Below are 72,089 nucleotides of genomic sequence, written 5' to 3'. Positions count from 1 at the left end.
CCCTGTACTGTAAAACATGTTAGAAGAAGTCACAACTCTGCTGACTCACAAAAGTAAGCTATCGGTAGACTGAGTACATGCTGTTATGCTGTTTGCATCGTTAACATGAAAGGGAGACAAAGACAGCCTACAACATAAAGCCATAACAGACATGACTGCTCATCTGAAAAAGAAGTTAAACGGCAAACCTGCATTTAGTCTGCAAGTGTGGCCTGGTGAGAAGCATTACAACAAACTTCTGGAAACAGACAAAGGCAAAAATAATACACAAAAAGTTGAAAGAACTAAAGCACCCAAATGTCAAAAACCAAAATGCAGAAACACAACTTTAAAAAGAAAAAGGAATACTCCAGGGCACACCACAAGAGTGAGCACTTTGATTGTTATGTTAATATCACAATTATCTGAAACCTCTCAAGAATAGTAACGTCTAGCAAAATGAAATGGTAGAAAAAGCAAAGTATTGTTAAAAATATGCACAATGCAGAGCATAAGCTACTGTATATCTAACAGAAGATAATTGGCAGAAGAAAGAAAAAGCGATTGATAAGCTAAGAGCTAGTGAACACACATTATATGAAGGTGCACAGGTTACTTCACAAACAGGAGTGCAGGACAGTGTCACAGATACACGGCACCGCTAAGGTAAGCAATACCACTCCGGTACGAGTGGGGACATTAATGTTACAACTTCTCTCTCGCCTAGAACCTCGAGAATTCACCCAGTGAGGATGCCTTGTCCTGCCATAAAAATTCCAGTGCAAACCCCATCCCTTCCGAACCCAGCACAATAAAGCAAGACAATCAACCAGAAGGAGGTGTCTTTTTAGGACCTGACCATAAAGAAAGACTGTGCTCCTGTATATATCAAGTAAAAGCTCATGTAAAGCACAGCTTTGGGCTACTGTAGCAACTTTTGTGTTGTGCCATTGACTACCTGTGTGATAAGTCGAGTCTGCAGACTTAACTTTAAAAGTAGTGTTTAGTATAGCTATTTAAAGCTTATCATGTTCAGATAAATAGTTATAGCTGAAAAAGTTACTTAAGTATTGTTTCAGTGCTTTAGTGTGGGAGAACACGGTGGTGAGGCAAAGTAGCACCAATGTTCAATGTCTTCTCGCAAGTCACTCCACTGATCTGAAGGCCTGCAAGTCAGAGGGCTTCTCCAGGCTTGAAGCAGCACTACTCTAAGATGTGTCCCCGATGCCACTATATTAACCACAAGCACAATTTCAAATTGAAGCAGCCCCATGGTAAAGTGCATGCCCGAAGCCACTGTGGGAAAAAATTGCACATTGCACAAATTGCACAAATTGTGGGGCACCATAGTCTATGATTTTCTTTTTTGTGTAATTAAATTGAGTTTCACCCAATTAGTGTCCCAAAATTCTCAATGGTGGTTCTTGTTGTCTGTTGCTTAATCACAACATGTATTTTTAAGTCTGGAAGAAACCTCTGATATCAACAAAACATTGATGAAAATCAAGTTTCATTACTGTGAAGACAGCATGATAATAATATAGCCGTGAGCTTAATATTTATTGAGAAAAAACCAGTAACATGTAGTGACAAGCAGTAGAACTTTAAAGTGTTGTGACAGATGTCCGACTGGGACACCAGAAGAAGGGAAGGACTGGGAAAAGGGCAGTATCTTCCCTGGACCACAAGGGGGTGACCTCCCTGGATTACATGGGGGCCACAGAGCTTGGGAGCTCAGTCCTATGGAGGTATGTGGCCACCACCAGGGGGTGCCTGGACAGCTCCGGAACTGGAAGTGTTGCCAGAAGAGTAGTCGAACTCACTTGCAGCACTTCCGCCATGCCGGGTGCTGCATAAAAGAGGCCGCCTCACTCCACTCAACAGCCGGAGTCGGGTGGAAGTGGACAGAGTTTGGAAGACAGGAGTGGAGGCGACAGAGAGAGAGAAGGAAAGAAGTCTGAAGGACTAATTGATGGTGATTGATGCACTGTATTTGCGTGTGGTGCAATAAATGTGTGTGTTAAGGACATTCTGTGTCTGCCTGTTTGTGTCCGGGTCCGAATATTTCCACAGTGTATATGGAGGAATTACAACAGATGTTCAAAGATAAAAAAAACAACCAGAGTATAAAATCATTAATCTTTATACTCTATAATTTCAGACACCAATATTTCTCCATTTTGATAAGGTTATGGTTTAAAACCTGATGACCCAGTAGAAAATTTCCCAAGGGAATGGGAAAATAAGAAAGGCAAAAGCACAACTTGACATTATTGCTATTGTGACCAGCAAGGGTGTCTGTTTTTGAAAATGGCAGATTGCTGGAGGAAATTGTTTCCAGAAGGCACAAATCTGCACACACTAACCAGAAACCATAACCTTGGGGTTGACTGATTGGGCAAAGTTTTGTAATAGGGCTAGCCAGAGTCTGTAATCAACAGTACTAAATCAATAACGTGAGTTTCTAACAAAACCTTTTTTTGAAAGAGGGTGTTTTCTTAATTATTAAGTAAAGAGATTCTTACTCCAATCTTTGGCTCTTAATAAACAGTTATTGATTAATGCATGAGTACAATACACTAACATGAGAAAAGGTCCATGGATATGAATTGTAACATTAAACATCAAAATAATGGAAATGATATGCAAAATTACTTCTCAAAGAAAGCAAACATGGAAAAATTGCCCCAAAGCACTATGTTACTGAACATTTAACTTTCTGAAGAGGCTGACAACTGCCAGAACTGACAGCTATGAAGACTTTAAATCTTTTACAATTTTTTAAACAATGACAAGCAAAAATATTTCAGGTTATAAAGAATAAGTGTACTGCCTAAATAAGATTTTATACAAATTTTAGAAAACCATTTTTTGCCCACAAATTATTAGACCTGATGACCCAATTGGAGTTATGGATTCCCTAAGGAATTTGGACCAGAAATTATTTTTGCACTACTATTTCGGATTTGAGTTTGAAAGTCCTTAAGTGTTTGTGGATTTCATTTGCAACTCTGTCTCTTTCCATAACTGAATGGTATTGTGTAAGGTTAATTATTCCAACAGGAGTAAGTGTGGGAAAGTGTGTGCCCACCCATACTGCCCAGATTTGATTCCTGACAAACCTATCTTGCCTGCCATGATCCTATACTGGAAAAACAGGCATTGAAATTGATATAATGCATTTAACAGCGGCCTTTTCTCATCTAATACGTATTTTTTATGTTTTCAAAAAGTAGTTTAAAACAATTCTCAAATCAGAAACACAATCCATCTGTCCCCTTTACTAAACTAATCATGCATTTTTATTTGAAATAAATATTTTAACCTTTTCATATGTTATGCATTAATTTATGCTTATTATGCTTTTCACACACAGACATGAATGCAAGACTTGATTGTTTTAGCAACATTTGTTCAATATGCTGGGTGCTGTCACAAAAGGATACTATAATATTTTAATGGAACAAAGCATTATCATAGTTGTTATATATACTGCTTGGAGTCTATGTTGATGAAAGAATTACAAGTGAAGTGATAAGACGATAAAGGGTGGATGATGGATACCATTAACATCTCACAAAACTGAGTTCAAGTATTAAATCTGTGCAGGAACCCCATTTTGTTCTTTTTTAATTCAGTCTTTTCTTATTAATGGTGATCTGGCATACAATATACCATCCGGCTTTTCTGTCAGTGACTATTGCATATTATTTATTTCTGAGCCTCTTTTAGAACAGAGTCTATCATATTATGGTATTTCTTCGTCATTTTTTACCTTTGAACTTGAGCCACAAAAAATCAAAGCATTCCTCAACAAGCTTTATTTTCTTGCGCTACTGCAAGGCTGAAATATTTTATCTTTAACTTTGTTCAACTGAAGATGACACCAAAGTACACTCAGGTTGTATCTAATACTACTTTCTATTTTCTTCTTGCAGTCACTTGTATGTAATGTTCTCCTGTTCAAAAGCATGGATTTTCCTTCCTAATGAAATAATGTCCTCACCCATATGCTACATATTGGAAAACGTTGGCTATAACATTTCTTATTTTTGAAGTCACCGCAGCATCTGTGGGTTTCATTAATATATCCAGAGATGTTTTTGTTTTTTATAAGCCAGTGATTCCTCATTTTGGAGTCTCCACCCATGTAAATGTTTAAAATCTATAAATGTTTATCTTTTTTTATTGTACTGCATGTCCTTACATGGCTTATAAAGTCACATAACGTAATTTTGGTATGTTTTATACTGGGCAGTAGGTCACTGTTTGCACGTAGTTTTTTTTCATGCTTATCAGGAGCATTTTCATATTTTATTAACTTTCAGCTGTTACTGTGGTGTTATCATGGTTAATATGATAAGTGATAGTTATTCCACTATTTTTAAGTTCGTCCTTTGCTCCTTCCCATCCTGCCAACATACAACTTCAAAAAAGAAGGCAATTGCTAAAGCACTGGCAGAGATATTTTCCAGTTCAAACTATTTTTTCCATTATTTTTAGTTCTGAGCATTTGTTAGTTATCATATATAAAAATGTCTTCAGTGGGAAAAGATTAAAAGTCAGAAACTCATGTCTTTCATGATGTTTCAAAATTTGTACTGATCAACAAATTTAAATATCTTGGCCTAATCTATGAAACAAACGTGGACATTTCTTACTGTTATAAGAGAACTAGGGGCTTACTCCCAGCTCGCACTGCTCGCCAACCCCCCTTGCCTGCGGTACACACCAACCACTTTGTGTCTCTGCTGTTCTTGTTGTGAAGAGGGGGGCTGAACACACCACAAGGAGACGTGGTCACTCTGCCAAAACCCCCTCTTAAACGGTGATACAATGGGAAACAAATACAGTTTTTTTTTAACCTCCTCTTTGCTCGATCAGCTGCTGGCTTGCTGCTGCTGCCGTGCCACGTGATCTGCATCTCGCGCATGGTTAAATCTGTTGGCACTAAGTCTTGTCTTGCGGGACGTGATTTCTTGATATTTTTTATTTAATAATTTAAAAACCGAATAAGTATCTGAAAATCTAACAACATCACATTAAAGTTCGATAAATTCTGAAAAGAATCATAGCAAACATATATATGTAGGTTCTAAAATAAACCCGATTTAAAGTGTGACAAAAAAGTGACATAAAAATGTCACATATAATTGTTGCACAAAATTGTTGCACTTTTAGGTTTAGGATTTTATATATAGAGAGTAGATTGTAAGAGAATTTGAAACACATATCAAATAATTTTATCTACATTTATAAAATGTTAGTACTGTCAAAAGGGTACATATACAAGACCTTCATTGTATTTGCTAAAGGATTCAATATCTGTTCATCTGTTTCACTCTGGAGAACAATTCTTTTATTTGACTTAATCATTTGTGTAGGAACACCATGTTTTACAAAAAATTAGAATTTGAAGGTATGTTAAATTTATTTAAAATTTTAGTTAAAAAAATCTTCATTGGATTTGTTGGAGCCCAGGTATGGTCTAATCAAAGTACTAAAGTTATCTCTATTAATTCAATCCTATTCACTCTGACTCCTAATCAGGGGTGTGTTTCCTGAAAACAATAACACTCAGATATTAAGAGCTACTTTATGATGTAAATATGTGATGTACATGCAACTTTCTTGTGAGTTTCCGAAAGCCCCTCTTAACTTGTCACTTTGTAGGAAAGTACAAAGTACTTATTTGCTAACTTTAACCCTACCCATGAAATCATTTAGGAAAACCCATCACAAGTTGATTTAGGAAAACCCATCACAAGTTGATTTAGGAAAACCCATCACAAGTTGATTGAAAAATAATTAATTGAAATAACTTCATTGCGGTGGGTTGGCACCCTGCCCGGGATTGGTTCCTGCCTTGTGCCCTGTGTTGGCTGGGATTGGCTCCAGCAGACCCCCGTGACCCTGTGTTCGGATTCAGCGGGTTGGAAAATGAATGAATGAATGAATGAATAACTTCATTGTATGGTGTAGTATTTGGTCCTCCAGAGAAATTAAATAAAGTTGTGAAGTCATGAGTAAACATAACATCATAATTTAATGACCAATGGAAACATGTGGCACCCATTCCAACAGCAAGAACTAACAGAAGTGGAATGAGACAGCAAAGACAATAAGAGCCTGAACATCATAACCCATCTGTACATTCATCCTGTGGTGCAGCGCTTGAAGAGGAGGAGGAGGGGAATGGAACCCAGTCATGTGTCTGTCTGTCTGGAAGGCTGCGCATCACATGGGAGATCAGGACGTGAGTCTTGACTCCTGGTCCTGGCAACAGCTAACTGCCATATGTGAAGTGGCTCTGTGTCACTGTCATGCACGCAGCACACAATTAGCAAGGAGGCTGCACGTCACACGACATGCCTGGCATGCTGCCTACACTTGTGTATGCAATAGCACACAGATTGTGCTTTACGTAGTGCAGACAATGCTGGCTCTGCTGAGGCACACAACATAAACCCTTCTTTGTTCTCTGGTCCGGTCTGGACAAATTTTTCTAAACAAAATAAACATAGGAATCTCTACAGAGGGCTGCAGTAATGTGCCCTAACCACTAGAGAGCACCCTAGACCCTTGCCTGGACAGCCTATGCCCAGAAACGGCCCTTTTCCACACCAGCCTGGTATACACTCTCTATTTTAATATCAGCAACATATCCAACCTCCATCCCTTCTTCCTTGTACTCATCTTCATCATCTTCACTGGGTCTGCTCAATCAACAATGTTGAGCAGCACTACATATAACATTATCAGAGTGCAGCAAGACTGAGTTGAAAACCTGATGCCACGTGAAGAATTACAAAGGGAGCATTTTTCTACATACCACTACACCACCACACTGTGAGTTTCCTAATATACTGCCTTGTATTATTTTTTGGCAGCCATCTGAGAGTGACACTATGAACAAAGGTGATACCTACTATCATCCAGTAGCACCTACCACTAAACTCGACATTTCCTGTCTTCTGACATGCTGCAAAATTTAACTAGATGAGGACGTTTAGGCTATTTTAAGGCCTTTTGCACAGTATCTGTAAACAGAACACTTATTAATCAGAGTATAGCATCAAGTCAATGAAATTTCTGGGATATTGACCTGGTCAGTTAAGCAGCAGAGGGGGTTGTTAATCAGTTTCAGCTGCCTTGGTGTTAAATAAATTAACAACAGGTGCACTAGAGGGTCAACAATGAGACGACCCCCAAAATAGGAATGGTTCAACATGTGGGGGCCACTGACATTTTTCCCTTCTCATCTTTTCTGATTGTTTTTTCACTAGTTTTGCATTTGGCTATGGTCAGTGTCAGTACTGGTACCATGAGGCAATACCTGGACCATACAGAGGTTGCATAGGTAGTCCAGCTTCTCCAGGATGGCACATCAATATGTGCCATTGCCAGAAGTTTTGCTGTTTCTCCAAGCACAGTCTCAAGGGCATGGAGGAGATTCCAGGAGACAGGCTGTTAATCTAGGAGAGTTGGACAGGGCCGTAGAAGGTCCTTAACCCATCAGCAGGACCGGTATCTGCTCCTTTGGGCAAGGAGAAACAGGATAAACACTGCCAGAGCCCTACAAAATGACCTCCAGCAGGCCACTTGTGAGACTGTCTCTGACCAAACAATCAGAAACTGACTTCATGAGGGTGGCCTGAGGGCCTGACGTCCTCTAGTGGGCCCTGTGCTCACTGCCCGGCAGCGTGCAGCTCAATTGGTATTTGCCATAGAATACCAGACTTGGCAGGTCCACCACTGGCGCCCTGTGCTTTCCACAGATGAGAGCAGGTTCACCCTGAGCATATGTAACAGAAGTGAAAGGGTCTGGGGAAGCCGTGGAGAACGTTATACTGCCTGTAACATTGTTCAGCATGACCGGTTTGGTGGTGGGTCAGTGATGGTCTCGAAGAGCATATCCATGGAGGGACGCACAGACCTCTACAGGCTAGACAATGGCACCTTGACTGCCATTAGGTATTGGGATGAAATCCTTGAACCCATTGTCAGACCCTATGCTGGTGCAGTGAGTCCTGGGCTCCTCCTGGTGCACGACAATGCCCGGCCTCATGTGGCGAGAGTATGCAGGCAGTTCCTGGAGGATGAAGAAATTGATACCATTGACTGGCCCCCATACTCACTCACCTATCCTAAATTCAATAGAACACCTCTGGAACATTATGTTTCTGTTGATCCTATGCCACCAGGTTGCACCTCAGACTGTTCGGAAGCTCAGTGATACCTTGGTCCAGATCTGGAAGGAGATCCCCCATGACACCATCTGTCGTCTCATTAGTAGCATGCACCGACGTTGTCAGGCATGTATACAAGCACGTGGGGGCCATACAAACTACCGAGTACGATTTTGAGTTGCTGCAATGAAATTTTGGCAAAATGGACTAGCCTGCCACATCATTTTTTCACTTTGATTTTCGGGGTGTCTTTGAATTCAGCCCTCTGTAGGTTGATAATTTTAATTTCCATCAAATGATGTGGCATCCTTTTGTTCCTAACACATTACCCAGTCCATATCAGTATAGATATCCAACATGATTTTTTCATATTGAGATCTGATGTGTTTTCAAAGTGTTCCTTTAATTTTTTTGAGTAGTTCATAATCATTATGCATTACTGAACCTCATGAAAATGATGCCATCTCTTCATGTATAAATCTTTGTTATCTACATTTTCAGATAACTGTAATGACATAAACTTATGCACTATGTCTGGCGACCACTGTCTGTATTGTGGCACAAGATTTAGCCAGTATAAAAAACATGCCATTTAGTGATTAACAAGTGGGTCACAGAGCACACAGCTTATCATAAATAAAGCACTGTAATATGTTAATTTACAATGGATTTTAGGAAACACTCATAAATTTATGACCTGTCTTAAAATAGAGCTTACAATGTTCTTAGTGCTATCATGCTCTCAGTGAACTCTCCTCCAAATCACGTTGATTAGCTATTTTAATCTCCTTTGCGTTTTCAAACTCTAAATATTTGTGTCATAATAAACAAATGCAAATTTGATATTTTATCCATACTTAAATGTACAAAATTACAAAAACAAAACTGAATTTTCAAAAACATACAATTTTGTTTTCATTACTGTTTATGTACAATGGGTAGATATGTGGCAAATTAATACAACAGAAACTGGAATCAAGCAACAGCATTAAATTCAAATTTACATTATCTTCAGAATGGCTAAAAAAGCAGATAAAATTTTTGGCAAGAGGAGTATTAGGATTGCTGCGTAGGGTTTTCTGTCACATGCATAAGTAACATTAGATCTGGCCTTCTATAGACTTAATGAGCTCCATAATCAATACTCTTTCTAAGTGAACACAAGGTTCTACTTGTGTCTTCCAAAATAATTCCTCTTTTCCAAAATGCTCTATAATAATAATAAAAATAACTATATAGTGGGACTGCCAACTTCGACTCATTTTCATACAGTCACACTATCACCTGCTTTTCACAATCCGTTGGTTATGTGGCTCCAATTGTAGTATACTTCTTCCCAGAGTATAAATGTTTCCTTGAGTGGATGAAACTTGCTTATACGTAGAAATTGCCAGCCATTCAGTAAATATATAGGTTATAAAATATCTCAGTAAAATGACAGTTATCAATTCCCTCCACTCCGCATAAAAACAAATAAACCATTGCTGATTTCCTGTTGACCACAGCACCCTCATGAAGCATCCAAAGAACTATGCTGGACTTTCAGCATAGTACCACTGCTACCTTCACCTCTTGTGTTTTTTTCCACTCCCCTCAATATGTACGTTTTCACTTATTTTTTACTTATTTTTTAGCATAAACCCATAGGATGGTTACATCCACTTCCATAAAAGATGTGGATACAAGAAATTTAAAAGACCTTCAAATTGAACTTATTCCTCTCTGCTATTGCCTTGTGGCTTAGAAACAGTCTTTTGGGTCAGTTGTTATGTCTCCTATGGTAACTTGCAATGAAGACCTTTGTTTTATTTTTTTGTGTTGATTTCGAACTCAAACTGTTCTCTCAACACACAGATATTGCAGTCATGAACATGACTTGTCACTCTTGAGCACACATAGCCTAAAGATATGTCTGACACAAGGAAATAAGTAGATGGATGTTTGCTTCTTCCCCTAAACAAAACAAAACTGAACTATTGCAGGATATTCATTTCAACACAAAAAGATTGATGCTTTTTAACAGATTCCTGGTGCCTCCAAAGTCTCCCCTAGAGCCTTCATCACCTGTCTTTGAACACCCAGTAAGCACTGTGGCCATACTGAAATAGAGACTCCTGTCTTGGACTGCAGCCTTTCCTGTGCATACATCACATAAAGAAACATATACTCATACTGTTGAATCCACTGAAAAATATCTTCATATTTGCTTTGCCACTCACGGTTAACTCACCATCAAATAGCAGAGTTGTTTGTGAATGTGAATGAGCCACATATTCCCAGGACAGTAACTGCAGCCACTGAAATAATTTTTGAATTTGACTCACATTCATGAGCCTGACAATCAAAAAAGCAGATTATCAAAATGGCAAAAGGTTCAATAAGTTGAAACAGTAACAAACAGTACCAAAAAGCAGCAGGCATGCAGCTAAAAAGTAGGGAAAAAAAGCAAACACAGGCAATACATTGCTGGTCAAATTCATTATTTACAGTTGAGAAAAAGGAAGTCTGATAGGCACAATTCAGCATTCATCTATTTTCTTAAATGGTTGAATATAATACAAGGTTATGTGGAGCTGGGCAGCATCAGGTGAAATACCAGGAACCAACTCTGAATGGGATGTTAGTTTGTCTTGGGGCACACAACAAATACTGATATACCCACACTGGGTCATTTCAAAGTTACCAATTGACAGATCACTCCTTTGAGGTGCAGAAATAAACTTGACTGCTTGGCAAAAAAAAAACCCCTGAAAAATAAAGGATATTTTAAATCCACCCACATAGTGTCCAGATTAGATATTAAACGTAGGTGCAGGTATAAGACATCAGCACTGCAATGACACAAATATCAGCCACCACATCCATGTCTGGCCCATCAATATCAAACATGAATTTGTTTCTGCTCTACACCTACTCAGTCAAGAGCCATTTCAAACTGATGTGCAGAAAGGGTGCTGTCCATTTACACAACAGTATCTACATGGAACTATTTACTCACAATGAACTCTTCATGGATGCTGTAACAGGGAAAGATTAGTCAGAATGTATGCTCTATGGATGTAATAAAAAGCCCTTTTTCAAAAACTACAAAGTTCACAAAGGATATACATCTCCGATATTGTATCCTATTCAATGGTTTATTACGTACATTTATAATAGTGGTTTATGCTGCTTAGATTCAAAAGATTAATGCAAACAATTAATCAAGCTATCAATTATCACAGAAAACTTGTCTTTAAGACCACATAATTTAAAATGAATTATGCATACATTTAAAATTTCCACCACAGAAAAAGATTATTTTGATGGCTGAACGTTTAGAATGTGCTGCCTTTTAGTGTTACCTGCTAAAATTCTGGTTCAGACAGGCTAGCCATACGCGCAAATATTAAAAGGTATACTGTATATTAGAAGACAGTATCCACTGACATTCCATCCATCCATCCATTTTCCAACCCGCTGAATCCGAACACAGGGTCACGGGGGTCTGCTGGAGCCAATCCCAGCCAACACAGGGCACAAGGCAGGAACCAATCCTGGGCAGGGTGCCAACCCACCGCAGGACCCACTGACATTCCCCCGTGATTAATTTCATATATCAGTGGATACATTCCTTAATTTTATTTCCAAAGTTTCATGTTTACGAGTGGGTCATTTGAGATTCTATGAGTCCGTTTTCCTCTTCTCAGTGGCAATTGCAGTGACGACCTCGATATAGTGTAGTTAACGGATCGAGAAACTTGACCACTAAACAGTTCTATTTACAAAATAAGAACTTTCTCCTCTCTGCAGTTTAGAATAATGCAGCTTTGGTTTGTGTCTAACTGTTGCTTTACTACAATATACACGTATTCACTGTATACTCAACCCGCTTAAGGTCCCGGGAAGACGAAACCGCCAGAATCTAACGCGAGTCAGTCTGTAGGGCGACGGGGTATTGAAAGCTACTTGGAATAATAATATTTAGTCTCATGTAAATTATTACACTCAAATCATTTGTTTCATCCTTTGGAATTTAATATTCTGTGTAGAAGTAAACCAAGAACGGCGCTGGGAGCAGACGAAATGAAATAACGACATGAAGCTCTACGCGGCGACTTGAACAATCCAAGCAGCTTCAAGAAGATGAATGAACCGCTTGGGCTTCAGTTCACATCTGCACAATGCGGTTATGTGAGGCGAACAAAGAAGGGAGAAAGGTTTAACTTTTGTTTTTGACTAAAACCTTCGCGGCTCCTTCTTCTGTCCCGCACTAATACCGTACTTTATGAGCTTGTAATTTAGCTGACACTCACGCAGCGGCTTGCAAGGGAAATCCCGGTCAGGTCACGTGAGTGCATCCCATTCCTGCTTTTAAGAGCTGCGAGGCAAAGGCGAGCCTGCATTGAACGGGTGGCGGGGGACGCAGTGATTTATACTGTTGGCTTTTAATTCCAAAGTGGCATCAGGGAAGCAAAAATGGCAGGGGCAATTATTGAAAATATGAGCACTAAGAAGTTGGTCATTGTTGGAGTTATTTTACTCATTTTCCAAGTGCTCTCCTTTCTAGTCGGAGGATTGATTGGTAAGTTTATGTTTGTGATGTGAAACTTTGCTCATTCCTTCACCCCTTCGGAGCTTTTGTTAGCGATTTGTTACACTATCGCTGACTCGCTCATAGGATCTAATTAACGCCGCTATTGTACTTTGGAAAGCACGGCTGCGTGGAGCTCTTTGTTGAGATTTAGTCCTTGAACGAAGAAAGAAGGACAGTGAAAGAAAGGCAGGCAGAAAACTTTTGGCCTAGTTTCAGTATCAAGTTAAAGAAAGGAGAAAAGTCTTGAGTATGGCGACTGGCTGTGCGAGACTCGATTGTTACTTCCTTAACCTTTATCGAGTTAAAAAAGAAACGGTTCGATGTGTTAACATTTTATGGCTTTTGGCAAAATGCTCGAGTCTTCCTTGGTATCGAGGTTCTTTACCTTGTCACATAAAACGCCCTGACGGATTTGTTACATTTGCTAAGTGTCGGGTAAAACCATGTCCAATTTACTCTTTGTGTGGCCGCATTCCTTAGGATCGCTCACCGTCTTTGATATCGGATACTACCGCTTGAACGCACGGGCACATTGACAGTAAATTTAGTTTATCTTTGACGGTGTTCCTTCAGATTCTGAATTTTCACGTTATCCGCCCAGTTGCCCTTTTTCTTCACGTGTTTATCCGCGGGTAGTGCGCATCTTGAATCACAGTCTAATCAGGGACCAGTTTCTGTGTATCAACCCTCAAAATAAGGAAATAACATAGTTTCTGCCGCACTGTTTTAAAGGAAAAAATATTGCTTAGTTTTGAGCATAAAATATTAAAGCGATACTACCAAATACAGTACATTTTCATCGTCTAAGGTAGTCCAGTAGACATTAGCATCAGCACTCTGAAGAGGGCGTTTTTTGGTACATTAGAAATAGAGTTTTTGTTAAGAAATGTACCTCTTTGGAAATCTGAATTTCCATCATGTTTTCAAAAGGTTTCATCACAGTGACGCTCCATCACAAGGTGTTCACTGAATCAAACAGGATATCACTCATGGAACATATTCAAAGCCAGGACGAGTCAAGAATGCTTTCCTATATAAAGTAAAGAATGCACTAAATATACACTTACAGTACCAAATATTTAAATACAGTGTACTTTTTAAACTAACAACCGTAAGAGTTTACCGTGACGATGTCACGCGTACACACTTGAATTGCTTGCTCAGAGTCTCCCAGAGAGGGGAGGAGATTTTGAACCCGCTGCCTTGTCTTCTCAGCTGGGCAAATCAGTCGGCTTCGGAAGTTGGTACTGTATAAGTAGAAGAGGCAGGATCGGCACAAAGGGAAATGAGAAAGTAAACATCATAGAAGTACTGATTAAAAGATGGCATTTAAATTACTGGAAGGAGAATATCAACTTGTATTTTAAAATGTATTTTCCAGTTCCACGCCCCACTTTGTTACTAAACAGCAAACACATTTCTAATTTGAATATATTTTTTTTCAGAGATTTACTTGATCTATTGGTGCATAATCCATATGGTATATTGTATTTCAAGTAGAGCACTGTACTAGCAAAGTGGCATACTGAAGATTGCTACATCACACAATTTGCATGAAGCTCAGGCTTGCTAAACCAGGGTTAAGTATGTTAAATTATTATTTAAAGCAAATAAAGTAAACTTAAGTAGCTATATAATAGAGCGGGTGAATGCAAAGGTTCATGTTAGACATCCTCTGACACTTAACATCAAAAAAAAAAAAAAGTTTGTAAATTTTGATTATAACAATCTTCATATTGCTAGTATATAACCACATCGAGGCTAAAGTGTCTCTCCTTTAAAAGACGGTAATAGAAATAGCAATGCAAATTTTGCTTAAGTGGAAGGAAATGCATTTTAATAAATACTCTCCTTTTATACATTTTTATAATTATTTTGCTACCATGTTTGTACTGTATTTCTTGGTATTTCTTAAACTGGAGAACAAAATTAACTTTCTTTTTACGTTGTAACTACAGCTTTCATCATTTCAGTTAGCCTGCAATGAAATGTTGTATATTCATAGCTCTGGGATTATACAGTATTTTAAATCAATATTGCCCAAATTTTTTTTAATTACTGTATATTGGGAGGGTTAACCCATTTTTAGTTCCATCTATTTAATGATTTGTTTTTTTTTCCCCTCTTCTAATGTGTTTGAGTAAATTATACATTTACCATTTTAGTTTGTAGCTTTAATGATTCACAAGTTTTATTTTTGAAATACAGTCCTTATTCTTTGCATGGTGCACATTATGTCTTTATGTTTTGGCTTAAAAAAAAAAAAAAAAAAAAAAAAAATCTTTGCTTATCTGTTACGGCAGATGCCTATCCGACTTACATGTATTTGGAGAGATGAATGGGGTTGATTCAGCTTTGGCTGCCATGGGTTCAAAGTAAAAAGCAACCCAGGATGAGAGAACAGCCCATCAATGGTCACACACAAAGCTACTTATACAGGATGCTCAAGAATGGAAGTCAAGAATTTACTGTATTTTTATAAAGTTTTTACAGTTTAGCAAAATAACTCTGCTTATACAGTGACAGTTTACAGTACTTGCTGAAGCACATAGAACACCAAATATTTGTCTCAACCAAACCTTAAATAGGTATAGGAAGTATTTAGAAGTTTCTGTTATTGGGATCTTTCACTGCTTTACTGTATTTAGGGTTTTTTTTTTCTGGAGGTTATTCAACTTCATTTTTTTCTTTGCATCATTGGTTTATTATTTAAGTCCTAGTTAAGAGACTTTCTTACATTTTGTTTAATTTGTTCTTAAGTCTCTAACAAGATTTACAGAATACACAAGGCACAGTTAATATTTATTAAATGTCATTTACGTTATAAAATAGCTGTGTTCTTTTATTTTCACATTTTCTTCATGTTGTTAGATTATAAAATAAATGGTTATATAGGGGGTGTAGGGTTTGTGTGTGTTTGTATTTGTTAGCAAAATTAATTGGAATATTTTACTATAGGTGTAAAAAATGCAATAAGTATGGCTTTAAAGACATTAGTGGTGTGTACTTTTACTGGGGCTCGTTTGTGCAGACTTTTTGCAGGTCTTCAGTTTATATTTATCTTTTTATCACATATGCTTTGAACAACTATACAGGAGCCAGTAGTGCTATTTACCAGACATAACTTTTCATCTGCCCCCTTTGTGTACTTTTCTAAGATGGGAATTATTAATTTTGTTTTCAGATAGCAGTATGTGGTAAAAACTTTTTTACATTTACTGAAAGATTTTACTCTGGTTCTGAAAGAGAAGCTGTCTTTTTCTACAAATGAATAGGAGATTAATGCCTTGCAGACCTGGTACTTAGATTTTTGCAAAGTAGTATAGTTTTGGTATGTGGCAATTTATTCGCATTTCCATTTGTAAATAGGATTACAAAATCTAGGTGGAGTGTGAAAATGGGTTATGTTTTATTTGATTATGTAGTAATTAAGATTGAAATGCCGATACAGTATAATGCAAGAAAACTATCCATGTGACTTGAAGAACACAAATTGTAAACCACAATAAAATGTACGAAAATGTAACATTTATTGTCTTGACCATTTAGGAATGTGGTTTTCCAAGAAAAACGTGTGAAGATACTATTTTGCATTGCTGTTGGAAAAATATTCAATTCAGTAGTATGTGAGTGGTAAAGATGCTGTAAGGAGTGTGCAAAGTGTGCTGTAGCTGCAGGAACACCCCTTTTAAAGTTTTAGTTTTTCTTTAATCTGATCCCACAGTGTTTTGAGTCCAAGAAATCCTGATTCACAATAGATTTACACTGTGTTATACTGTACGTAAATCAACAAATCTATGTATAAATACTGTGATTTATGGTGGAATTACTGACTGCAGAGATAGACTGCAGTCATCCATACAAATATCACCAAAGGCCCATTTCATATATCATTGGTGTAAATGGTGTGCATGTTGCTTTTAATACTGGGGGAAAAAATCAGTAGTCGACAAATCTATACAAACTGTGCCTACTACTAACAGTATTGGTGAACCACATTCCACTTCCATTTGAGATTGGTATGTTGAAGCAAAACAGTACTTTTATATATCCTGCTTTGCATATACACCTTAAGAAAATTAAATTATTTATGGTTAAAATTGTCAGAAGAAATGTTCTTGTAAGGGAAGCCAAATTGCCTGAAGGACGGCTGCAAATGGACCTAAACACACAGTGTAAAGGTGTAACTTTGGAAATTTAAACTTCTGCCTTACGTCATGTATCAGGGTTTTGGTTTGGTTGGTTTCACTGAATGTGCCTGAAACGTGTTGCACTGTTGCCTAATATTTATGTCTTGGTCTAAGGTGCCATGCTTTATATGTGAATGGGAACCAGAAAAGGCGCTACTTGTTCATGGAGATGTCTGGCAATTTCTTATACACCATAATGTTGCCATTCTCTACTTATATAATATAAAAAGTATTTGAATACAGATTAAGGCCATTGAGCTCAAAACAGCTCATTATCTTGTCAAAATGTATACATTTCTTATCAAATCCCTTATTACTTCATTCTCATTTTGTGTGTTAAGTAAGCATTCTTACCGTGAGCATTGTCTTGTTTACTCTGATTTCATACTGTTTCAAAGTCAACCAGGAAGACTAATTAGTGTCTTTTGGCTTGGGGTATTCTGAGATGAACTAGGCTTTCAAGCACTGCTAGTTTCTGCTCTTGTCTCCCAGGTTCAGAAAATGAAAGGATGGCTTTCATTTTTGTAGTATTTTAAAATTACTCCAAGGCCTATGTGTTTTCTAAATGTCAGAATCGTTGGTGTGTAATTTTAAGCACTTGAATGTATTTCAATCCAAATTCCCAAGAGGTGTAACTCTCTAGTCTTTTATACTTTTATTTTGTGCACTCAGTGAATCATCTCTGAATGTTGGCTTCTGTTGAAGTTGTGTTGTAAACATCTACAGTAAAATGTACGGTGATCATGCTTCTCTAGATTTTCAACCTTTATGATTTAAGAGCTTCTTCACTTGAAAAGGCCTTATTTGTTTACATTTCCTAAATTCCTCTATCAGAATAGTGGAGCTTAAAATTAACACTGCTGTTGATAGATTATGTATCTATCAATAAAATCTTCAGATTGGTGAAATTTTATTTTTCATTGTGCATTGAAGTAAGCCAAAAAATGTTAAATACAGGTCCCCAGAAAAACTGGTAGTAGAGTTTGGTAATCCTTTCTCAAAACTGAACTTGTACTCTTTTCATATTTCATGAATATGAGAAACCAAGTTTTTTCCATACTAGAAATTTTTAAAGGTGGCGCAGTGGTAGTGCTACTGCTTTGCAGTAAGGAGACTGTGGAAGATAGTGGGTTCGCTTCCTGGTTCCTCCCTGTGTGGATAGCGCTTTGAGTATTGAGAAAATCGCTATATAAATGAATTATTTATTATTATGCATTATTAACAACACAGTGTAAATGATTGGTGGTGAATGGAACTGGGTAGTCAACATCTGGGGTAACTTTGTATAGGGTGATCTGTCAGTTAACTTGCTTGAGTTACATATTTGTCAATTTTGACCATCTCCAGCCATAAGGAGATCCACTGCCCATTTTTCAGTCCAATTATTATATTTAGGTTTTTGTAATTCTCATTATGATTAAAAATGAAACTCTGACTTGTTCTGAGTGAGTACAGCTCTTTTGGATTAGTCTAGCTTTTTGTGATGGTGAGTGCATACAGCATTAACTTTTTCTTGTTTTGAGCTGGCCAACTGCTTGTGATAAATTAGCCTATCTGTTCCATCCTATTGCTGTTGGATTTACTGAGGCAGAATTTCATTGTGTTTGTTCACTGGCTGGTGTTTCCTCCTTTTGCAGGGAAGATAACTGGGTGGAAAGGTCGAATTGTAGTGTGGGGGCGGGCGAGAAACACTGCATGAGGTCAGTCATTGGAGTGCTTTAATCACTATAGACATAATAAGTTGTAGTAATATGTTAACAATTTTGGACTTTTAAAGCAGTGTGGACCTGCTGAAAATGCTTTAGGATATTGTTGAAGAACTGTTATGAAGGAGGCTTAATGACTTGTTTAGAGGCTTTCTTTGTAGAATGACATTCATTTGATTGTACTAGACCAATTTAAAGGTGATCCATTATTAATTCTTCTGCTGAACCCCTTTTTTGTAATTAATCCCTGTTGTGTTTTTTTGTTTTCTTTTTTTCTGCCCTCTTACTTTGCATCATACAATGTCAAGAGCTACATAGTGTTTTAAAGCACTCTAGCTCATACATAAATCACAGTGCCTGATGTTAGCTGGCAGAGATGAATAATTGTTTTGGTGAAAAGTAAAGTTTCAGGAGATTATCTACATTGAGTGTCAGGTTTTTATTCCTCAAAATTATTATGTTCCCTACATGTGTATACAGGGTAAAGTTGTGAGTGGAGCAACGGTTCAGTTTAAGGTGTTCATTGGTTTACAATTTTGGGCATCCATGAAGAGGATTTTACTCCTCTGCTATTTAAAAAAAAAAAAAAAAAAAAAAAGTGTGTGGTGAATTAAATGCATAGGAAAAGGAAGTAAATCTTTAGAGATACAAATCCATTTTCATCTATTAAATATTATGTGGATTTTCCTTTAAATTCATAAAAGTATTTAAATCTGTTTTGGTAAAGATATTAGATATTACATTCATTAATTGGAAGAATTGGCTTTTCTTTTAGTAAGTGGTTTGATGGAATAAAAACTTGTAACCACCATAACAAACTAGGTCTGGAACTGTGGATTTCTGATCTGAATCTTTGCTTATTGTTCAAAAAGCATCAATTTCCTGAATCCATTCCTAGTCTTTCAGTAATTATAAGTCAAGCTCTTAATGTTCTTAGTCATTTTACAAGATACTGAAAATAATCGGATACAGGTGTTAAGATACTGATGGCTTAAGTTTTTTTTTTTTTTATTTTTTTTTTTTTTTTAACAACATAATCATAGACGTGTTACTGCAGGCAAAGGGCTCTCAAGATATTTTGAGCTCTTTCAGCTTTTTAAAGTACTTTAGGAAGGGGAAGTGCTGTGAAATGGCTCATTCCCTTGGGTGTTGTTTTTAACGCTTTTATTTTAGAGATTCAGGATTTTTGTGTGCATGCTGACAGCTAGTTGCTAAAAGCCAGCAGTTAGTTGGATGTTTTGCTCATTCACACATTTTTCTTCAGATTATTGAAGATCTCTTCCTCCTGGGAGATTGGATCTTTAAGCCACATTTTGACTAAGAGGGCTGTAAATGGTGCATGTGTTGCATGTTAATACTCACCTTTCATAAAGTTAGCTTTTAATTATTTGCGTTTTACAATAACCACCAAGTTTAGAGTTTACAGAGAAAATTGATGCAGATTAAGGCAGATAGTAGGTAAAATGTTAACTGCTGCTAAGGAGATACTGTTCTTGGAGAATTGCTCAGAAAACCTACAGGTTGGCACAGATATCACTTTAATTTTTCATAATGGTAGAATTTTTTTTTTTAATCTCTCACAGCAGTTAATCTCACTCTCAATGTTTTAAAGTGAGTGTAACAATAAAAACTCTTCTAATTGAAATGCATCTTTTTAAAACATTCCAAGTCTATATGGGGAAAATGCAACACCTTGATTTTGCTTTTGTTTTCCTTTCATATAAAAGTGGTTGCTGAAAATCGATGGCTTTTCACCAGGGATGCTGCATTTGTGAAGTTGTAGCTTTTTCTGCTGCTGTGCCAATGTACAGTGCAAATGCTTTACATTTGCATATACAGTGAATTGTGTCCTAATCGTGGCGGAGTGGTGGCTCTGAGGCTAGGGATTTGCACTGGCAATCGGGAGGTTGCCGGTTCGAATCCTGTAAAATGCCAAAAGGGACTCTGCTCTGTTGGGCCCTTGAGCAAGGCCCTTAACCTGCAATTGCTAAGTGCTTTGAGTAGTGAGAAAAGCTTTATATAAATGCAAAGAATTATTATTAATAACATCTGATTAATGTAGCTGGAAGTGAAGAATGCAGTATGATCCCTCCCATATGGTTTACTTTGCCTTGTATGCTTGTACTGTTTTCATAACATTTTAGTAGATGTACTGATAGATTTTTCAGGATAATGGAGTACTAACAAATTACACAATTATTAGTCTGGCTGCTAAAAAACAGTTACTAATGCAAGCTTGTTTTCCTGCTTTGCTCGTTTTCCTGCCAGTCTTGAGGCTGTTGATTTTGATGGACCAAGGAGGATGTTTATTTAATCTTTTTAATTCTTATAAGCTGTTTCAGTAAACCAGTAAGTATGGAAGCTTTGGAATTCCCTAATAAGAAAAATAAAATACTTAATTTTGCCTAGAGGTTGGTAAACCATGAATATCTGATTTGGAAAAAAAATGCTCTGTGACCTTCCATATTGTTCGATTTGTTGCCTCATTGTTTAATCACTTTAGTGATTGTTAAATCAGGATTGTAAATTTATTAGTTATCACATCTTTTCACTTGTGGCAATCAACTTTTGTTGCCTGTCCTATAGGCCTGGGTAAAAATATAATTTTCCAATTAATCGTTACTTTTTGTTAAAATGATTTGATATTGATTCTTAAGGTCTCAAGATCGATCTTGTGAATCTCAATCCTGCTCAATTACTACAATGAAGTTTTTTGCTTATCTTCATTTTTGACATCCGATCCAGTAGATTGCACAAATGTGCCCGTTAAGGCTGTCTACGAGACAAGGACTTTACAATCTCGCATAAAATGATGTCTCCTCTTTAACTGAAATTGGCATCATTGACACTTAAATCCAATGTGTGGACAGCTGAATATCCAGGGCAATAGATTTCTATGTGACAATTGCACATTAAAAACAACCGAACACCTGTGCCAGATGTGTTGCAGTCAAGCACGCTGCATACAAGTCACACCAGGAACAACCTCGCTGCCTATATACAGAGCTGCTGAGATGACTCGCTTTTGTTCCAAAAACCTTTCTAGCATTTCCAGTGCACTGTTCCATTGTGTAACTGCATCACAGGTTTGTGTGTTGGCAAGTCCAATAAAAGTTCCTTTTCTTTAAGGACGTGGCTAGTTGTAATGCTACTATGGAAAAAGTTTGCAATGTGCCTAACCTAGCAAAAAAAAAAAAAAAAGTGGGCAATGGTTGGAATTTTCAGAGCAGGAGCAGCAAGCGATACAAAAGTGAGCATGTGTTCAAACCAGCCAACTTGAAGTAGCTCCATAATAGCAACATTATCAGTCACGATGGCTGTTTCTTATGTTCCATTCATTCCGTGCCACTGTCAACAAGCATCAGCTCTAGATCCTTGTTTTAAAATGCTTGCTGAGGACACATTTTTGAGACTGATGAATGTGACTGCTACCTGAAGAATTGTATTAAGATATGAGTCTTACTGATGTTTTCTTTAATCTCAACTAATTTAAGATTATTTTAAATGTTAGAGGAATAAATTTAGCCAACATTTTAGCTGAAGGGTTTCTACGTGGAGATTCATAACGTAAGAATAGGTTATTGAATAACATTTAAGAGGCAATATTTGATTTATTTTATAATATTTGCAAGATGGCATAGCTGTTTTATAAAGTATATGCCATTGTATTGACACAAGAAGCCCTCCCATAATACGTGTGAATTCTCATGTGACGATACACGTTTTGCTTAAAATATGGTGAATTATGAATGAGTGCAGTGCTGTTTTTTCTTTTCTTCTTTGAAATACTGATGATCGCTGTTCATTACTAATCAAGTATTACTTCTTAAATGTCATTCCCTGCTTATGCATATGTTATGAAATCACTATGTAGACACTTCAAATAAAGCGTTACTGAAATTTGTCACATTAATATAATGTTCTCTATGCATGAGTAAGTCATTTCTAAAAGCCACCACTTCAAATATATTGGTGCACGCTAATTCAGTCAAGATAAAACCGATATTGGATTGTGGCATTGTGAATCTGAATTGAATCTGGACATCAGTCCTGATACCCAGCCCTACTGTCCTACTACACTTGCTGAACAAACAGGCACTAGCCTAATGTTACTTGATTATGTTTATTTCTTTTGCAAGATGCTTTGGATAGAAGCGTCAGCCAAGCAAATAAATGTAAATGCCTTTGGAACTATGCTGCCTTATATGGCATAATTCAGGAAGCCTACCTTGTGCTACGGTGTCAGTGTGGTATTATGTGCAGATCCAATGGAGTGTTTGGAGTGGAGGAGGTTTGCAAAACCTGCAAACACATTTCAAAGTAAAATCTTTCATCAAAAATCCTGCATCTCTGTTCATACAAACTGAAATGGGAAAGCTGATTTTTCTGATGCCTTTTCATTGTTCTAAAAGTAATGCCTTTGTGTATCAGCTTGTATGTGAACTGTGTCTAATATATGTTTACCTGTTTCCCATAGTGATATGTGGTTCAGTCTTATTGATGGATTAATGCAGACAGAAAGAGGGAACATAAAAATATTGTTTCTTGTGCCTTGTTTGCCATGCAGTATCGTGAGTGAAACAAACTTACCTCTTGAGCTGATTTAATATATGTAAATACTTGCTATTGAAGCCATTTGAGAGGAAGAACATTTAAAAAGTGCTTCAATGGATAAGAGGCACGCCTTTGCACATAACTATTTTTTAATTTGCTTAAATGTTACAATCTGAAAATTCATGTACAAATGCATTATACCCGTATGTACCAAACTAGTCAGTTTTTAATGATACCTTGAAGTCATTGTGAGTTCAGAGACATGTTGAGAGTGCTCCTTCCAGATTGCAAGTCAGTGTATTAAGGCTCCATAGTGACCAATGTAATGTAATGTGCTACAAAACTGGTCAGTATCATCACATATACATTTTGTCACTGGACAAAGCCTCAAAGTCAAATTTCAAAGATGTCTTCCCAAATTAAACGTTTTCCCTTAATGAAGTATTTGTAACGGAATGGAACTTCTAACTACACCCCCACTTTTGGTTAATGTTTATGGAATGCTAATTATAGATCACTACACATTTCTTTAGTAGTCCTCCCTTCCCTACCAAAGAGTATTATTTTGAAAGCTGAGCAGAATACCCTTGAGCACAACATTCAGTCATTTTGTTGAAAAAGATTAAAGCATAATAACAGGCTACTATGAAATTTAAAGTATATATTTCTGGGTTAATTGCTAATGTAGTAGATGCAAATATCAGAAGGACGAACTTCAAAAAGGAAAAACTCCAGCCATGATGGTTGTATGAATGTTTTTGTTTTGTATTTGTATGTGGCTGTTTTAAATTATGTAATAGTAATAACAGCAGCTCATTACTCATAACAGTAAACGTGGGGAGTACCTGGGCTTGAGCACAACTTCTTGATTATGAGGCAGCAGTTCTTGCCTCTTCACCAGCCAAGCAGACCTGTTTAGGTTGTGCCGATTTTGATATTTGGGCTTCGGTTTTTACACATTGACAGCAACATATAAATTGAATAATTTCTTTTTCTTCGGTTATGTTCTTGATTATAGGCACACTTGTTTTGTTATATCATTTGTGAATTTGTTTATTTGATATTTGGACTTCAGACTTCATACATTATACACTTCACATCAACATTTTGTCAATTATTACTATGACATGAAAAAAGTTTGTTTTAGTTGTGTTAAACATTTCTTGCCTTGCATTTCTTGTCATCCTACATTTACCCTGATTGTTGTAGACATGAAAACACACATGTATAGGGTAAATAATATCATTATTTGGAATAAATACATTTCCAGACACCCCACACTCCGATAAACAGGCTTGAGCTCTGAGAATTTTGTCTGGCTTGACTTCAGCTGCCACGGTGGGGGATAGGATAGCTGGCTGCTTATGCTGATTGACACATTTGCAAAACACACTGAAGAGGTGCAAAGGAATTTAAGGTGGCCCAGTATTACGACTTTATTTTCATAGGCTTCATGGATTCTGATGTTAAGTCATATTGTTTGTTTTACATCTTTTTTTTTATTTATTTTTTTTTTATCATAATTCGTAGCACATTCTGTAGATTTTTTTTCTTTTTTTTTTTTTTTTTCTGTAATTTCTGTTGCTCACATGAGTGCCGAACCATTAAAGGCTTCATGAATCCTTTCTTTATCTGTGTTATGTTACATCATCTGTGTGAGCCTTTCCTAGTGTTCATTGTGTTAACGGTGAGAGGAGAATTGTACCGGCAGAGTTTGAGCACTTGTGTTTTCTATTTTAATATTTCAGCCTGTTAATAATGAACATTACCAGATAAGAGTTCAGTATGGTTTCATTACCCCTTTGTGGTGGTTCACACACAGCAGCACATCATGAGTCACAACACAGAAACTATAGACGTTAACCAGATTCAAAGCCAGAGCACAGCAGTATAGCGTGTGCCTTAAACACCAGTTGTAATGGGATAAATTAAAGTTGCATATGATTGCATTCGCTTTCTTTCCTACATAATACTGCTTGATCACCACCTTCATTTTTGCATTGAGATCAATTGCCTTTTTTTCTGTAATTGTAAGATAAATGTAACTTAACATGGTCGAAACCGCTGTAGGTAATTAACTGAGATCAAGATGGAGCTGACATGGCAAAAACTCATTTGCCCGTGGGATGCGGTAATGGTTGTAAGTCAAATGGTCGTAAGACACACAGGTCATACATCGACAACTACCTGTAAAATAAAAACCCTTTTAATGTGTGTTAGTTTAAAAACTGAATTAACAGCTCATAAGTTTATGTATATTAGGAGTATAAATGACTTTTTTTTTATATATAAACTTGTGACAATTTTAATAATGAACTTCTACAAGAGTCAATTAGAAGCACATTTTAATTTACTTTAAGCAAGCTGGAAATTATTTTTTGAATTCGACTGCAAGAGTGATGCCCCAAAAAGTGGCTACACGTTCAACATTACATACGTCTGCAGGCAGCAGTTTACAACCCTTCTAAATGCTGTGTTCATACACTTAGAGAATTTTTGTAAATGCATCTTGTGACATCTCACCTCTGAATTTATTGTATTTGTATGAATTTTTGCGAGAAACCCAAAGCTGCTGTTCAGTTTTGAGTTGTTTTTGTATTCATATAAAAACAAAAAAATGCACATTAAGCACCTATCTCATTAATGTTAATACAGTGCATCCACAAAATGTAATTTCAGGCTTACTTGGATTTATTATTTTAAAATATTGGATGAGGTGAAAGGTCAAAACTTGGTTAATTCTGTTATTTCCCCTAATATAGTATCTGCCACAGGGAGCTACCACTTTCGTGGGCATTGATGTGAAATTTCCCACTGGAAGCTTGTTTCCCATGTGAATACAGCACAATTGCAGTAATGTACAGTAATAAAAGCTTCTTGTGATATGCTGTCCAACTGGTAAATTGCAGGCAGAAATCTGTAGGTATTTAATACTCAAGTAGTACACTGGATTTAAGTTACAAACCACTTGAACAGCTGCCGCCTTCAGTCAGGTAGGGATGCTCCTATACTGTGCTTTACCTCAGAAGATTGAACCTTTTCCATGGCGATTACTTGTAACAGACAGCATTTTGGTCATGTGTTACTTAAAGTAATTCTGAAGGTTTATTTTTCTAGTAGATGATATCGGACATTTTTAGGTACATTTGTTTACAACTTCTAGGTTAATTTTAGTAAGTAAACTTACATAATTTGATCTGCTTATTTATTGCACCTAATTACAGTGTACACGTTGACCCCACTCCCAAAAAACACTTTTTTGCTGATCATAATTTCACCTATAACATTTTGATAATAGTACATCAAAAGACACAGTTGTTTGTCATGCGTTTCAAAGAATATCTATTTTTACTTTCAAATGAACAGGTATGTGCAAGCCAGAATTTGAGTGTTCAACAGACATTCCTTCAAACCTAAGACTTATCTCAATGATGCTGTACCATGAACAGCCAGTTGAAGAGGTAGTAGAAATGTTACTTTTTTATTTGACTGCTGGAGTTCTCGATGATGCAAAGAGCCTTGGTGTGACATTTTGAAAAGCCATTAGAATTTTTTGAGTAATGTATTACATCACCCTATGACTATTGGCTGGTAGTGCAGCAGTGGAAGTTAACAAGGCAAATTAGTGCCCATAAATTTTAAATGTGATGTTCTAGAAAAAAGTGTTGGTTTGCTGTCTTTAGAATGTCACACTCACTAAAAGATCCAATATGTACATCCTTAAGAACTTAAATTGACAATTTACTTTGTTACAGTGTTCATGACAGTGGGAGATTTTTATTTACTGTTTCAGTTCATTAAGTGTGCTTCCAGTTAGCCCAACAAATCAAATTTTTTTTTTTTTTTGTAAACCTCCTCTTTGCTCAATCTGCTGCCTCCGTGCTTTATGATCTGCATCTTGTGCGGCACTTTGAACATTTAAAAGCCTATACAGCAGCTGTCCTACTGCTTGTGTTTTTATTTCCGGCCCCGGGCGTGGTTAAATCTTTTGGCACAAAGTCCCGTCTTGCGAGACGCGAGTTCTAGATATTTTTTAGTTTATAATTTTAAAAATGGAATTAGAATCTGAAAATCTAACATCACATTTAAAGTTTGATAAATTCTGAAAAGAATATATATCCTCTTTAATAAAATCCCTGTGTGCGTCCAGGTGTCCATGTGTGTGTGTCTTCTGGTGAAGTGTGCATGCGCGGGGCATGGTGCGATGCGCGATATTACTGTCACAAAGTTACAGGCGTTTTACGGAAATACAAACCAGTATTACTGCGAGAGGAAATTAAAGGTACACAATACAGTGACACATATTACAGCCACATACAAGCCAGTATTACTGTCACAGGAGATTAAAGGCATATTACTGACGCACACGCCTGTATTACCGCCAGAGAAAATTTAAAGGTATATTACGGACGTACAAGACAGTATTACTGTCACAGAAAATTAAAGACACACAATACACGGCGGCAGCCCACGAAGAACAGTCAGCTGAGCAAGTAAACATCAACAAAAGAAAGAAAGAAAGAAAAAGAAAAATACGACCAACAAAAAGAATGAGGTTAAAGTCCCTTGCCATTTAATATAGACTGTTATTACTAATGTATATGCACTACTGTTCTAGCGCCCATTATTGTAACGAGCTAAATGACTAGTGTGTGTGTATGTATATCTATATCACACACACACAATTTTAAAATAAGCCCAAGCGTTAAAGCGTGGCAAAAAACATCATTGTTGCACTTCCGTTTGCACTTTTAGGCTTAGGTTTTTTTACATATACAGGTAGATAAATATATGCATAGTTTTGTACAAGTTTTTATTTTCCCTGTTTCCTGACTGTGAGTGATTGGGACCCTGTCGTCTGTTTCACACCTTGTGCCCAGTACCCTCAGAATTGGGTGCACCCCACGGGCCCCAAACCCTGCAACTCTGAATTGGTTTAAGGGATTTTGAGAAAATGTATCTGCAGTTTTCCAGTCTTAATAGATGCCTAGTATGTGTTAAGAAAACAGTCCCCACACCATTACACTGCCACCATCAGACTGTAATGTTGACAACAGGGTAAATCTATGAACTAATGCTGGTTAAGTCAAATTCTGACCCAACCATATCACCAAGTATGACGGATTAACTTCTCCTGTGATATTTTTTTTTTTAAATCTTCAGTTGTCCAATTTTGGTTATTCATGCTAACTGAAACCTCATCTTGTTGTTCTTAGCTGACAGGAGTGGAGCTTCATGTGGCTTTTAGCTGCTGTAGGCCCATCTGCTTTAGTTTCTGACTTGTCTTAAATTAGAGAAACACTTCTGGATATTACTGTTGTAAAGAACTGTTATTTGAATATTTGTGGCATTTCTATTGGCTTAAATGAGTCTGGCCATTGTCCATTCCTATCAGAAAGGGAATTTTGACCCACAGAACTGTCACTCACTAGATGGTTACATTTTCTGTAGTGTATGATAGACTTAGGAGGGCATCTCTTTCTGTTAGTGTTTTAATTTTTATATAAAGAAAATTTTGTGGTTAACACTGAATTCCTAATGAAACTGGGCAATGCCTACTTGTCCTGCAATGTAGAATTAACCAATCAGTTTTTGGCTTTTTGTAGCTAGTGTATACTTAACGCAATGTGCACTCCTGCGGACGTTTCTGCTATGCAAGTGTTGTACTGTTTGTACAGTACATGCGCGATTCCACCAGGTGGCAGTGTGAGATCACGGTGAGAAAATGTTCGGCTTCGCTGTGCTGTGAATTGCCTGAAACATCCATTAAATTTTGAGGACACCTTGCCACAATATCTCAGAAAATAATGCATGTTTAATGATTACGTACAATCCAGGGACACACCCATTACAGCAAGCATCTGGTGTGAGGCAGAAACAATCCCTGGACGGGGCTTCAGCTCATCGCAAGGTGAGCATACTGTGCAAACCCACCAGGAAAACATGCAAACTCCAGGCAGAGAACACCAGGAAAGTGACTCCTAGTGAGGCTGCAGTGCTACTGCTTTGCCACCGTGCCACCCCACATGTGTAATTATTAACAGTATTCATTATTTAAATGAAGTTAACGATTATCTGTAAAATGTAATATACATACTTTTAATCCACTTCACCATGAAAGTGGTTTCAAGTATAAATCTAAGGATTCTAAATGAGCATAGAGCTGGAATATCATAAATGAAATGTGTTCTGTGTGGCAATTGCTGCTTGCTGCTACTGTCATTTCAGGAGGAAGCCCCAGAAGCACATAGCAATTAACAACTGGGTCAGTTTTAAGATGACGTTTACGACAAAAATAAATTTAGATTAAAGTTGAAATTTCCTCTTTAATAGCAAAATAGAACCTAATTTTTATTTACTGTGGCTCAAATATGCTGCCATTCATTCTGATGCTGTTGTGAAAGTGCAAAAAAAAAAAAAAAAATGAATAAGATGGCACAGAAGACCTGTATGTAAGACCTGTAAAATGTATTGCGTCATTACAATGGGGAATATGCAGTGTTTGAAAAGAAAATCATTTTACTTCACCACATCTAACCATTCATCAAACATCAAAGCACACACATCGATCCTGTAGGATCTGCAAAGCTGCTTGCTGTCACATGTTGATACTGACTCTGACACCGCATTCCAACTTGAACACACTGTGCCCTCCGCCGGTAGTGCAACTTGTGCACACATTGTTAATTTCTGAGGATGTGCTTGGAGGACATGTCAAATGAACTCTGGGAATGCATGGTAGCCATGATGTGTGCGCATATGCGTTCAGAGTGTGAAGTAGAAACCGGCCCTTAGTCACTACAATGACCAAGAATATTTTCAGTTAGAGCCTGTGTCCCAAAAGCATGTGTGTCCTTTCTACTTATTGTAAAAGTGAGTGCACAGTGGCAGATCCATTATAATCGGTCCTCATCTGTGAAATTCAGGGGTGGGAATTTCCAGGCACTTCACGATTCAAAGCAATTTAAAATGCGGGTGCCATGATATGGTTTAAAAGTGATTCTTAAAGCATTTTATGCATTCGAACTATACATGAGTTTTTATTTTGTAACTACTTGTTGCCCTTAAAGCATAAGCATTATCCATCATGAAAAGTAACATTTTAACATTCACTGGTTCCATTATTTTTTTTTTTTTTTGTTTTTACTAACCCAATACAATAACAAATGGAGGTGGTAGGTGGCAAGTTGCATTGTGCACAGGTGTCGAACTCCGGTCCTCGAGGGCCGCAGTGTCTGCATGTTTTCATTCTAACCATCTTCTTCATTAGTGAGCCGTTTTTACTGCTAATTAACTTCTTTTGCTTTAGTTTTAATTAACTTGACTCATGCCCCTTAGTTGTCTCTTTTTCCTTAATTAGTAGCCAAACAATAATGAGACAAACAAGCCACCATATGACCAGCTCACCTGTGCCCATTACACAATATCTGAAAATAAAGAAAGGTGAAGGTCTCGGTAAAGTTGGTCTCTCAGGTCACCAAAACATTTTGACGGTGTTCTTAGAAAAAAACAGAAAAATCAACAAATTTGGAAATACCTGCTGTGGCAGAATGAGAGCAGCAACAACACATTGAATTAAATAACAGGCTTAATTAACAGCAAGAATCGGCTTCTCATTAAGAGACTGTTTGGAGTGTATTTATTTTTTTTATTTTTATTGTAATCATTCTGTACAAATAGATCAATTTTTACAAAAAATAGAATTGAAAACCTATTTCCTTTATTTATAAATAACCTTTATTTATTTTTTTATAGCTCCAAGTCCCACCACTGCAATTCCTTATACGGCTACCAAATGTGTGGATATCCGAAAATATCACCAGAAATGGCTCATGCCCGGGGGACGTAACCCGTGTGAAAAGATTCAGGATTTCAAAGAGGCCACAGAAAGACATATTGAAGCCAATGACATTGTATTTGCAGTTCACATTCCAAAGCCTGACTTGGAGATGAGTTCATGGTTCCAGTTCATGCTCTTTGTCCTCCAGTTTGAGATTGTCTTTAAACTTGCCAACCAAATTGGTAAGTAAATAAAGTTTATTAAAGTTTACTGGAGTTATGAGGAGTGGGAGTATGTCATATTTATTTAATGGTGAAGTAGGAGTACCCGATTCAAAAGACCTAAGGGCGGGAAATGAGCTGAGAGAATGTTTGAACTTTAAACTAAGATGGAAAAGCTTAAAGAATACCAATTTAAAAATGCAGTGTCATGAAGGAAAGCCTAGTAGGATGATCTTTCTGAAGCAAGAAATTAACAAATCTTTTTTTTTTTTTCTATAGAAATGTCACATTCACAGTAACAGCAATTTTAAATAAAAAATGATGCAAGTGGTTTCCTTAGTACAAAACTTTAAATACAATGCATAAAACCATAAGATAATCGAATCTGTAGTGAACAGGTGCCTCTCCATTGGGGATCCTTATACCCTTGAATGATGAACCCACTCTTTCCTTTCTACTGCAAGTTTGAATACAGTGTAAGTGAACATTAGATCTGAGCCAATAGCAGCAACCTATATTTAAATCTATTTTTGAGTAATGCAAGGTTAATGGCTGACAAATTAAAGTATCATCAATGGAGGGAAGGGTCCATAACTTGTAAAGGGGGGAAAAAAAGATCCTAGGAAGCAGACAAAGATGTAGCTAGGCATAAACAAATGTTTAATGGATTATTGGTCTATTCATATTAACAAAGATAGATATAAGAAAAAAAATCATAGTTTAAAGAGTTTGAAAACCAGTAGAAATGCTGCAAACCTGAGACCAGCACAGTCCCTACCCTAACTCATCCAAGCATTTAACCTTTTTTCCCCACACTGCCTATACAGTTTAGGACTGTGAGAAACCAGTGTTTTTCTTAGCAGGATTAGACACTAAACCAACCCTGAAGGCAGTACTAGCCCATCTCTGTGGAAACTCGACACAGATTGTACCAGATGGGATTTGAATCCTGGATTCAGCTGCTGTGAGTAAGAAACAATCAGTGCTATCCAAATTCCTAGAACCTCTGGATGTATTTTTTGTCAAGACAATGCCTAATTGAAGAGATGCACAGTTAGCAAGCCTGCCAAATCAGCAAATTTCATGGCTGAATACATACCTGCAAACTCTAAATTTGTGTCATTTGTTAGGGTTTAAAGGCAACCTAATGTTCACGAGTATAATCCAAAAAAGGTGAAGAACTTGGTGAAAAGCAGTTACCATATATTTGAATAGTACTTTTGCAATGGGGATGTAGTCTCTCACTTATGAGTAATTGAACAGAAGCAACTTTGGTCACATTATTTTTCTAATTATGTACAAGTATGTTGACAAAAGCACTAACAAAATATAACTTGTGCAAGACAACTAGAAAACAGCACTAAAAATGTTATTTTATATTAGTTCTAAAGTAATGGATTAATGTAAAACTGACAGTTTGATTTCACTTGAGACAAAGGAGGGAGAGATCACTAAAGTTCAAGCACCAGGAGTTTGTGACATTTGACATTTTTTAAATTTACCCCTTAGTAACTGTTTTGCCCACATGAAAGATATCCAGGAAATTATATTTGCACTATTTCTGTCCAGTATTTTGACTCCGTTTTCCATTAAGAGTATTACATTAATATTATAGTAAATAAACAACTAGTCACACATTTTTAAAAAGGACAACTAGAGCAAAACGTCATTTATAGTCTTGTCCTCTATTGTAATATGTCCTCAAAATGATCTGTGACAGCTCAACCACAGCTTTTTGGAAATCCTTTCAATGATTGTAGATCCCATGAAAGGAGCAGGATCTAACATAGCTGCCGAAGAACCCTGGAACCCAGTAGAGGAAGAGATGTGGGAGAGAAAAGTAGTGCACTGTAAATAAGGCAAGAACTAGGCTTGACATTTACTTTTTACTGATGAAACATCTGCATTAATGTTGTAACCAAAATTTCAAGTAGCTTATTACTAGAATGATCCATTTTTAGCCTAAATAGTGGTTTCATGCCAAAAGTCTAGGGTCACCTCAAAATGTGTTTAACCCCCACAACTTTCTGGAAAAAAAAAATATACCTAACTTAGCATTCCTTTTAACACGTTGTCATTTGACACATTGCCACATTAAACGAACCGTAAAGATATATGGGGTAGTTAGGTTACTTCTTCAGTGTGGCATTTCTGTGGTTTAAATGTAGGTGAGAGGTTTAAATGAACCTGTTTGCTGGCCAGAGAGGACAGAGGATTTGCCCTTGACAGAAATTTAGCATGAGAAGAGAAGCCTAGAATAGCCTGGAAGGCATTTGACATGTCGGATCAAAATAATTTTAATATTTTTCTTTATACATTGTACTTTTATTTATATATATATATAAAAAAAAAAACTTTTCTTTAAATACAAATACTAATTGCTTATTTGGTCTCTTATTAAGTTAGTATACCTGAAATGACATTTCAAGGATAGGTACTTGGAAGCCGTCCAGGATTTGCTTTCATAGAAGGATTAGTTGATAACTTGGCCCCTGTAATGAAGGGGCATTGTTGTACCGGCTGCCTGGGAAAATGTCAGTAAGGAAGAAGATTTTCACCACCACACTGACAAATGCATGCATGCACACACACCAAGGAGGCTTTACTAGATTAGACTATATGCATGTCTAAAGTGTTATAGTATATACAATGTACAATATATGGTTTACCTTTAATGTATCTTAGGAAGAATTTTTGGTGGGTTACCAGCAAAAGCCTGAATGTTTTAATTTTTAAGTAATTTAAGTAGTGTTATGTGGTATCAAAAATCAAGAAGTTCAGAAGGTTGTTTTACCTCATTATTAACAATATGACCAGCTATCTCTCTTTGCATTGGCCTTTTCTCCCCAGATTATATAATTTAAGGCCCTAAAAGCTTAAGGCCAAATGCACACATATGCATATGCAGTAAGGTGCTTAACATGTTTATATTGATATGTTTTCCAGTGTGCAGAGTTTTATGCATTTTCATGAAATGTTTAGCATATAACCCCATTTAGAAACGGAAGAAAGAGAACCTCAGACTTTACAAGCAAACATATTGCTCCGAGGCTAGTAATGATTGGGAAGTGTTATACGTAGTATGCACATTGGTTGCTATAGAATGGCAAGTTGCAGGATGCCATTTACACGTTTCCAGGAATGCCACATTTATTTATTATAGGCATACTATAATCCACAATGGTGATATAATCAGGGCCCTAGAATATAATTGGTTTTACTGAGCTGCTGATCTCCTTCATTATGTGGGGAAATGTGGAAGTGTAAGGTGTGTTTGGGTTTTTTTTTTTCTTTTTCTTGCAATGTTCTCTTTAACCTCTTGTAAAATTCTTTGAGCTACATGCCTAGCATTAAAACGTGCAATTGAAATTTTGGTGGTGGTGTTTTTTGAGTATATCAGACATTAAATGTTAACAGGTTTAGTGTTCCGTATCTTTTATTTCTTAGTGATTTGATGCCATTGCCTCTGCAAATCTGCTGCTATTTTTTTTTTCTATATACCTGTGAAAATGTATACAGTTTAAAATGTATTGTTGTAATGGACCACAGGTCTAGACCAACTTGGCTGCTATCACCCCTTTGGGTATTCTACAGTATGATAAATGCATGCCTGAATCTGAAATGGTATATACTAATGTGAAGTAAAATTGCCTAATGTTGTGTCATTACCTTTCGAATCACAAAGTTCCCAATTGCTGTCTCATGCAATGGGCATCTGCTTTTGTTTTGCAAAGTAACCCCACAGCAGGATACAAGGAGTCGAAATATTGACCTACAGAGATGGTATTTTAAGGAATGGATTTTGCTGTTTAGCATGCAGGTTTCACTTCATCATGGATGTGCTGTTCCAGAGTATTGCCTTGGGGCATATTGCTATTTAGAGGTACCCACTGGCAGACATGCTGCTGTTGCAGTGAAACTCAAACAGTTCTTCAGGTGTGCTCAATACATCTTCTTTCTCATTGGCAAAAGTATACAAAGGCTGTAAGATAAAATACCAGACGTCTAATTTTGTAAAATAGGACTACATTTTTTATTCCAAAGTTACCTAATGTCAAGCTTGGGCCATAGTTTGTCTTGATACTAACTCTCGTAAATCTTGAGGAAGCCTAACATCTGCATATGCAATAGTTTGTTCAGTTTTATTTTGAACATGTGTGTAAACACACCAGTAGAACATTTGAGTAGACGAATAGCCTGGATATGCTGATGCATGTTGACATACCAATGAAAAGATGAATTATTGCTTTTTCAGGGCTTCTACAAATTGTTGTTCTTTTGAAATAAAAATGTACAGTACACTGTCCATACAAATTCATCTTCTCATTCATTGGCAACACTAAATGTAATTGATAAATAAATTATCCAATTTGGAGCGAAAGGAAATCTAGTGGAACCTCAGTTTGCAAGTAACTTGGTTTACGAGTGTTTTGCAAGACGAGCTAAAATTTTTAATACATTTTTTACTTGATAAATGAGCGAGGTCTTGCAATACGAGTAGTATGTATATGCTTTGTCTGCTGAGCGTCATGTTATTACAACTGAGCTGATGGTTCTTCTCTCTCTCTCTCGCTGTGGGACTGTGGGCAATCGTCTCCTATTCTGTCTTAGTCAGCGTGCCTCCACTCATATATTCAACATCCGTACTCGCGTATACTGTTTACTAAAGCATTGTGACTCTGTGTGTGTGTGCGCTCTGTGACGTGCAAGTCCCTGTCTTGCACCCCAAAACACAGTTGAGTCTCGCCAGCTTTATTCAGCTTGAAACAACAACAGTACGGATAATTATTGTAGTGGGATCTGCCACTCTCCTATACACAGACACAGCAGTCAGGCAGGGCCGTGGCCAAGTAGTACTGTGCCCTGCGCATTTATAATGTTCCTTGTATCACCCATTGACGGCAGGCGCTTATAGCATGTCTGCGATCTTTTCGGATTCGCTTTTACTGCGAACTGCTAAAACGCTGGGAGACTGCGGTTGCTTCGGGTCACTCTTCCACATGTCGTCCCGTTGGGTGGAATCCCACAAGAGTTTAGAAACTCACTCACACCAGCCATGATTCTTTTTAAAGGTAAAGTGCAGGTTAACTTGTTTTATGTATTTTTACTTTATATTTTGTATTAATCATCATTTTTATATGAATAGTTTTGGGTTGTGGAACGAATCATCTGTGTTTCCATTATTTCTTATATGGGGAAATTTGCTTTGATACACGAGTGCTTTGGACTGCGAGCACGTTTCCGGAACGAATTATGCTCGCAAACCGAGGTTCCACTGTATAATACTAAATATTTAACTTTGGTAGCAGTCTAAATATTTGTCTACTGAGTAGTACCTGCATTTTACTATCAGTGTGTGGCTTGCGGTTTTGATGTGAAATTGGCATTAAGGAGCAGCCCTCTGCCCTTGCTGGATCCTACTTTAAACCCTATGGCATACATTGTATACATATTTTTGGTACAATAGTTTGCCATTACTTTAAACATTGTATATTCTGTGCTACCTTCAATGTGTTAAAGGTTGTGGCCATACCACAAGTATTTAGCTAGCAGCAAAAGTAAGTCTCTAGTAAAATCATTTTAATGAATGATTCATATGAGTATGATTTGAGGAGTAGGCACATCTTTTTATAGAGTTTCACAACCATGAAACTCAAATACTATATTTGAATAATTTTGGAGAAGAGCATAACATTTTGAGCAAATTGCTAAAGGTAGTCTATCACTGTTAATTGCACTAGAGATCTCCAAGTCATACTGTGTACTGTCTCTGCATATCAAATGACACTCATTAAAGAGGATCATGTAAGCCAAATATTAGTTTTTATGAATGCTGTGCAATGGAGAAGTAATAGAATGCATTACCACATTTGGTATATTCAGTTCATTTATTTTATTGCTGTTAGGTTATGATAAATATATGTGTTGAGGAGTTTCAGGTAAGAAAGATGAATCTTGAGACAAGGCTGTTAAACTCGTTAATCATGGTGTTAGAAAATGTTACATGCTGACCATGTCTTGCAGGTAACAATTTCACTGTACAAATGACAGTAATAAGCCTATCAACCTATGTTGAGTGGAATGCATCTCCCCATGTGGTAGTGACAGGTTAAAAGTTGCATCCCTTAATATGACAATTGATCTGATCACTTTGGATGTGTGTGTGTGTGTCAGAATGGGAAACTGGGAACCTTTTTTTCTTTGTACACATCATACAAGATGTGTTTTTCATTTCGTCACATATGATATTTTATTTACTATGTGGCTTTATTTCGGAACTGTGCATTCTGAATAAATTAAATACCTTATGCAAACGTCTCTTAAAGACTTTGTCTGCACTGATGGTAATCAAGAAATGATATTCAGGCGGCTATTTACCTTAATGACATAAATGGTCTGCCTCCTAAAGCTGTTGTGTATTCCTTCTTAGGGCAGGTATCGGCATACCTATTGGCTGCAGACTCTCTTGTTGTTGTGTGTTTTTTTTTGGCTATACCTTTTGACTAGCTTGTTTTAATTATTTAAAAGAAAATAGAAAACATACAAAATGCCATTAACATAGCTCTGACACAATAAGGCAGGATAACCAAATTTTCCAGTAACTCAATTGTGATTCATTAGTAAGAACACAACAATGTCTGTTTGATCCAAGATGAATAGACGTGAGGAAACAATTACCACAAGGATGCAATACATTGTGAGCAGGAAGCAGTACAGACATAATGCACATAATACCACTTTGTGATTTATCACAGAATTTCACTCTACTTTCTGCAACCATAAACCACTAGTCATGGTAGAAAAATTTATGAACTGAAATTTCTTAATTTTTTTTTTTTATGATGTATGTTAAGATTGCAGACTGAAGTTAGGTTTATAATTGGATAAAGGGAGTGTGATCAAAGTGAGAAAAAAGATGAAGCCGAGTTTCCTCAATTGCTTTTATTCAAACTGCTTGAAGTTTGTTTTGTTTAGGGCATTACAAGGTCAGCCTAGCAAAGCGTATAAGTATTAAAGAAGGAATCAAAAAGAAAAAAAAAAAATGCAGCATTATTTCAAAAAGGCATAAGCTGCACTCAAGCAGATGAGCTCAACTCTCAATGAACAAGAGATACTTCCTGTTTAAGAAAGCTGTCAAGCTCCTAATTGCAGAATTTCTGATCCCAATAGATGTTTTGAACTAATGGATAAGAGGTAACAAACTGTAAATAGGACTCCAATATCCTCTCGGTGCAATAAAGCTTATTCACACAAGCAAGGAGAAATGAATACTCTCCCCAAATGACTTTGGCTGCACTCCAGCAACAACACAGCTGTTGAAATGGCTTAGTCGCTGTGGCAATGAGCTCGGTACTGTGAGGGAATGTTTGTGTGCTGTGAGCTGACATTCATACCATTGGCAGGATCTTCTGTCTAAAAGTACAAGAGCATCGAAACAGCAAGTAATCCCCTCTCGGAGTACTAGATTTCTGGCTTGTTTCATAACAGTAGAAGAGCTTCTTTTTTGCTCTGTGAAGTGCATCTTTGCTGGTTAATAAACATAAACAAGTCCTCCCATTTTGGGCAATCCACCTATAGCTTTTAAAATCACAGGACTCGAGCAAGGAATGTCTTACCATTTCCCAATTCTGATAACAGCAGGCACTCATAGTATGAGAGAACCTCAAACTGTAATTTGTACAGCTTCTGTCTTGCGTCTAGAGACTTGAATAAACTGGACTTCAAGTAGCAGGATTCCCTAGTCGATTGTAACTTAAGTGCATCTACTAAGTAAAGGCTTATTGGAAGGAAGACTCTGGATTTGTACGGCTGCCTGCCATTAAAGTAACCAATGTGATGATAGTGACCATCTTGTTAAAGTGTCCCTAATGTAGTGGGAGCTTCCATGAAGAAAACTAAGATCTAATGCATGAATACACAAGGGTTTACAGTGACTTCATGAATGTCTTGGTTTTAAGATAAGTGTGTATGTTTTTTCTTTATTTTTATATTGCACTTCCAGGGAAGCCTACTGGATAATTCAAAAATGGCTTTTAGATGAACTGTATAAAGTGTACAAGCTTGTTTTGGGATTGCAGTGAATTTTACAGTATTAAAGTAACTTGATCTGTATCCATCTTGTGCAAGTCTAAAGTCATTGTACGCATACCTTTTTGTCCCATGTATTTGAACACTGGGCTAGAAAGATTTAAAAAGCTTCCTAACACTACATGTCCACAGACTCTGGGTGCATTAGCTTAAACATGTTGGTATAAAAAATTCGAATGATAAGGTATTTTTGTTTATACTTTGTTAGATTTTGTGAACTGATTAAATATACTTGCCCTTGTTCTATCCTTTATACTTTGGTTGATGTTTTATTTGTATGAACTTCACCAATCCAAATTGCATTCAGTTGGTAGGTTGCAGCAAAAGAGTACATTTTTGCACATTCCTATGAATTTGGGATCAGGGTTAGCCAGAAGAGCAGAGTTGCTTGAACCAGATCACTTGGATAAGTGTGGGTTGATGGGCAGAGTGGCTGGATTAGGAATCAAACAGGTGCGTCTTGCTATATTAGATCCTTTAGTTTAAACAATGCAGTCTCATTTGGCTACAGGGAGTAATATCTAAAGAGTGCTACCTTTTATTTAGGTTATTTCTGTACTTGATCTTGCAGAGCAGTTGCCAAGCTTTATCTGTGGATCTTGTATCTGGCTCAAATGCTACAGGCAGCATTTAATCTGGATCAGATTGTTTAGTAAAAGTGACACTTTTCATTTTTGCTCAATATGCATCTGTAGCCATGGCAGGCAGAAAGCATATAATATGTTGCTAATGTGAAATTTGACTTTCAGCAAGACTTTTTGATATGAACAATGGCTGACGTGCAGTACTGAATTTGAGAATAGTCTACATTACGGGTAAGATTAGATATATCAGTGCGGTAGTTATGTTTCTAAAAGTTCTCCAATTTGCCTGTCGCATGTTTGTTCATGACTTTTTACAGATGAAAACCGTGGTTTGAGAGCTACGCGATAATCTTACTGCACCCTGGGTCCAGTTTACTTTTCGTTATGGGAAGATTAATCTTTTCAATAGGGAGGAATAATTTGAGTTCAGGGCTCTGTATTGCAAAACTAACTTGTACCTTCTATGGAAAATTGACGTTAAATTAAGCCATGTGCTTTTATTGCATCCAAAGAGAAAAAGAAATGGACTGTCGATAGCCATATTTTAATTTCCATTATACTTGCGGTGTATGGTCTGCTGTTGCTATTGACCAACAAGCACAATCAGTGCTTGTTGGTCAACAAATTTCAGTATTTTTCTTGTTACACTGTGTGTTCACGTGAAGAGCCTTGCACCCTATGCATCTCCTGTTGAAATACTACTGGCAGTACAGTAATAATGACAAGCCTACACATTCCCACACTTGTTCTGCTGCATACTTCTGTGGTCGGGTCAGTGTTAATCTCCTCATCCTGCGTGAGAATACAGTGCTTTTTACTCGGTGTTAGTAACAAAGTGTTGGTGGATGATGATAGAGCTTTTTTATGCATGGTAAGTATAGTTAGTTTGTTTTCACTGTGTTGAAATGTGTATTCCCTCTTCCAAGTTTGAAATATTGCTGCTTCTGTTGTGTGAATTTGTGTGTTTTCTTTCATATATTCGTAATGTGAATTGATGATTTTCATGTTTAGTGGTCTGTAAAACATCTAATGTTTAAATGTTGTGTGTAAGTGAGGGTGAAAAAGTAAGTTTATTAGGATACAGCTTTGAGCCTTTGTTTCAAAGGCCTGCATAATTTCCATTTTTGTCTTGCAGATGAAGCAGGAGTAGTCACAATTGATGCTTCCCTGGCTTACAGAGATGATATTGTCAGTGAATGGACACCAATGGCACATTCTAAAGAACAGCGCAAACTAAACTGTGTTTTCCCAGCTAATAAGGTATGAGGTTAATTTAAGAGTTTTAATATGTTCTGTCTTATTAGATGCCTAAAGGAGAATTAGGTAAGATTATTGCTGGTGTATTGTGAAAGCTAGGTAGTGAAACTGGTGTCATTTAAGTGCTTCTTGTCTGTACCACCATTGCAGAAATTTGTATATGTGCGTGTTTGTGAATAGCTTTAAAATCTTGTTTCATTCATAGTTCATACTATTTGTTGCTTTAGACTTCTGAATGTTAATCTTCTCCATTTGTAGACCAAGAAAAATGAGGGTCTTCCCTATGATTGCGATTTGTTGCCGTTTATGGAAGTGGGAACTGTTGCCCATAAGTATTATCTTGTGAATATTCGCCTTCCTGTGAATGAACGAAAGAAAATCAATATTGGAATTGGTGAAATAAAGGATATTGGTCTTGTGGTGAGTTCTAAGTGTGGTAAACGCCAAAAATAAAAACGTTTGCCTTTTTTTATTTTTTATTTTATTCATACTTATTTCTAAAGTGAGATTTTACTGAGCTAAGTTCTTCTTTAACAAATACCTGAACCATACAGCCCAATTTCTTAGTATAAGCATCTCGGGGTGGGGGGGGGGGGGGGGGGGGGGGGTTGGGGAAATAGCAGCCTTTTTTGCCCATTTTTACTGGTTGAAGCCTTTGGTTAGACAAAGATTATTTCTGGCCACGTCACAGACTCCCTTTCGATTTAAAGTGGATTATTTTTAAGTCTTGGGCATTATAGTGTGCACTTCCAAAAAGAAAGTAAAATTTTGACCTTAACAATTTGATTATACAGTGGTACCTTGAGATAAGTGCCCCAACGTACGAGTTTTTTTGAGATACGAGCCGTCACTAGGTCGATTTTTTTTTTTTTGTCTTGAGTTATGAGCCAAAATTTGAAATACGAGCCATCAAAGAGCTTGTTGCCGCACATTCCGAGAAACTGACGACTTAGGAGTTGATGGAACTACAGACGCGGCAACATACGGAGGTTCTGCAGGAGATCGATATCACGGAGGAGCTTGCCTCCTAAAGTGAGATAAAGGAAGTGTTTGCAATGAGATTCGAGCATTTTGACTTACGAGCTCGGTCACGGAACGAATTAAACTCGTATCTCAAGGTACCACTGTACTTGCATTGCAGTTTTTGCTCTTTGATAGACGGCAGCATTTTTATTCAGCCTACTTTTTTCTTTGTAGTTCTAGTATTGATTTTGAAGCTGTTGATTGTACTGTGTCTGTGTTGTTTTAATAGAATGCTATTGTAAATTTCTGCTTTTCGAGAATTTAAATGTATTAAAAAAAAAAAAATAATAATAACTTTTCATTCATTTCAGCCCTAAATAACAGTTCTGTGAAGTGTCTTCCAAACATTATGCTGGCACCATTGCATGTAATAGTTGGAAAGGGGCTTGCCACCTGATGTGCTTTTGCTTGGCTTACATTGGGTTCGGTTTCTTCTAGTCGTAACTTAGTGTCCTTTTAATTCTCACTTTTTCAAATTAGCCGGGCTTGTGGGATGCATTGTATACAATGTTGTGAGATCGCCTACAATTAACTTTTCTTGTCAGATGCAAATTAAAAATTTAAGTTTGGTGGGACACTTTGATCTAAGGTGTTGAGCCGTAAGGTTCAAGGTTCGTTGTTTCTATAAATTTCAGAACTTCTTTCTTTACCTTTTCAGGGTAAAGGGAAGGCAGCCAATCTTTGTATTATTGGGGGACAAGATGCAAAGAAATCCTGGGTTATTTACAAGTTTTATTGTAGGGTATGCTGTCTATTACTAGGTCAGTTTAGTGTATTTGGGATGTAGGAAGAAATCCTTGATGTCCGATTTTTAAATCGCACAAGGTTACCCACATGGTTTTTTTTTTTAAATGAGCTGCGTGATTGCAGCGTTTTGTTGTTTTGATTTCTCATTTATTTCATATCTTTGTATTTTTGGGGGGAAAAAAGCGGACTTGGCTATTGGTAGAACAGAGAAACTCTACATGTGGAGTGACCCGCTTGGGAGTTTGGTTAGTGCTTTTACTTAACACTCCCATGTTCATAAATACTCTACCATAGTGCCCATCTTAGGTAGCAGTAGTGAATAGTTCCTTGGGTGTAATACTGTCAAGTGATTTAAAACATGTGTTCTAGTGAATGTAGTATTGGTTACCAAGGATGTTGTATGTTATATCTGCTCAACCTTGAGACTGCACCATATTTCGTGCTGCCTTTCCATGCATTAGTGAAGCATGTGCTTTTATTGAAATAGCAATAGCACTGTGTCAGGAAAAGAGTTGTTGCATGCATACTAAGTGTTGTGCAGTCTTCATTTTGGCAATATAACATTGGTGATGATAATGAAGGTTTCATTCCCACCACCCTCTGCATTCCTTGCACTGCTGGGCAAGCCGCCAGTGCCATAGACTAACCGGATTGAACCTTTTGAGACTTTATTTAACAGATGTTGTTGTGGACGAGGTGAGCAATGCTTGTACAAACTACCATACGTATATACTGCCTAAGTGCAGAAGACCAATGCATCTTTTAAAACCCTTGGAACTGCAGCTGGATATTCTACATCAGTTAGCCTCCTGGCTTCTCATTTCTCTACACCTCAAAGTGTCCTCATCTCATGAATCCTCTTTCATCTCCGCCATCCGCAGCCTGGCAAGTCAGTTCATCAGTTCATGGCAGACTTATAGGGTTTAGCCAGCTTTTGTAAGTTTAGTGAGTTACATGAGGAATTTATCTGGAACCAACTTGCAGAACATACCAGTAACCCTAGAATTTGTTAAAGATTATGGATGGCACCAAATGATATATAAGGCTTGTGAAAGCAGTTGATATGACAGTTCAGATTGAATCAGCCACTGAACTTAAGGCTAAACTTTCCGTTTTCCCTGGTATAGCACCACGCTGCCACATGACAAGTAACTGAAGCCTCCAGTGCCACTAGTGAGAAGCACAGTTTCATTTCGGGACAGCTTCAGTGTTCACTATACAAGGCATTTGCTGGCTCTTTCTGAACTGCACTGCAGTAAATGTAGTTCCATTGGTCATAGGTCTAGAGCTCTGAGCTGCCCCACAGACAACACAGGTGCCAGAACTGCAGGAAGCTTAACCTCTTTGCTAAAGTCTGTCCAATGGCCTCCGCTTCATCTGTTGCAAGGGCTCTGTAGTCTTCCACTTGGACTGCATCCACAACCATTCACTTGGTGAGTTTCACACCCCCAAACTTCAAAATGTCCTACTTTGGAGCTGGACACTGTGCGTCTTCCTCTGCTCTTGGACACTGGGATAGCAGTGTCTCTGCTTAACATGACCCCAGTTAAACAGCTTTTCTCTCACTTCACTCTCCCTGCTAAACTCTGCTATTCTGTAGTTGTGCTACTGCCTTGCTGTAAGAGTCCTCCCTGTGTGGTAGCATTTTGAGTAGTGAGAAAAGCATTATATAAATGTAATGAATTATTTTATTATCTCACCCACTATGGTGCCAACTTCTTTACAGCCCAGGGATTTATACTCCTAGGCACCAAATGGTCAGCTGTTCTCCATATCTTCTTCCCATAGCTTTAGCAATGACCAGCTTTTTTCACAAGTTTGGATTACCTCTCAACTTTTAAGCACCAGCCACTACTTGATCCTTCCATGCACCCTATCATCCAACTACTCAGAGTTCCTTGGCCCTCCAGGATGGTTATGGCTGGTGAACTATGCAACATGTTGAAGAAAGGCATAATTGAACCAGTTAGTGCATCATTGTGGGTCTCAAAAACTAGTAAAAGCAAAACGTAGAAATTGGGTTTACGCCTCTGCATTGATCTTAGGGTTGTGAAAAAAAGCCGTAACACCAGGTAAATACCCCTTGCCAATCGCTGAGGCACTCACCACCCAGTTCAGTAACTCCAAGGTGTTGTCCAAATTGGACCTTTTACCAGTAGGTACCTGCAGATTTCTCTCTGAAAGAGTTTTGACTGCTGTTGTTGCTGCCAATTGATTGTTTAGTTATACTAAGGTACCATTTGGCCATTGCTCTGCCCCCCAACCTGTTTTCAGAATGTGAGGTCTATCTTTTCCGGGATTCCTGGGGTGGTCCTATATCTGGATAACATAGTCATGCATAGTCCAACCCCAGCTGTCCAAGATGAGCACCTCCACAGAGTATTAGCTAAACATTACCTCATACTGATTGGCAATAAATGTGTTTTCTCAGTGCCTTCCATTAAGTTTCGGAAGTTTTGTGTAACTTTCGATGACCTGTCTCCACTTCCGTCTCATTTGGAAGCAATCCAGCATATCCCAGAGCCCACAAATGCAGCCCAGGTGGTCTCACATCTCAGAAAGACTGCCTGCTATCTTTGATTTCTGCCACAGTACTCTTCCTCCACAGCCTGACTATGTTGCCTACTGTGGAAGGACTTTCCTTGTTCCTGGACTCCCACCTACTCGGAAGCTCTCAATCCCTTGAAGGTACAGCTCACTACTATCTCTAGCCCTACCTTTGTTGTGTGATGCTTCCAGAGTAGCGTTAGGAGCAGTGTTATCACATATACTGAATGCACTAAAAGACACATTTCCTCCACTTACCAGGCTCCAAGTCCAGCTGACCAAAAGTACCTTGTAGGTGAGCATGAAGCTATCACTTGTGAACAGTGGCATGTGTTTCTTTGAGTGGACATTCATGTTACACACTGACCATCAGGCATTCACAGCCCTACTATCCACATCAGGCATTGTACACAAGCTCCTTAGGATTTACCACTGGTTGGAGAGACTTCAGCAGTAAAATTTGTACCTTACAGTTCAATCCTGGCCATGAAAATGTGGTGACAGACTTGCTATCCTGTGCTTCCTCCTACTCTACTACTGACATGGAACCAGACATTAATGAACCAGAACTTATTCAAATGCTGCAGTCTCCACTATGAGCCAATGTCTCCTCCTTTCAGGATCTTCAACACACCTCTGAGCATGATGTTGTCTTCTACCTGCTGTGGATTTTGATTTGTACAAGTTGGTCCTCTGAGATTTCAGACGAGATGTCATTTCTAGCTGCCTCCAATCACATATTCAAACCATGGCTCAGGAAGGCCATTTGGTCATTGTGCAAGTTAAACAGTGCTGCTGTGATTTGGTGTGGTGGCTTTAGAAACAGTAGATGGACATATTGAACATCTTGTTTGCGACTGCTTGCCTGGTCAGTAGGGAAGACTGTTTTCTCCCATTACACTGGTGTTGGGAGCACCTGCAGCTGGATATTTGTAAAGAGTTGAATTTGTGAATGAATTTGTGAATTTCCCCTTGGGATTAATAAAGTATCTATCTATCTATCTATCTAGTTGTGGCATGTATAATAACCATTGTTCTGTCTTCATTTTGACAATATGACATTGTAGTTTATCAATGGTGCACAATTGGTATTTTTGTATTTATAAGCTAATGTGGATTGTGCACAAGTTGAATTTGTGACTGAAGCAGCTACACTTCATCAGGGAATCAGTAGAGCAAGATAGGAAACTTGATCACTTGCTGTATCTAATTGGATCCTTTTGGTTGAAGGCATTGTCTTGGAGACTTATAACTGTGTTTATACTTACAAGGGAATTATTAGGTTGGTTGTTTTATGTACAAGAGGTGAGAAGATTGTATGTGTTCATTTTCAGTACAATGCATAAAACATGATTTTATACCCTGACTAGAAGTGAACATTAGGATATGTTGAACATTTTTAACCTGTATTATAAACCTAATGCATACATTTTAGACTCCTTGTCCATTCAGATTTAAACACCTATTTTACTGTAGATATTGCTGCCCCCATAATCTTTTTGCATGGTACCTGGAGAGCTTCTCCCATTCATCCACTTTGGGGTCATAGAGAGCTGGTGTCTGTCCTGTCAGCAATAGGTACAAGGCAGGAACCAATCCTGGATGGAGAATTTGTGTATCACAGGGTAGACATTCATGCCTGGTGAGATTCATAGCTACCAGTCAGTAAATCTTATTGGATTTTGGTATGTCCCTCTCAGTTATGATTTCTGTGGCTTTTCCTCAGCTCCTTAAATCGTGTTAATGTCAGTAAAAGGCATGTAGCAAAAATTTTTTTAACTTTGTTTTGTATTTAACTTAGTTTCTTTATTTGCCCAAACCACCTTAAGAGTCATTTTAAATTTATCCTAATCTAAGAACAGTAGTTGTCAACCATTTTTCATTTTTATCATTTTAATAAAGACAACATCTTTGTTTTGCACAGTCACAAATTAAAAAAAAAAAAAAAAAATGAAAGATTTAGATGTTCTTAGCAAGTTAGTAGGATTACCTGCTAAGGTTTCATATCTCCCTCCTGGCCAACTTTCCTGTGTATAAATTAGATTTTTTAAGCATTTTGTTTAGCTTGAGAAGAGGTGTTTAGAATGAAAAGTGGTAAAAACAATTCTTCAATAAAGTCTTGCATATGTAATTACCTTGTTCTACTGACAAACCAGGTATCTTAACTTTTTTAGTTTGTGGAAGAAGGAAAAAATCTATTCTAATTTCTCTTTCTCTTAATCCCCCACCCCAAATAGAGTATTCATCAGAATGGCGGTTTTACAAAAGTGTGGTTTGCTATGAAAACTTTTCTTACTCCCAGCATCCTCATCATTATGATCTGGTATTGGAGGCGAATTACTCTGATGACTCGACCACCTGTCCTGCTTGAAAAGTGAGTTGTACTGTGGGTAGTTCCACCTGTTCTTTCCTAAAATCGTCATCTTCCTTTTGGTTCCAATTTCTTGAACGAGGGTTTTATTTTTTATTTTTTTCTTTTGGCTATTGTACTACCGAATTTACTTTGTCTATATAAATTTCTTGAACTGGAAATTAATGTTTTATAACAAGGGCTAAAGCCAAGCAAAATGACACCTTTTATTGGCTAACTAAAAAGATTACAATATGCAAGCTTTTGAGGCAACTCGGTCCCCTTCTTCAGGCAAGATGTATTACATGTTGCCTGAAGAAGGGGCCTGAGTTGCCTCGAAAGCTTGCATATTGTAATCTTTTTAGTTAGCCAATAAAAGGTGTCATTTTGCTTGGCTTTTCTCTACATTCATAATGGCTAACACGGTACAACACCCTAGTACTAACAAGGGCTAAGAAATTCAACAAAACAATTTTGAAAAATAATACGTTTTAAGCAGTAGTTGTAACATGACCACAGTAGTTCAACATGAATGTTGGATTTTTTGTTTTTTATGTAAGTAAAAGTTTTGAAAAAATGTGTTGCAACTATCTGAATAATTGAACAAGTAAATTACAATGAAAGTTTGATATTGGTACTACTCACGTCATTAGAAATTAAAAATGGCAAAACAGCAAGAGACAAATGTGGGATCCGTGGGGTTTTGGAATTCTTTCCAGAAAACACAAATTTGTAGGACGTAGCATTGTATGCCTAACCTATGGGAACAATTTAAGACTTCTGTCCTGACGGCAGTGGCAGCATCCTTGGAACTCCATCATGGTAGCTAAACTAGAATGTCAAATTGCTGTTTTTAGTAAAAGCTTTGCTTTTATTTTAAATTATTTTTTTCTTAACTATTCTATGATTTAGAAACATTGTTCCCACTTTCTGGCACAGCTATGTAAATATTTACTCATTCAGTGTGTTTGTTTTTATATATACATTTCTCTGTGCAGGTTATAGGGTGCCTGGTTGACAAGATGTTGCGAGGGGCAGGGGTACCACTAGGCAGAGTCAATACTTGTATAAAACCTCCATGCCAGACAGCAAAAGAGACACTAGCAGGATAGACCCTGTAATTGCCTGGGATGGCCGCAGCTGCCATACTTCCTTGAACACAGGACCTTTTGGTAGTCCTGTTTAACATGAGCCAGTTTAATGAGGACACAGTGCAAAAAGTACTTTTATCATTCAAGTGTTAAAAAATAAAGTGTAGTTCAGTACTTCATCAAATAAATACTATATAAATAATCCCAATAAAAAGTGTTCATGGTGAATGTTAAATCAACAATAAATAGGTTAAAACTGAATGTAAAAAAAAATCTGGATCCCTTCATTAAAACCACAAGACACTGTGCATTCTTCTATATTCACGTCTGTGTTACTTACTGCAGAATGGATTTTAAAGGGTAAATGTTGTTCTCCAGCCTGCCACAATCCTGACTTTCCTCCTAGTTTTACTTCTTTTGTTTCCTTTGCCAACAGCCTAGCACTACTTCTTCTAAAATTCCTCTTGATCCCTTGCAGTGCCACTGACCACTCTGCCTTCCTTCCATTATGCTGGCTCATACTCCCAAAACCTTATTGTCTGTCTGTCTGTCTGCCTGCAGTGTCTCTCTGTTCATCCCCCCAATGTAACCACCTAAGGCTCCTTTTAACCTAGAGTGGGTGCAAATGCCTTGATCACGCCCCAATATCGTGTCAGTAAGAAAGAGTTCTCCGTTTAACACCTAGTGTCATCACAGACCTATATACATATACCAGTGTGGAAACGGAAGCTACTAGGTGGCAGTATATCCCATTTATATGATGTATGATTAATACAGACACCAAGAAGAGACAAGAGAGGGTTACTAAAGCTTGAGGGCTACTAGAGTTTTTTGCCTTGAAATCCTTGGGGTGGGGGGGGGGTAAAAAGTATCTAAAACTTCAGTGATATATTATATTGTAAATGTGGTGCAGAATTTTATACCAGATGAGGCTTCCAGCAAAAACTGAATGCGAGGAAGGATTCTCATAAAGGAGATTTTTGTTTGTCACTTTTTCAGAAAGGCTTTGTCTTCTGGCTTTTAACACCTTTTTGTTAGGGTCTGATTCGTAATGTATATTGCACCCAACGACACCAGGATTGGCTTTAACTCTCCTACAACTTATATTGGAATAACCAGGGAGATGGAATGTCCTCTGGTTTCATATGTGGGCATGGTGTGGGGAGGAACCTAAGGTTGGGAGTTTGATAGGGTTCCTTAGGTTTTTGGCTGTTTCAAGGTTAATACTGTTTGAGGAGAAAGCTCAATAAACTGGATATTTTTTTCCTGGCAGTTTTACCTAGAAGTTTAACAGCTGAGGTGTGTGGTGCAGCACACCACTGAAAGTGATACTCTTATCACAATATAGCAGTGTAGCTATTTATTTCGTTACTTGTGTTTTTTTTCTTTTTTAAATAGCTATGGAGAAAATGGGCACACCTATCTTAAGTAAGGAGGAGAAGGAGGTGTGTTGCATCTCCAAAACAGATGCAGCTTCTCAGTGGATCTGTGTGGCCACGGCATGTGTGCCTGATTTATTTAGCGTTGTGAGAATTAAAAAAACATTGGTACCTGGGAGGCCTACCACCTGCTTGCCACTGTTAAAACTTTAACAAGGCAATGCACAGCTTGCATTACCCCCTTTCCCAGTTCTAAGTGTAGCAGTCTTGGGCAAAAGTTAAAATTTGCCTGTAGTACTCACCAGAGAGAGTGCAGTGGCAAGCAAGAGAGTTAGAGGTAGTTCCTTACAAAATGTGTGCCAGCAATTGCCTCGGTAAATAGAGTCCCTGGAGGAGGGGGCAGCACAGGGCGAGTGGCGTTGCTACAGTGCTCACTGATTGGGGAACAAGAGTATGTAGAGGGGGATTTGGTGCAACAATCCACCTTTGACATATAAAATGGAGGAGCGGACACTAGAGGTTATCTTGACTGGATTGTGTGTCCAGCTAACCTTCAGAATCAACACAGAGTGAAGGTGGAGTGGTCAGCGCAAGTTAAAGCCTGTGTATATTGATAGTGGGACTTTTAACTGTGGTGTTTTTTTTTTCTCTCCCTCCCCTCTTCTTTAATGTAAATTTGATTTCTTTTTCCTGATCATTCAAGTTTGGATTAGGAAGGATATTTGTTTTTGTATGTAGTTTCTCCTTGATTATTGCTTGGTGGAAGGAGGAAGAAAATATTTCTTCTTCTATTTGAATAAGATCTCATTGTTTTTGTTTTCCTTTCCTGATTTTTGAGTGGCGTAGGAGGAAAGGACAGTATTTTTGTAAATATTTGCTTTTTGTTGATTTTTATCATTTTTGCTGTGTGTGTGTATGTGTTAGGACTGGGTTTTTATTTAAGCACACCACATCATTTTGATTTGGAATTTTGTTTTTTCACCATTTTTGTTTGCAGCACTTGTAAATAAAGAATAATTGTTTTTCTTAACTTTTGTAATTTTGTGTCTGTGTGTGTGTCTGTTCTTACCATCAATACGTTTGATGCATGAGCTACAAGAGCCCAAAGTTGTAGCATGGTGCCAATTCCCACTACACGGGGTTTCACTGTCATGAGACATGTTTGAGGAGTAATGGGTAAAAACAAATAGCTGCAAGCTCCAGTTTTGAATTGTTACACTAAAGTGTTGTGGTCATAACACTGATCCTCTTTAATTATGATAAACTCCAGTTTCACATCTCTTATTTGGGCACAGATAGCTTAAAGGAAAAAAAAAACCTCCCAGGACAGAGCCGAAATGTAAATGAAACATAAAAATATGGCCTTTTGACTGCAGCTTTTGCTGGTGGTTTTTGTTTTAAATAGACTAATGCGCTGAATTCCATTTCAAAATTAGACTGCCGAGTTATTCAAATAAATTTCCATCTGCTGACATTGTCTGTGTTTCCTGTAGTATCTCTTACTCTTCTAGGACCTACATTTTGTTGTTCCTCTCGGAGTAAAGGCTTTTATATACTGCACTTTTTAAAAGCTGCAAAGCTATAAATGCCAATTATACCCTTTTTAAAGTCTCATTGCATAATTGATGCATAATTCAATAGTTCGCACTACACAATGAGAAAGTGATTAGTTTCCAGAAACAGTGTGGATTTTTTTTTTTCTTCCTTTTTTCTTTGTTTTTTGTATTTTTAACGCTTCTGAATGTAACTGAGAGATTGCTTTTCATAGTAACAAATCAAGGGAGTCAAAGTACAGTATTTCCCTTGGTTACCAGATTCATGACCCTAGTAAGAATCATTGTCGCTCAGGTCCAAAGATCTACTTGTGGATCTGCTTGAAATGGGATTCAAGGTTCTACATTATTCCTAATGTCCAGATAAACCACATATAAGTAAATAAGTGATAACAACTTTAAAGGCAATACTGCTTGTTGGCACACACTAAACAATATTTGTATTACAAATTGAAGGTATCTGAGATGTTAAATTTTAACTGTTCTGACTACAGATGATTTAAAAATCAATGTAAATCTTGACAATGTTTTATTTTGAAGCTAATTATATTATGAAACTAACATCCTTTCTTTAAATAGTATATAGCTTTAACAATAGAATCCCTAAAACCTACGAAAAAACTCATAATCCCAGCCCACCTTAAGTCCCTTTGCACCACTCTATCAGTGTCTTGTTTTGTAAATGTGTCGATGAGCAGAAGCAGCCTGCTATACACTGCCAGAGCTCATCTTGGGCAAAAAGTTCTCCCAGCTCAAGTCTTCCTTGTATGCATGTGAGGTCCTTGAGTTGCATAGGGTAAATAATGTATAGCTTGCTTTTTTATTTATATAATATATATACACACACACACACACACACACACAGTTTTATTCTCTTAGTTATGTTCACCCCGATCTGACACTGTTGTTTTCAAGTAAAGACGAACTATAACAGAGGTGAACTCAGATGAGGATGAGGGTTCTGCGTTTGAGAAAGAGAACAGAAGCCCTCCCCGTAAGAAATGTCCACTCACATATAAGAACAATGCAGCTGCACCAGGCGTAAAGGCGAAAGATGGCACTGTTTGGATGCAGCAAAAGGTTGGGAGTCGGTCTGACCCACACCTGTCCTTCAATGAAAAAGCAGGGTTTACAGAGCTTGCCAAGGTATTGTGCAAAGTCCTGTTTGTGATTGTTTTGTGATGGTCTTTGTATAAAAACATTTATTTTTATAAAAGCCAGATCGAATGTTATTTACCTTGATTTATTTATGTATCTTCCTACAGCGTAAAGTCACAAGTAGACTGCAGAACTTCCTCTGTTTGATCGACATAGGCATGCTCACAAAGTACATGTGTACTAAATTGACTTTAGCTGCCTGTGGATGATCCACGCAACTGTTACAGTTCTGCCTTTGTCCAGAAACGGTTTCATAAGCTTTGACCTTAGTCTCGGAAAGTCTTTCTCCCATGGAGCAATTTGGGATCTTTTCCTGAGTAAGATCAAACACAGTTGCGTATGGTGTGACAGGAGCTGCTTTTAAGCTCTGCATTTTTTTTGAAGGACATGTGTGGGGCAGACTGAGTGGCAGGAAGATGCCCGACCTGTTGCGAAAGATGGCACCGTTTGGATGCAGCCTTTACTCCTGGTACAGCTGTGTTGTTTTTGTATGTGAGTGGACGTTTCTTGCGGGGAGAGCTTCTGTTCTCTTTCTCCAGTGTAGAACCCTCATCCTCATCTGAGTTCACCTCTGTTACAGCATGTCTTTATTTGAAATCGGATCGGGGTGAGCATGAGCGTGACTGAGAAAATAAAACTGAATATTTAAAAAAAAAAAAAAAAAAAAAAAACACTAACCTTTACAAGCACTATAAATTTACACTGGCTGTTACAGACTCAAATCAAATGTATATTTTTATTATACAAGAATAAATAAGAGCAGCTCCTACTCAAATGGTAATTCTGGGGGACACCCGGATTAGATCCCAGGACCTCTTGATTATGAGTGAACAGTTGTTACTTCTGCGCCGCCCAAGAGATTGTACCCGCGTTGTACTTTGTCCCGATTTTCTTTTTCTTTAGTTATATTGTGGTGTAGCTGGTCCACAGCTCAGATTGAAAAGGCCAGTTTTTTAAATAGATAATCGCCGCACTCGAGGTTTAAAGAAGGGGGTGTGGTAGTGTGGCTGGGAGCGGTTCCCGGGTGCTTCATAATGCAGGTGGTCCTTGCTTAAGTGCACAGGTGAGGAGTTGTCTGCATCCGTAATTGATGCCGGGAGCTGATAATCGCCACACCTGATCCACGTTCCTGTTATATATAATAGGAGTGTGAGTGTGGAGGAAGGAAAAATAAAAAGAGAATGGAGGTTAACACTAGAATTACCAGAGCCTATGAAAAAACTCGTAAATCAGGCTCACCTTAAATCCCTTGGCACCTCTCCATCAGCGTCTTTTGCCTTCTAAATGCGTCAGTAAGTACAAACAGCAAGCAGCCTGCTATACCAACCCCACCCCCCTCACTACCGCAGAACAGACAAGAAGTTCTCCCAGTTCCCTCTGGGAGTGAGCTACCCGGAATTATAAGGGGAAATAATTTGATGTGTGTCTACAACAATCTATGTAAACATATCGTTAAAACAGAAACGTTTTAGTAATAAATGACAAAATGTAAATGTGAACTGTAATGTGTGAAGGCTGATGGCCAAATATCAAATAAACACTTTCATAAAAGGTGTAAGTACAATACGCCAGCTTCTGTGGTGCTGCGGTTAGAACTGCTGATTTATAATCCAGAGGTCATGAGTTTGAAACCAGCTCCCCGGAAAATTTACCGTTTTGAGTAGTGAGCTACTCTTATATGTTTTTACTGTAGAATATTAACAATATTTGATTTGTGTCTGTAACAGCCGCTGTAAATGTATAGAGTACTTGTAAAAATTGGCTTTTTTTTTTTTTTTTTCACTTTTATTCTCTGTCACGATAACACCCACCCTCCACCCTAGATCTGACGCGGTTACTTTTTATCTGAAACTGGGAATAACTGTAGACGTGAGTGGTGTTTTGAGACGATGGAACTGGAAATTCTCTGATCTGGAGGGATAAAAGCTGACACACACACACGCTGGTGAATCTGCCTTCTTCGTATCTCAGCGTCACTTGATTTTCTGTTTTATTGTGTTCCTGCTTATGCTGAATTAGTATACACCTTATGGCCCATGATGTCAAAACCGCACTGACAAAAAAAAAAAACAGACATAGGTATATATATTTGGAATAACTAATTTTATGACCTGTATAGTACATTTCGTAAAACATTGTGGCACTGATGCAACATTATTCATATTCATTCGCACGCCTTCTTGTGCTTGTAATCGGTGACCGCAATTTCCCCCCCCCCCCCCCCCCCCCCCCCCCCCCCGATCTTGCCAGTGTCCACTTTTGGGTGCATGGTGGTGTTTCTTTTGTACTCCAGGACATGCAGAGGAAAGAATAGTACAGAGAGGTCAGTTCCGCGCTATATGCAGTCATCAGATTAAAATGTTAACAGTTCCCACACACTGAAGGACTGTCCTATTTACATTTACGACATGTGTACCTGTTGTAATGCATACACTTCTCTCTATGCTGTGGTTCCTATTACATTGAAGGGGTGCCTGATACTGACTGAGTTTTACTGGGGGAAGCGGCTGTCTTGGAACAGAAGCTTGTCGATGTTTCATCCTCTTTTGCTTTATCCATCGCCTTTTCTTGTAAGAAGCGACGGCGAAGCTCCTTTGCAAGGTGAGCCATGAAAACTCTTCTTTTGTCAGTGCCACCCCCCGTGCATGCCTTCTACAGTACATGTGCATTGATTGCCGCCAAGTCGAGCGTGTTATAGCACAAGCAACTGGCCACCTGCGTGCTCCTACTCGCACTGAATAAGCTCACGCCTTCTGAAGCACGAAGTCAACGCAGCACCGGGCAAAACAGAAAGACAAATATATGTGACATTTTGAAGAAATCATTTTATGACCTGAATAGTACCAATCAGAAAACAATGTTGCACTAATGCAATATTATTTGAAAATGAACAGCGTCAGATCAGCTGTAAATGTATGGCATTTCTGAAAGTTAGCTTTTTTTTTTTTTTTTTCTTTCCAGTTTTATTCTCTCCGTCACGTTCAAGCTGTCCCTCGACCCCCCCCCCCCCCCCCTTATGATAAGACTCTAACAGCGCCAGTAAAAATTCACACCCGATCTGATGCTGTTCATTGACAGAGTATTCATGACAGTGGTTTGCTTAATGGGTGGTATGGAAAAGTTATTTTCTGCAGTCTTTCATTCCTGGCTGGGGCATTTCAGAAATGCTTTAATTTGTGTTTTTATTTTTCCCCCATCTTGCGGCCTTGGAATTTCCAGGGTGATCTTTGCACTTGGCCTTTCAATGACATTTATCAACATTCCAGTGGAGTGGTTTTCTATTGGCTTCAATTGGACCTGGATGCTTCTCTTTGGGGATATTCGACAAGGAATATTCTATTCTATGCTGCTGTCCTTTTGGATCATCTTCTGTGGAGAGCATTTAATGGTTGGTATTGATACATGTGACTGTGCCTAGGAGACATATTTAGAACTAGTACCAGGCATTGTCCAGGTACATTCTAAAATGGGTTAACAATATCTGTTTTTGTTTGTTTTTTTTTTTTTTTTTGTTTGTTTTTTAAATGTTCAGCCTTTGTCATTGCTGGATGAAATGCAAGTGACCTGTCTGTTGTCTGCACTACCTATCAGTTTATCTGCTCTCATGAGTTGAGAATGTGTGTATATGTATCTTTGTGTATTTATGTGTGTTTGAATAATTGATGCAACATTTAAAATAGAAAAAAACTACTGTTGTTCTCTTTCACCCCTATCTATGATGAAACATTTGCAATTCCAGACTGTATACAGTCTGTCTGTTTGGATTAACTGTAATATACTTGCAAAATTTCATGAACATCCACTCAATTGTCCTGGAATAATGCAGGATTTTTGTGGTGTAGTCCTCCTATTATGACTTTCCCATTAAATTCTTAAAACGCTATGAAGTCTATTTTAAATTGCATGAACAATAATGTAAATACAAAATCTATTTTTAATTCATGTACGATTGTTTCTGCTTCACCATCACACACATACCCTGCTCCATTTTCCATTGTATCATTGATGTGGAACTGTTGATTATAAGTAGGGCCAAACCTAAACAGTATGCCAAATCTGTTTCTATTGACTGAAACTGTTTTGGTACTACATAAGGCTTTGGTTTTGTTTCCCACCTCTTGATGGAACATTTACAAAGCCTTAAAATTTACTGTAATATTTTAAATTATATCCGCATATACACAGAGCTTTTGGAGTGATGCATTTGTTGCTGTCCAACCACCCTTTGAGATTTTAACATACCATGTAACCTGAATTTTAGGTTGCTTCTGCTTTATTATACACACAGTATAAAATTTTAAAGACTGACTCGACCACTTTATTATAATGCACAGTTTTTCGCTTGAATCCCCTGGAAATTTTTTGAAATGCTATGTAACCTGTAATTTGTAACAACCACAAATGTAAAAAGACAGAGGGTGTTATGATTATATATAATATAGGTTAAAAGGTTGTAGATGACATGCAACTCGCTAAAATACTTGCAGTAGCGGTGGGGAGATGCTATTGAAGATATGTAATAAAGGTGCATTGTGGTGTTCCCTAATAAAAAGAACAATAATTATGCATCAAAATAGTGAGTGCTGTAGGCTTTTTATTTATATTACAATATAATAGTGAGGATGGCAGGATGTCTCTGTAACAGTAAGTTTGTTGTGATTTGTTATTTTATTAATTAATTTAATCGCAAAAAATAATTTTTTTAAAGATTCATTGCCATAATACATAGTGTGAGTGAATAAAAAGGAAGTTGCAGCATTTTTTTTTTTTTTTTTTAAATTCTGTTTTCTGCTCACATCCCAACCTTCTCACAGGCCAAATGTATCTGAAAGACTCAATTTCAGTTTGGGCAGACTTGCACCATTTTAGCCATGTAAAGATTGCATCTTATTTTATAGATGGTGGAAAGATGAGCTTAACCCATGTATGCTAGGTTCTAAATGGCTTGTATCTGTTTTATATATATATATATATATATATATATATATATATATATATATATATATATATATATATATATATATATATATATATATATATATATATATATTATATAATATAATATAAAAAAACTGTTAAATGGGTTTAGAAATTCACACTTGCTAACTGCCAGTTGTCTTTTTTTTTTTTCCACTTTTATTCAAAAAAGAAGAAAAATTCTTTATGAAGAGGAACTTGTATAAACTGAATATTATCCATATATTTCATGCATATTACAGAGTAGTATCAGGATAGTTGAGGGGGGGAATAATTTTGTTTTTTGCTTCTTAAAGGATCAAACAGAAAGGAATAAATTTTCTGTATACTGGAAACAAGTTGGGCCAATTGTCTTTGGCTCCTTCTGTCTCTTCATTTTTGACATGTGTGAAAGGTAGGTTAAAATTTAATTATCCTTTTTAATTCCATAGGAGTTGTAATTTTTTTTTCTGGTGTAAAGAAGTTGTTAAAAAATTTAAGGGAACACCCCCAGCAGATTCAAAGATAGCCTTTAAACAAAATGAAATAATTACCAGAAAAATGTTGCATCTGTTACAAGGATTACATTCAAAACACTATTCACAAGCAATACATTTAATGCAATGTCCATTCAAAGTGCAGGATTTTTGCATTGCAATAGTGTTGGTTTAGAAGTCACGTGGCCACAGATGATTTTTTTTTTATATATATATATAAATTACGCTAGAAGTGGGGTAGTAAGGCCAGAGATCCATGTTGGTTTATGACTAAAATGTTGTGTGTTTTCAGTAGATATTGGCATAATGTACATTGTATTTCTGTCTGAAATATGAGTTTTTTCTTGGGGGAGGGGGGGGGGGTGTTTTTTTTTTTTTTTTTTTTTAAATGTGTTACTGATTTAACTGCGCATAGATGCATCTCTTTATTCATTGAAATGCTTGTTATGCTCAGTGATTCAAATGGATTCCATAACAAGTTTTTTGGTGCTTCAGATTGCACAGCACTCTAAGCAGTTTCTTTAAAAGCATTAGTGTCATATTACATACAGTTACAGTACAAGGAAATCACATAGGAACTACTTTTAAGACCATGATAGACTGACATATATTGCATTGTACCACACAAGGTTATTATAGTTTTGCTTTTTTTATTAGTTTTTATTTCTATATTTTTTCTGAACTTACTTGGAAATTCAGTTTAGTTTTAGTTTTTCTTCATTGTGTATTTTTAGTTTTAGTTTAGTTTTTATTTCACAAAGACATTTCTATTTTATTTTTATATCTATTAGTTTCAGTTTTAGTAATTCTGGCATGGAGCTCCCACGGAGTTTAGTTTTGTGACACAATGAGACAGAACTGTGCACTTAACAGATTTGGATACAAGTTTAATGTTCGTGGAAAATTACTACACGGTTTACTATCTGGTCTTACTTTTGTCTGATAAAAACAAGCATAATCAAAACTAGATAGTGAATATGAACAGTTTTACACAATTTTATCATTTTTAAAATCTCATGAAAATCACAGAGGCTAAGGAAGAACAGGGCTCTTAGACTTGAATGAGTGTGCAGACCCCACCTAGCTGTATTGAGGGAAACAAAGAAAAACAAGCATATAGTGTCAATGTTAGGGGTGGTGAGACTTGAATAGACCAACATAAAGGACAGTAAACCCATAATGAGCAGGTAATAGGAGTACAGACAGGCATAAAACGACAGAGACAGCATCTGAGATTAAGAACAATATATACATTATCTAAACCTGTTTATCCAGAGCAGGATCGCAGGAAACCTGGAGCCTACCACAGCAAGTTTGGATGTAAGGCAGGAAAACTCCCTGGTATGCAATATGTATGATAAGGCTGATGTTAAGAACAAAGTTGAAATGTCATATTCTTTATCTATTTTGAGAGTGAGAGAAAAATATTAAAAAAAGGGAGACAAATATTTTAAAATATAATTCTGCTAATGGATTACTTTTACAATATCAGGTATTTTGAGTTGTGAATATGAACTAAAAAAGATAAATTAATATAGAATAAATACAAAAACCCATTAGTATGTTTAGTTTTTCATCGCTTTCATCTCTAGATCAGTGCCATTTTATTTTCAAAAACCGGGAGTGGTCTCCCCGAGACTCTCATATACAGTACTCGGGTATGGGGATGGATATTTGAGGAGTAAACCGCAAGACAATGATTATATTTTTATATTATGTACATTAAGGAACCATCAACATCAAATCAAATTAATAATATATTGAACAATTATTATAAAAGTAAAGTTGAATAAATCAGACTCTGCAGCTGCTTGAATAAAAAAAAAAAAAAAAAAAAATGAATGTGTGTTCAGGTGAAGGATTTGTTCCAGAAGTTAATACAGATCTACAACTGTGGTGTTACAACCACATGCCGTATTTCATCCATCTATCTAGTTGCATTTATGAGTTATCGTGTTTATACACACACACACACAGACACACCCACAATTCCAAAAAAACAATATTTTTGGTCTCTGGGAGGTCTATCATGTCAAGATGCATCAAAATATTGAGGTCGAATTTTTTCATGATTACTTTCTGTATACTTCGTATATGAGAAAGTAAAAACAATTTGTCCTGTGCAAAGTGGCAGGTGAATTGCTGTCAACAAAAAGCAGTCACCTGAGAAATAAACAAACGCTACTCACTCGTGATTTTTATGTCCATATGGTAAACGTTTTGTTGACCAGCACATTCTGTTTTGAGGCGTTTGAATTACATCTTGTTATACAACAAGTACAAAGAAAGGCGGCACAGTAAATCACTTTCCATTTCACATGCTTTACGCACCCGCATTCAGCTCGCTTTGTAACCGCAAATGCTGCCCTCCGTCACCAGCCGCCGATCACTGGATGAATATGCCTGGGCGGCTCGTGGTGGATGACTTTCTGTTTTAGGGTTAAAGACTAACAGCAAGAATATTAATTCAAAAATGAAAACTAAAAGTATTTTAGTAAATTATTATTTTATTTCAGTTAGTCTTTCAAGCTACTTTAATAGTTTTGTTTAGTTTTTCATTTCGGTTTTGTTAATTATTTTATTTGTTTACGAAAATTTTTTTTTTTTTTTTTTTTTTTTTTTTTAGTAATAGTTTCAGTTTTGATTTTAGTTTTCGTTAATTATAATAACCTTGGTACCACAAAAGGAAATGGGAAAAGAGATTTAAGTGTTAACAAGCTCTTCAAAAGCTATTGGAGTGTCCTCGCAAGGCACAAAACTTAAAGGTAGTAACATTCTAATGTAAACGTGATTAATCATTTTTGCAAGTGTTCACTAAATTCCTGCACTACTTGATAAGCAGGAAAAGAGCAGGCTGTTATCGGCTCATGTTTTGGTACATCAACTTTATCAGTAACTGTTTCCAGTAAGGCTGAATGTCCTTCTCAGTATCTGATAAGAGGTACATCCCATGAAATATGGACATTTAACCCCACCCGGTTCTTGAATTGTGTTTTTACTACAGATCCTGTTAATAAATGGCTAATCTCATAATTTTAATGTAGCTATAATTTTCTGAAAGTTAAAATAAATGAACTAATTGTATTTCATAGCTAAATGAGTAATTGCTGCCATTTTTATATATTTTCATACACCCTTATAATGGATATCTTATTTGTGTTTATTAGTTGATGATGAAGTAATGTGGTTCAGATGGTCCGGTGTGCTGCTTGCATTTTTAAAGGGGTATTTTTTTTTTTTTTTTTCTTGTCTTGCTCTTCCAGTTGTGAGGAATAGTGTAGGCATCCTTTGATACTTAAAATTGTTGAGTAAACAGCTGGATGAGCATGGCCTGCATAGGACTGGCACTCCATTCATTGCTGGTGCCTATATAGTGCCTGAATTTAATTTGCCAGTATAGACTTCAACAACCAAACCCTCAGAGGCTATACATCTGAGGAATCATTTATAAGTAATATTAAAAGTATGATAGGAGTTCACAGTGGTTAATGAGACTACTAAGTTGTGATGTGTGGCCTGGTAATTGCAGGTGTGGACTTTGTGGGTTTTTGTGTTTTTTTTTTTTTTGTTTTGTTTTTTTTTTCTCTCCCCCCTTTGGGTTTCCTCACACATTCCAAAAATGTCCACAGATGCTTTGCCAGGTGTGATTGTGCAATGTGATGTATTGATGTCTCTTTACAAGATGGTCCATATCCTGTGCACAGTTCTGGCTGTTACTCTGTGCTGTCTTTAATAGAATGAACAGGTTAAAAAAGGATCAACTGAATGTTAATGAAGATTCTTATTATAAACCTGTTTGTGCATTGCTTCTGGGTAATTTTACATTTCTCAACTCATCCTCCCTCCCAATAGATTCCACTTTGCATTTGTACGCTTTTGGTTTTGATGAAATGTGCTGCTGTGCTTTGAAATTTCACACAAATTTTAATCTTTTCACAGGGGAGTGCAGCTAACAAATCCTTTCTACAGCATCTGGGCATCAGATGTTGGCACTGAGCTAGCTGTATCCTTTTCTCAAATTTACATTTCTTCTATGCTGACAGCTCATTTAAATTAATCCCTTGGAGATTTCTGTGTATCTTGTGTACATTACAACTTAGATTTCTAAATTACATTTTTTTTCCAGTAGATGTTTGGCTTTGTGCTTTCTATAGAAAGCGATTCTACACTTGTTCATGGAGGTAAAGTGCAAATTACAAAGTTCTTTAACAATTAACGTTTTTATGTCAAACTTTGCATTTGACTAGCAACCTTAATGAGTACTGTGGAGTATTTGTAGGCCGAATGAATAGTTTCAAATCTAAAATTTTTCACTCGTTAAATAAAAGATAATTGACTGTGCAGCATCTTCCTCTTGATTTTCTTTGAGTTTTTGAAAGGAACTGGCAAATCCCCTGCTAATAATGAACTGGGAAAAGGCCAAAAATTTTAATTAGCACATGTGTTCCCCAAGGAGAGTTCCAGTGTGCTGCTTCTAGCAGTTCAGCTGTTCCTTTTCAAAGATATATATATATTTTTTTTTTCCTCCAAAGCTCAAATTCTCTGTCTTCTGAAACTGATGTTTTAAGTTATTTGATTGCAAAATGAAAGTTTTAGAATTATTATGACCAATTTGGCCTGCAAAAAAAAAAAAAGAATTATATATATATATTTTTTTTGCTGGACTAGGAGTATGACTGACTGTTACTCCTTCTTTTGAATAAAAGTCTACTGGTTGGTGTGTATTTCTTGAGATTCTATGTTCCACTTGGATAGTAAGTCTTCCATTTTAAGGCCAATCTTAGCCTGTATATTTATTAAACAATTGAAGTAAGGTTCTTTTGAATGAAGAAAAGGGCTGTGCTTTATATCTGTGAAAATGTAGTGCTGATTAATCTTTTTCCCTGCTATGAAATAACTCCACATAGGATTTAGGAAGTTCAAAGTAATTGTAATTCAATATGCTGAATGCAAGTCCTGGTATATCAAGGTGTTCTTACAATGTAATTGTGTGCAGTAGTACTCTTTACCTGAGCTCGATAGAAATTTGGTACTCTTTTCTTCGAAGCACTAAAATTGGTTTTAATGGAAGTGACAATGCTGTGCTCCACATCACCCAGCCTGCTTGCTTGAGGTCTATAACAATTACTTAGGATCAAAACCAGATGCATTTTAATAAGCTGGGTCTCATTGGAGCCTAATACTGAAGGCATTTGGTGCTTCTGTAACCAGTAGACTTGACAGAACAACAGAATTCCAGGATATCTACTTGTACTGTAATACTTTTTCCAGTGCTAAATGTTTAAGTAAACATTTTATGGAATAATTTAACTACATAGTTGTAATACCCCTGGAAAATTGCTTTTCCTCCGCCTGTTACTAAGTATTTACTTAGGGTGCCCATACATTTGCAAATGCTATATTTATTTTATTTTTTGTTTTTCAGTTCATCTAGTAAATTATCTTTTTACATTTAATAAAATTGCAGTTGTTTTAGTTTGCTTTTAAAGTTATTATTTTACTTGAAATGTTAATATGTAATTTTAGCCATGGGAGTCACCTTTTGCATGAAGTTATATATAAATATATTAATAGACAGAAGTAACACCAGTTTCTATAATGGTGAAGGCAAACATTAACTATTTCGAATGGCGTTAATTTCCCAGGCTTGCTCTGTCATTTGCTCTCTTCACTGATGGTGATTTAAGACACAGTGAATTACTTTGCACTGTGAGCATAAACCAGCAACAAAGGAAAAGCAAAAACATTCAGTGTTCAAGTGAATAAATTAAAACAAGACCTTGTTTCATAGAACAGGTGTTTCTTATTTTTGACTCTCCAAGTAGACTTCCCAGAATTTTTCTTGGTGAAGAATCAAAATAATCATCTGGAATTCCAGTCCTTCATTAAGACTAAGTACTTGTTTACCATCTTGAAGAACCTTCTTGCTGGTATAGACCTAGTACTTGTTATGCTCATCTGAATTGTGGCAGCAAGCTTCAGTCCAAAAAGGTTTCTAAGTTACAGTGCCTGTCTCTCTCCACCGTTTCATTAAGGTCTGAGGAGTGTGCCCACATGGTATAAAAGTGAACTCATTTTCTCCATGAATTTCCCAAAAAAAAAGTTACTTTTAAGTTTTACTGCTGGGTATTTTCCACATATAACATGTCGGATGTGAATGAAAATCTCGTGGTTTTTGTGTCTTGAGATGCGTCTTGTAGACCTTTTATAATGCAATATTTAATTTCTTTTCACTCCATTGATAATCATATTCTTATGGGGCAAATATTACAGCATAACAAACTGTACCAGCTTCTGTTTTGTCAAAACACAAATTCAACCTAAAATTTAGAATTCCTTGATTTTTATTTCCTATACAGATGGCTTTCATTATTGTAGCAGGTATCTGTGCTTGCTTGTACTTTTTGTTTCTTTGCTTTATGGTGTTCCAAGTATTTAGGAACATCAGTGGAAAAAAAAGCTCCCTTCCAGCCATGTCTAAGGCCAGACGTCTTCATTATGAGGCAAGTATCTTAATTTTTCAATCTATTAAACCCATGTTGGTTTTTTTTTGTTTTTTTTTTAATTCCCCATTACCATATACAAGTGATTTAATTTTATTTTAAGTAAACACATCTACACAGGATGACCTCACCATAGCTTTACTAACTTACAGCATTTCCATGCAGGTTCAGTTTTCAGCTTCTGGTTTTCTGTGCCTTCTCAGAGTTAACATTTTCTCCCTTTTTTTTTATTCCTCTAGTGCACGTCTTCTTACAGCCTAGAGTGATACTGTTAGTGTGAATGGCATTCTGAAACTGAGTGTGAGACTAAGCTTGTGACAGAGTTGTCCCTGTTGAGGACAGATCTGCTGTGTTGGCTTTTACCTACTACTGTTACTTCTGAAATGACACAACTTTCTTATCCTGGACAAGGAAAAAAAGATTTTGATTGGTGGAAGAATTTTAGGCTTCTCCAATGCCATCTAGTGGCTTAATGTGAACTTCATGGATGTCCTGCCAGCTGCTTTGTAGATAGATAATTTTATTAATCCCATTCTTCCTGGCCTGTCTGTGCCAGTTAGACATAAAATGTGCCATAGATTGGAACAAGTTGCTAAATAAAAAATGTGATAATTTCTACTCTATTGTGAAAATAGTACTGTATTTACTGTCCAGAATTGAGTGTTAACAGCACCCTGTTCAGGCATGTTAAACCCACATTCACTTTATGAAATGTTTGGTACTGGAGTGAGCATACAACTCTGGACCTTGAACATAGTACTACGTATTCATTTTGCTCAAAGTAAAGCAGAAAAGATTTGATCTTTCAAGTGATAACTTGACCGTTTTTCTTGGTAGAGTGCTCCACATTATAAGAGTGCTTCTGATCTGAATCACATGTATTATGGTGCTTTTCTTTGTGTGCTTGTTCTCCATCAAAGGCAGTATCGTAATATCTGACATATATTGATGACATTTATGTTGCATGCTGCTAGTGCGTATATTGTGCTGTAATACACAGGAATTTGTCTAGGCTTATTGAACATTTTGGTGAATGGTCCTTTCTAATTAAGTGTACTATTTAAACAAATATTTCTTTTTCAGGGTCTGATTTTTCGGTTCAAGTTTCTGATGTTGGTCACTTTGGCTTGTGCAGCTTTGACTGTCATTTTCTTCATTATCAGCCAGGTGTGTATTTATTGCTATGCTAAGCCAACCAACACAAACAGTCGTGATACTTGTTTGTACCCTGCCTGACCCAGAACACACAGCCAAAATCTTTAGTTTTTATTTCCAAAATACAAGAGGGATGTAATCCCAATAAGAATATTTTAATGCCTCAGCAGTCGTACATCGATGGCTAGGCATAACCCTCTTCAGTCTCTTATGCACTATGGGACTTGGGCATTATTAGAACTAATTTAAATACCCAAAAATAAATGGCTATTACTCCTTTATTGTAATAAATGAGCTGCAATTGGCTGAAGAGGAGCAGCAAGTACAACACTTTAAATTTTTCAACGAAAGTATATGATTAAAAGCCCCTGTTTACACTGGCATAAACCAAATTAAAATGTATGTTTTAGTGATTTTTCTCCAAAAAACTGGATCTTACAGTACATAACCAAGACACTTTATGGTGCACAAGACCTGGAGTCAAGTTTCTTTTGTGTGTCATCCTTTAGCATTTCAAAGTACCCTAAGTTCTTGTCTATAAGCCGCGGCTTATCTAAGGAAAAAAGTTGTGAAAATGAAAAAATAGAATATCGGCTTATACAGTAATCCCTCCTCCATCGCGGGGGTTGTGTTCCAGAGCCACCCGCGAAATAAGAAAATCCACGAAGTAGAAACCATATGTTTATATGGTTATTTTTATTTTGTCATGCTTGGGTCACAGATTTGTGCAGAAACACAGGAGGTTGTAGAGAGACAGGAACGTTATTCAAACACTGCAAACAAACATTTGATGACAGTTCTGTCTCACAATTAAGAGTGCAAACATATCTTCCTCTTCAAAGGTGTGTGTGGCAGGAGCACAGAATGTCACATAGAGAAAACAATCTCTAGCAAACAAATCAATGGTGCTGTTTGGCATTTAGGTATGCGAAGCACTGCCGGTACAAAGCTGTTGAAGGCGGCAGCTCACACCCCCTCCGTCAGGAGCAGACAAAGAGAGAGACAGAGTTTGTTTTTCAGTCAAAAATCAATACGTGCCCTTTGAGCTTTTAAGTATGCGAAGCACCGTGCAGCTGCACAGAGGGGAGCAACATGAACATAATCTTTCAGCATTTTTAGACGAGTGTCCCTATCGTCTAGGTGTGCGAACAGCCCCCCTGCTCACACCCCCTACGTCAGGATCAGAGAAAGCGCAAGAGAGAGAAAGAGAAAAGTACGTTGGGTAGCTTCTCAGCCATCTGCCAATAGCGTCCCTTGTATGAAATCAACTGGGCAAACCAACTGAGGAAGCATGTACCAGAAATTAAAAGACCCATTGTCCGCAGAAATCCGCGAACCAGCAAAAAATCCGCGATATATATTTAAATATGCTTACATATAAAATCACAATTTAAATGACCGCTACGCGCGCGTGTTGACTCGGCGATGCCCAGAGCAGAAAGAACGCGCTCCGGCCGCTCCAACCGCGCCATGCGGGGAGTGAGAGAGACGCCAATATCTCACACTCTCTCCCCCCTTAAAGAAATTAAATGGGTGCGAGTGAGACCACTGACCTCCCTCCCTTCTATTAGTTATAGGTTATAGTACATTCGGCTTATCCATGAGTCCGGCTTATCTATGATACGATTTTATTTTAAAAATTCGTATGATTTTTGGTCTCCGGCTTATACATGAGTCCGGCTTATAGACAAGAACCTAGGGTACTACTGTTTGGCACAAGATGTCCCCCTTCTTGAAAACCTTGCGTTTCTTGTACTTAATTTCTCAAAACAAGTATTACAGTTAAATTTAGACTTATTTTTTAGAAAAAGATGTGCATATAGTATACACACATTTTTCACTCTCAAACAACAAGTACACAATTTGTAATTGTATACATGTACTCCTCCAAACCTTGCAAAAAATTTTTATGCTAATCCTTGAAATAATTTAGGTTACTACTAGACACTGAGAGACATTATATTTTGTACAACAGATTGGGTTTTTTGAGCTGCACTAGACACATTATACTCTACTGTAGTCCGGTACATTTCTTTTTCTTGTTACTTTTTTCTTACATTTCACGACTGATATAATTTTATGCATACATTTTTCATTCCAGCTTACAGGGGTGGGGACAGTGCTTTTGTTGGTAGCACTCTGAAACCGAGCTAGTCATATAGACACATACAACTAAACCAGTATTTCTCTGCCATTTTTGAGCCACAGGAGGCCATTGCCAGCTTGTGAGAATGAGACTTGTTCACGGTGTTAAACGTCCCAAACCCCACTTCTTTTATCCCTGTGACACCACCAAAGGGATCGAACCAGCTTTGCAAGACTTTTTATCCTGAGTTGTTACATAGGTATTATATTTGTTTACATACAGATGTGACATGTAGTACAAATGACCGATCATTCACAACTATACAGCACATCATTAGAATGCTCTGAACCTCAGCGATCCAGTGGTAATGAGCCTTTTGCTGTATGCAGATCAACAAAGGTGGGACATTTGATAAAAGGAGGCTAAATTAGCTGTGACGCACTGCTCGCCTTGGGGGTATACATGTGCAAATCTCATATTTTAATAATGAAAGAGCAGACAACATGGAAGCTTATGATTGATTTGAATGAAGACAACTTTGGGTTTGTAAAAGTACCATTATTGTTTTTTGATTGACTTGTGGGTTTATTGCATCGTACACCAACATCTTTGTCTCATGCATAAGTGGTTAATCCCCACTGTTCTTGACCACATGACAAACACTGTCCCAAGTTAACACTTCTATCTCCCAAATTCATCTTCTGACTTGTACCACTTCCCTGCTAGTACCACGTCACCTGAAAACTTAACTGTGTACTGAAAGTGGTTATTTAAAACCTCAAGTTTTATTTGTGTTCATCTCCAGAAGGCAGCCGTAACAGTGCCCAGTTCAGCCAATGAGATCCAACATCAGGAATAAAAAACATGATAAAATTAAGTTTTTGTGGCACTTTACAGTGTCTTATAATAATAGAGAGAGGCATTGATGAGAATTTACCAGTCATCTGTCCATTTACGTCTTGGTGTTAACGTTTGCAGTGCATCTATTGGAACTTTGTAACGCATGTAGTATAAATGCATTACTACAAATGTTTGTGATACGTCATCTTTTGGAATGACAGACATAGCAATGACGGACAAACGCACAGACAGATGCACACATTCTCCATTTATTAAGGTGGATGCTAAAATTTTCATCTTTAATTCCTTTGTGTTGCAGGTCAGTGAAGGTCATTGGCATTGGGGTGGACACACTGTGCAGGTGAACAGTGCCTTTTTCACTGGTATATATGGAATGTGGAACTTGTATGTGTTTGCCATCATGTTTCTTTACGCACCTTCACATAAACGCTATGGAGATGAACAATCAAATGGTGAGGCAACTTTTAGATTGCTTACTTTTATCTCATTCTTCTTCTTAATTGTTTATTTTTAAATACATTATTGAGCAGACATAACTTGGTACTGAATTTCAGCAAAGTTTTTATTTGGCAAAAGTGACATAGTATAGGACTTTCACTAGTCATGGTGTTTGTGTCACTAGCAGTATGCTTATGTCCAAGGTCAGATCTGTAGTTTGGGGGAAACCATGAGAAAAGGCTGTAAATGTCATGCTTGAAATTTTGTAGGAAACTCTTGTTCAGTGATCAGGTCAGGTGCAAGCTGGGGCATTGAGCCCTTTGTAGTAAAGGGACCTGTTGCTCTTGCGGAGGTGGTCAGGAAGTTGTAGGAGTGCAGACAGATGTTAAGAGGGTTTGCCAGATAAAGGTTCATCGCTTAACACTAGAATTACCAAAGCCTACGAAAAAACTCGTAAACCCAGCCCATCTTAAATCCGTTCGCAAATCAGATGTATGTTTTTATTGTATAATAGTAACAATAAGAGCAGCTCACTGCTCAAAACGTTTATTTTGTGACGTGGCAAGGCTTGATTATGAGTCAGCAGTTCTTACCACTGTACTACCAAAGCAGTCGTGACAACTAAGTAGACTAGCCCGATTTCTTTTTCTTTGGTTATAGTCTTGAATAAAAGTGTACTTGTTTTGTCATACTTGTACCTTTTGTGAAAGTGCTTATTTGATATTTGGACTTCAGTCTTCACACATTATACACTTAATGTCAAAATTTTATCGTAGGTAATAAAATATGAAAAAAGTTTCTTTTAAGTATGTGTTCAACATTTCTGTTATGCTATACTTACATAATGTAGATCTTTGTAGACACTGAACACACATAAAATGCATGTGTTCCAAATAATGATACAGTGCATCCAGAAAGTATTCACAGCGCATCACTTTTTCCACATTTTGTTATGTTACAGCCTTATTCCAAAATGGATTAAATTCATTTTTTTCCAAAGAATTCTACACACAACACCCCATAATGACAACGTGAAAAAAGTTTAAATAGTTAACTTATAATGGCTTTGTTTTTTCTTTTTCAAACTTCCAAAGTATCAACAGATGCTAAATACATGACTTGCATCACATTTTGTGTATATTTTATTAGTGTATAGACAATAAAAGTAATTTTCCATTATTTCTGCAGTGTTAGTTTGGTGGCACTTTTTATTTATTTATTTATTTTGCCAACATCTGTTTAAATGAGGGAGAGAGATTGAGAGAACACTATATAGTGAAGTTTTTATCATAGACTGGCACAAGTAGTAAAGTAACAAAACGGTTTGATTCAACACTGTGGTTTAGTAGTTAAATGGCTTGTTTGCCATTTATCCTGAGAATCTCATGTAGGTACTGCAGTTTTCTTTTGTGGTTTGCTGTGCAAGTTTAAATGTTTTTTCCTCTTTTTCTTTGTTCCCACTGTTCACTCCAAGATCTCCTACACAGGGAGGACATACAGTTAACCACTACCATCACTCATGTTGATGGTCCAACAGAAATCTATAGGATGTCCGGCAAAGAGGCACAAGAGTAACCAGGCAAACTGGCACTAGTCTGCATGCTTGCTCAGTCTGTCGCATGCATTGATACACCCAATCCTCCTCCCACCCCCCAAATCGCTAACAGGGCCACTGTCAACATCCCTGTTCTGCTCATTTTGAAGAACTTCATGCAGACAAACATTGAGCAGACTGGACCAAGTAAGACATGTTTTGGAGATTTTTGCAGACTCCACCTCAACCCCGATTCAGTCATTCTTGCCTACTTGTTTCAGACAGCTGATTTTTCTCCTTCCTTCAGCACATCTTTATTTGAGATGAAACGTGATTGAATTACCGATCCATTTGTATTGAGTCATCTAACAATGGCAGGCAAGGATGTGGAGTAAAAATCATTTCCCTTTTCAAGCATGAAATTCTCTTAACGTATGGAATTCTGCTCATGTATCAAACTATTCAAAATGGAGCCCTTACTACACCTTGATTACTGTTTGTATGTTTGACTAGAGAGCTGCATCTTTAATCCTAAGAGTGCACTTTTTTCTGTTAATATATGCAGTGCAATGTGTATGATGGGAAAGCAGATTTTTGTCCATTTTTACCACTCTGTACAAAGCACCAAACAAGACGTCTGCACCTTCCAATGCTGCAAAAGTAATTCCCTTTAAAAATGTTCAACACGGTACTTCATGGTAAGCTTTGTGAAAGTGTTCTGCATGAGGGGTGTTGGACCCCCCCCTCCGAAAAAAAACCCTGAACCCTAATGAAATGTGCAAATCATTACATTTTGGTAATACTACTTTGTACATGTATTTTATCTATTTAAAGTTACAAGTTTGAAAGGATTATGCCAACTGTTTAAACTTGTTGGTTTGTAATGTATGTTAGAAGTTCATGTTGTAGATTTTTTTTATATACATAAATCTATATATTCTGTTACGATTTGTAAAACATTTTTTTAATGGTAAAGCAAAGTGTTATCTTTTACCTTGAAACATGGTCACACTGCGTGTAGTAATAACCATCTGCTTTTTTTGCTAAGTGAAAATAAAATACTTTTTACCATATTAAAGCATTGCTT

The 72,089-nt window shown here is 37.2% G+C and overlaps 1 protein-coding gene across 1 annotated transcript; it reads left to right on the top strand.

The window, feature by feature from the left end:
• The first annotated feature begins 12,503 nt into the window (after window positions 1-12,503).
• On the top strand, window positions 12,504-71,741 carry wls (Wnt ligand secretion mediator). Its single transcript, XM_028811515.2, has 12 exons — window positions 12,504-12,732; window positions 30,950-31,216; window positions 41,003-41,127; window positions 41,383-41,544; window positions 47,679-47,815; window positions 56,192-56,360; window positions 58,246-58,343; window positions 62,365-62,428; window positions 64,785-64,928; window positions 66,012-66,095; window positions 69,329-69,482; window positions 70,943-71,741. Exons 1-12 carry the CDS (start codon window positions 12,627-12,629, stop codon window positions 71,041-71,043), a joined length of 1,611 nt encoding a protein of 536 aa, XP_028667348.1. The 5' UTR covers window positions 12,504-12,626; the 3' UTR covers window positions 71,044-71,741.
• The last annotated feature ends 348 nt before the right edge of the window (window positions 71,742-72,089 follow it).

This window comes from Erpetoichthys calabaricus, chromosome 10, assembly GCF_900747795.2.
Source record: "Erpetoichthys calabaricus chromosome 10, fErpCal1.3, whole genome shotgun sequence".
In the NCBI taxonomy this organism is placed as follows: domain Eukaryota; kingdom Metazoa; phylum Chordata; class Cladistia; order Polypteriformes; family Polypteridae; genus Erpetoichthys; species Erpetoichthys calabaricus.
Note: the sequence above shows the minus strand (reverse complement) of the source record. Positions and strands in the feature narration are given on the sequence as shown.

Bases quoted from the DNA above. Each gene is read 5' to 3' on its own strand.
- wls (XM_028811515.2), top strand. From the start codon at position 12,627: ATGGCAGGGGCAATTATTGAAAATATGAGCACTAAGAAGTTGGTCATT. The intron at 41,545-47,678 runs GTGAGTTCTAAG...CACCCCAAATAG, and splicing joins TAAAGGATATTGGTCTTGTG to AGTATTCATCAGAATGGCGG. The intron at 58,344-62,364 runs GTAGGTTAAAAT...ATCTTTTCACAG, and splicing joins ATTTTTGACATGTGTGAAAG to GGGAGTGCAGCTAACAAATC.